This window comes from Podarcis gaigeae, assembly GCF_964106915.1.
Source record: "Podarcis gaigeae genome assembly, chromosome: 9".
In the NCBI taxonomy this organism is placed as follows: domain Eukaryota; kingdom Metazoa; phylum Chordata; class Lepidosauria; order Squamata; family Lacertidae; genus Podarcis; species Podarcis gaigeae.
Window position 1 is genome coordinate 12,573,309 of NC_139685.1, and position 72,089 is coordinate 12,645,397.

The 72,089-nt window shown below is 42.8% G+C and overlaps 1 protein-coding gene across 1 annotated transcript; it reads right to left on the bottom strand.

Annotated features, from left to right (window-relative positions):
- Positions 1–750: 750 nt before the first annotated feature.
- Positions 751–52,676, bottom strand: DHX15 (DEAH-box helicase 15). The gene is made up of 14 exons (XM_083754940.1): positions 52,471–52,676; positions 42,933–43,275; positions 35,297–35,490; positions 32,915–33,074; positions 32,267–32,485; positions 25,958–26,125; positions 24,145–24,231; positions 23,376–23,525; positions 21,328–21,436; positions 13,964–14,155; positions 10,434–10,556; positions 5,536–5,726; positions 3,827–3,996; positions 751–1,331 (listed from the first exon to the last, which is right to left on the bottom strand). Exons 1-14 carry the CDS (start codon positions 52,542–52,544, stop codon positions 1,214–1,216), a joined length of 2,298 nt encoding a protein of 765 aa, XP_083611066.1. The 5' UTR covers positions 52,545–52,676; the 3' UTR covers positions 751–1,213.
- Between the last annotated feature and the right edge of the window lie 19,413 nt (positions 52,677–72,089).

A 72,089-nucleotide genomic window follows, 5' to 3' on the forward strand; every position in this document is an offset into this window, starting at 1 on the left:
AAGATGCTCCCCCAAATAGCTTTTGCAGATACGCTCCTTAAGAATGCACTGAAACATTGCCTAAGAGTGACCAGTGAAGATGCCCGGGTGCTAAGATAGTGCCTGGCATCTCTACCATCTGGAGGTACATCCCAGGGGAATCCTTGAATCTCGACCATTTTCACACACTAGCAACACATCCTGTGGAATTCTATCCGTTATGTTTTATCTGCCGAATCAGAATGAATTTTAGGATCCAAAAAGTTGTACTGAAAAATACTACTTTAGAGCCATCTGGCCCCAAAAAGGCAGCTAGGCATTCTGTTTTTGCAATCCTGGTTTAAGGAACCATTTGGCTTGGCGCCTAGCTTATATATCTGACTTTCTAACACTGGTTGCAAGTTTATAGACCTTTTTTAAATAGTCAGGCAGTTGGCATGGGATAACATGTGATACACATTAGCAGGCATCCCCAACCTGCGGCCCTCCAGATGTTTTGGCCTACAACTCCCATGATCCCTAGCTAATAGGACCATTGGTCAGGGATGATGGGAATTGTAGTCCAAAACATCTGGAGGGCCAAAGGTTGGGGATGCCTGCACAACAGCAATATGCATGGGCTTACTAGCATTGCTCTATACATAAGAACAAATCTTACTTATCAGACGTATCTGAAAACTATGTTCAACAGATTGAAAAATTTCAACCTGAATGTGTCATCAACATTTCTTTACCAAGGGCACAGAAACAGTAAGTTACTTTGCCAAAACGTTAGTATAAATAGACTTTATTGAAGTCAGTACCTCTGTACTGAAGCTGAAGATTGTGTCTACATAAGCATGTTGTAACACTTCACAACTTCTAAAAGGAATGTCAACAATTACAACGATCATGCATGCCATGGTCGATAATCACATTTTAGAAGCATTTTCAACCATTTCTAAAGAAATGCTTATAACATTGTTATATATTTATATTTATATAGAGAACTACTTTCAATAAACTGCAAAACATTGATCAGCTTTTCCAGTATGAGCTACAGTGTGAACACAAAAGGGAGGCATACGTGTTTAATTTATGAAATCAGAATGGAATATTTACTGTAAAAGAAAAATTAAAAAGCTTTCAAATAAAGGCCATTATTGAACCAAAGCAAAGAGCACAACTTGGAACTTAAGAGTTCATTTATTGTTTAAAGCTGTCCTCTTGAGCAACTTCAATTCAAATAATAAATTCAGTACTGCGAGTATTCCTTGGACTGAAGTTTGGCAATGATGCGGTCCAACTGTCTCTTTGCTTCACACTGTGGGAAATTGCTCATGTCATAATATTGAGGGGCAATTTTCACCAACCTGCCAAAGAAAGAAAGGTTTGTCACTTGTGCACAGATCTGAATATCATGCAGGCGATAGCAGTGGCCCAATTAGTATCTACTTATGATAATTAGATTATCAATCTCCTTAATAATGCCTGGAAATATGGAAATCCAGTTTCTGTATAAAAAACCATGCTTCTGAAAAGAGCTTTTCAAAATAAAAGGCATCTCCAAGTAGTATATATACTTACTACTCTGAAACTTAACAAAATTCAAACAATCTAAACAAAAAGCTTGTAACACGCAGTGATTGTCAGGAGGGTTTTTAAAAATCTTGTGTATATGTAATATGAAGAAAGCCGTTTTTACCATTCATTAAAATGAAAAGTCAACTTTTATTGACTTGGAATAATACGCAAGTTGGAGACAAGATTTGGATACTTCAACCAAAAGTCAATTATGTAGTTGTAAACAGTGTAGACATGAGTTATCAACAGCTAGATTAAATAATAGATAAGAGTACAGCATCACAGAAGGAATCTCTGATTGTAAGCCAAGTTCCAGGCAATAATACAAATGCATGATGAAAATATATAGGAACAATGACTCTGCATTCAGACGTTTTAGAACCGACAGGAACAAACATTATGGCTTTACTGAAAAGCAAAGGGGCTTGTCGCAGGGCCTTTAATGGAACAAACACTTCTTTCTGTTCCTTCTTTTTTTCACATTTGGGGCTAAAATTACGAGCATCAACCTTAAAAGTGATTTATCAAAAAGCCTCACTATTGTCAAATTCTATGAGCTGGTTTAGATGCAATATTGCCAGCCCTTGAAAACACAGCTGGAGAATTGAGAATGGGCCTCAAGCATGCATGCTCCCTTCTGTCAAGCATTCAAATTTCCACCCTGACTTCCTGGTTTTATAATCTGCCATTACAAATGAACTGGGCATATGGATAACTGGGAAGCATGTACAAACCAGTTTCCACAGTTCTGGTTTGCAGGCTAACGACTATTTGTACAATTTAGATGTAAGCAGGATGGGTAACAGTAAGCCCAAGCTGATGGTGATAACCTCTCAGTGAATCTAAGAGCAAAGGTCATTTCTGCTATTTCTCGCCTAAGGAAAAAGACCATAGCTGATGGTGGAGCGCATGCTTTGCATGCAAAAGTTTCCAGGATAAGTCCCTGGAATCTCCAAACAGAGCTGGAAAACATTCCTGCAAGAAACCCAGGAAAGTTGTTGCCAGTGAATACAGTGGTACCTCTTGTTACGTATTTAATTCGTTCTGGAGGTCTGTTCTTAACCTGAAACTGTTCTTAACCTGAAGCACCACTTAAGCTAATGGGGCCTCCTGCTGCTGCCGCGCCACCGAAGCACGATTTCTGTTCTCATCCTGAAGCAAAGTTCTTAACCCGAGGTACTATTTCTGGGTTAGCGGAGTCTGTAACCTGAAGCATCTGTAACCTGAGATACCACTGTATAGGCAATACTGACGGACCAGTGGTCTGACCCAATCTAAGGCAACATCCTAGGTGCAGCTACGAAAGAAACGAGGATAATAAATGGGTGGGGGGAATGAAGGTGGCATTATTTAAAGAAGCAGATGCAGAAGTCAAAAGTGACTCCTATTTCTAAGCTTTCATTCCCTTCTGGATCTTTCTGCAACATGATCTCTTCCACAGGGACCAGACTATCTATCAAAGCAGAACACACGTCTTGTTACCATTGCTTTTTTCCAATTGAGATTTGGCCGCTATTCAATTGTCAGTCGAAATTCCGTATGTATTCAAGTATTACTTATCAAGCCTAATCAAAATTGCATGCGCAAAAGGTAGCATACATGTGGCTACTGACAGAACATTAAACAAATAGGAAAATAGCAACTTGGAAACATTTGTAAATGTAAAAAAAAAAGGGGGGCACTTGCAGGTGTAATGTGAGCTTGTCCCTTAACTAGGATTAAAGGAGTGGACTGCACAATTGCACACTTGCTCTCTTCTGTTAAGACCACCATCACTTTCAGTATGATTTCTTTAGCGTTTCAACACCCTTAACCACTGTGAGAAAAGCTGGCAGTGTTTTAAATCAAGCTCAGAAATTCAGAAACTCTACCCAGCTCCCAATATCTGTAGTAACAAGCACTCCTCAATACAAGTTTCTTTTTAAAAACCTGCTTGCTTGCTCACTTCTGCTGCTGCAAAACATAAAAGGAACCTAACTTCTGTTTACAGCAGAAAGGCCGGGCTTTCCAACTTCCAGGTAGGCGAATGTATATAACCAGCCATTTGAACAAGGAAAGAGACAACACGGTTTTTTGTAAGCATAATTGAAACTGAAGATCCAGAAAGGAGATGTTTCAAGCGAGGTTTTTAATTAGTGTTGTTAGTAGCCTAGGGCTCCAAAATCCTTTTTGTTTTTCCTTACAGCTCTCAGGAAACTTTCATAAAAACATACGTGAAAATGTACTTTTAAAATTAGTAATGTGTTGAGAGAAAAAAGACACAGTTTTGAAGAAGGTGGCTTACCATTCTGGCTTGATGTCTGTACAAGTGCGGATGTAGTTCTTCGTGGTAAGAACAAATTCGTTGTAAAGTACCCACTCAGGCTTGTGATCAAGAACTGTGGAAGGATGCAACTGCACTACCTGGTTGTCCTTCACTGTTAGATAGTGTCCTGTCCGTTCCAAATGTGCCACCTATATAGACAACATTCACACTCACATCAGAAATGTGATGCCTGCTATGCTTCGCCCATCATACTAAACCTCTTGGAAAATATGGAAAATCTAGGTGTTGTTTGGCTGTTATTGCACCGGCAACTCTCTATCAAAGCTTGGCCACCCCAAACCGCAACTGCGGAACAACCTTCAAACCATAGCTGTCAACGTTTCCCTTTTTTAAAGGGAAATTCCCTTATTCCGAATAGGATTCCTCGCAAGAAAAGGGAAAAGTTGATAGCTATGCTGCAAACCCATACATGGCAACAGGGCATTTTCCAGCCTCGGAACACAGGCTTGAATTCTGGACAAATTAAACATCTCCTAAAATAATTGGAAATATGAAATTATAATATGAAGATAATCTGAAATGTAATGCTATTTAGAGTCTAAAGCAGCACGTATTTATAACAACAATTAAAACGGGGGGGGGGGGGATGAAAATATGAGCAATAGAATTAAGCATTAGAAAACAGAGATGCAACCCTTGTATTCAGCCAAGAGTTAAATAATTTAGTGCAAGGCAGATCTGCCACAGTTGCTCCAATCCCAAATCTCAGGTAGATTCTTAAGGGTTGTATCTATAAACATTCATGCAATGGCTTTTGCTTGTACAACAGAGTTCCTCTCCTTACATGTCCCCACCCAATTCTGTAATTCTGTTCTGGGGGATTAAGGGTGACCCACTGGAACAGAAGAAGACCTTGTGCAAATGGGACAATTCCTTGCTTTTAAACTCCCTGTAACTGGGTTAGATAATCTGCATTCTATTAAAATGGTAGCTCATATTCTGGCTTAAACTCATTATAAACCACTTGTGGGTTTCCCAAGGGTTGGTCACTGTGAGAACAGGAATGTGGACTTCTGGGCCTTTGGTCTGATCCAGAAGGGCTGTTCTTGCATTATTGAGTGACCACTTTTAATATACAACTGGCTTTCATTCACTATGGCCCAACCTGCACTTAATAAAGTAGGGATCCAGCTGTTCCACAACAGTTCAGTTGTAGACTATAGGTCAAAACTTAAGCAAACATTAAACCAAAGCATCCAGCTATAATAATTTACCCATATATAACATATAATTAGAACTCCCCACCCCCGGTCACATTTCTAAAATTATGAAATTTAAAAGCCTGCCTGTTTTTTATAATCTCTTAAATCTTTCATTAAACAAAATATGTGTTTTTATTTTAGAAATGAGTATCTACTCTGCAAGGAGGCAACTACCAGAGGCAAAAACTAACCAGCATAGTGCCACCAATGTAAATAATTGCATGAGAAAACAGACAGGTCCCAATCTTAAGGAGCCTCACAGTCTCTATTTTAACGGATGGAGAGACAGAGAGAGGGGTACTTTTCAAAATGTGCCGTTTCAGAATTTCCCTATGCTATTTGCCTGTCTATCAGAGTTGCCCAATAATCAGGTTGTATAAATCATAGCTAAATACTAAACACATTTTTAATCATTTTGAAGGGGTGGAGAATTGCAGATTTCCGTGTATTTTATATGCAACATACCTGCATGAAGTAACCAGTAACCAAAGCCTTCCTAATATTGATGTAATAGTCCCTGCTTGTGAAGTCTGTGCTTCTACGCGGCAAATTAAATCTGTCCATGATTCGTGACAGCTGTTGGCGTACATTGTCTGCAGACATCAGGGACCTGTAGTTAATGAAGTTGTCATAACACCACTGAACCGATTCATGATCTGCAATGTTAAAAAAAAGTCATGAATCATCTAAAAATGAACATTTTACCAAATTAAAACAAGTACACAAAGAGAAACCAGCTGAATGGTCAACCCACTGAACCGATTAAAAACCCGAATGACACTGTTTTATTTAAACAGCAACTGCTACACCTTTCCAGCTGCTCTTAATTTGCGTCCGCAGTAGGTAAATAAGATTACAAAGACAAGTGGGCAAGAACTGCAGTGGCTAGAATTTGGGGGGGGGGGGGGGAGACCAGGGACCACAAAGAAAATAAAGACTACTAAATTGCTAAGTTTTTCAAAAATTAGCTCAAGGAGATACTAAGAAATCTGATGGAAGAAAAGGTAAAGGTAAACAGTAGAAAGGCATTATAGGGTAGTACAACCAATGGGTTATTTTTTAAAAAGTTCTATACGTGTCTCATTTCTAGATTTTGTCATAGCATATATGAACAAACTAGCTGTTTTCAGGCTAAGGAGTGGATGACAGCTGCTACTTTCTAGGAAAAAAAAATGTCTAAAGAACATTTATTCTGATCCATTAGCACACAGGTACAGCAGCTGGAATTATGCAATCCTAGTCCTTTCTGAAGGAAGTTTAGAAAAATGTGCATTCACAAATGCACACAAATACCCAGTTAGTACTATTTCAACTTTCTAAAGAGGGCTACATGCACACAACATTGCCTGTTGGATTGACCAGTGCAATTGCATGGGACAATATCCCTCTCCAGTTATTCTTTTAGAAACAAAGACACACCATTGCATTACAGTGAGAGCCGATGAGCCTGTTGGATCAGTCTGCCGCATTCCTGCAGGCTCCCTGCACAATTTAGAACCCTAATCTTTCATGTGGAGAATTTCACTTTCCAAAATGTGGAAGGCAATGAATGAAGCTGGTGATGGGCATATGCCAGAGAAGGTAGGCCAACTCTCCCCCTCTCACTCTGATCACACAAGCTTTGAATGCACAAAGAGGAAGATCCCACATAAGTAAACACAAGCGCTAAGTACCATGAAGCCCAAGGAATACTGCAATTTTACCAGCCATTCACATTCTTTCAATGTGGAAATGTGCTGGTATTATCAAATAGAACAGATCTGCCCTGCTGAAAAAATCTGAAGACCATCTATCTACACAGGGATATTCAAACTATAGATAAAGAATGTGCATAACAGCTGTGATACAAATGAATAAATAGTCAGCCTGTAACTATAAAACTTCAAACCATAAGGAACACATTTTCTACCACAGAATTCTCACAGTAAAATCCAACTGGTACCTGCCCTTACACTTCTGATCTTCCATTTTAACATTAAAAGCTCTTCGCTTTTGCTTATTTCAACTACTTGGGAGAAGAGCGAATCTATTTTGAGCTATTTCCCCATCTGCCAAGCCACTATTTTCAAATTTTAATTTACAGATTATGCAAGGAAGTGCAACCTCTGTGTCAGGTAAATTCTGTGTCAGGAAGCTGAGTAATTTACTATTTCATAGAGATAGGGATCAGTTTTGACATGAAAGCCATTGATAGAAAATAAGAATTGAAAGCTAGGGTGTCATTCACAGTAATTCTTTGGAAGAGAGAATTGGTTTATCTTCTCTTGTCACTGTGATCTTGGTCTTACTTCTTACATAGACTTGACTAAAGAGTGATGTTAGTGGAAGATTGAATGCATTAGTACAGACAACACTCAAGAAGCAAACAATATCCCTGTGACAAAGTTATCACAAATACTCTGTCTTCTGAATGAGCACCTATCTACCCATTACTCAGTGTCATTCAGAATAATTGTAGCATTCCAAAGCTCAGGCACTTCAGCTAGCTGCAACTGGCCTCATATTCAGGAGTACAATACGTTTTGAGTCTGCATTTTAATCTAGAATTCCAGTTCACTTTTCCCCCTCCCCACCTAGAGATTCTCAGAATGTCCCTAACAAAAATTCCAACTTTGAGCCATTAATGTCCTCCTCACCAATTTAACATCCAGGATCTCTAAATAACGGAGATTGATTGGTCTCTTATTAACAGAACACTCAGACTTAATTTCATTTCAGTCATGAGCAGAAAAATACATTAAATATTTCCTTTTAAATCTAGCCAGGGGTCCTCAAATTCTGGCAGTCCCAGGCAGCCAAATATTATTTTCTACTATCTAGATGTGATGTCCTCTCACACTATATTACAGCAATTTCATATGGATTTTCAAAACAAATATAAATTTATCCAGAGTGAAGTTAGGGTTAAACACGGGATTTATCTGTGTTAGGCAGCATGTGAATTTATTATTTATTTATTTTTTTACTTTTGATTTGGATGATGTGCACTAGGAGATAAGAGACCATAATGGTTTTCCTGATCCTCTCAGCAGTATTCATTACAACTATGATATCCTTCTGGGTAGACTTGAAGGAATGGGAATTGGGGGCACAGTATTAGACTGGTTGCTAATGCATGAGATCTAGGGTCACAATTATAGTGCCAGGGGATTGCTACACTTCTTAGTAATCTTTACAGCAATAACACCAGGCATAGGCAAACTTGGCCCTCCAGATGTTTTGGGACTACAACTCCCATCACCCCTAGCTAACAGGACCAGTGGTCAGGGACTATGGGAGTTGTAGTCCCAAAACATCTGGAGGGCCAAGTTTGCCTTTGCCTGGTGTTATTGCTGTAAAGATTACTAAGATAATGCTTGTGAAGTGTAGCAGTCCCGAATAACACAGTCCAGTAAATATAGTGAAATATACATGAAAACTTTAGAATAAGTGTGAAATAGATTATTTTTGAAGAAAGTGGAGCCACACACACAAAATACACTCAAAGTTGTAATGTCCAGCCCAGCGCATAATAATATTGGCCTTATTATAGAGAATAACCACCACTCCAGGCATCACAGTTCATCTTCAAAAGCCACATATGTTTAACAGAGGCCTCAGGGCCAGTGAAGGATTGCTGCCCGACTCAAACTCCTAGGAGCCAACTCCTAGGGGCCAAGGTCCCTTCGACTTTTACTTAGCAATTATTTAGGTCACCACACAAACTACATTTTAAAGGTAAAGGTAAAGGTACCCCTGCCCGTACGGGCCAGTCTTGACAGACTCTGGGGTTGTGCGCCCATCTCACTCAAGAGGCCAGGGGCCAGCGCTGTCCGGAGACACTTCCGGGTCACATGGCCAGCGTGACATCGCTGCTCTGGCGAGCCAGAGCCGCACACGGAAACGCCGTTTACCTTCCCGCTGGTAAGCGGTCCCTATTTATCTACTTGCACCCGGAGGTGCTTTCGAACTGCTAGGTTGGCAGGCGCTGGGACCGAGCAGCGGGAGCGCACCCCGCCGCAGGGATTCGAACCGCTGACCTTTCGATCGGCAAGTCCTAGGCGCTGAGGCTTTAACCCACAGCGCCACCTGCGTCCCAAACTACATTTTACAATTACTTTAAGGTTTTGCCTTATTTTTAAGTTTTGTTATTCCGTTGGTGCAGAGGGAAAGCGTATGCTGAAACCGTGGGACAGAGGGAAGTTTTTAATGTGCAATGTCTTACTGTATTTTAATTTGTTGGAAGCTGCCAAAGTAGCTGGGGCGACACAGTAAAATGGGTGGCATATAAATAACAACAACAACAACAATCTACTACTACTACATGGGACGTGGGTGGTGCTGTGGGTTAAACCAGAGAGCCTAGGGGTTGCCGGTCAGAAGGTCGGTGGTTCAAATCCCCGCGACGGGTTGAGCTCCCGTTGCTCGGTCCCTGCTCCTGCCAACCTAGCAGTTCGAAAGCACGGCAAAGTAGATAAATAGGTACCACCCCAGCGGGAAGGTAAATGGCATTTCTGTATGCTGCTCTGGTTCGCCAGAAGTGGCTTAGTCATGCTGGCCACATGATCCGGAAGTGTCTGCAGACAAACGCCGGCTCCCTCGGCCTATAGAGCAAGATGAGCGCCACAACCCCAGAGTCGTCTGCGACTGGACTTAACAGCCAGGGGTCCCTTTATCTTTACTACTACTACTACTATCATCACTAGGCACTTCCTGATTTGTACACAGTCTATTATCCGCTATGCCACACTGGCTAAAAGTATTTCATCCTACAGATAATCTCTCTTTTATAAGCAGTAGCGTGTAACAATGCAGTAGAGGAAGATCTACAGCAGGAGTGAATACAGACCTATCAGATTGTCAACACTATATATCAGCCGGGACCACATAACACCGGTCCTGAGAGATCTGCATTGGTTCCCAGTACGTTTCCGGGCACAATTCAAAGTGTTGGTGCTGACCTTTAAAGCCCTAAACGGCCTTGGTCTTGCATACCTGAAGGAGCGTCTCCACCCCCATCGTTCAGCCCGGACACTGAGGTCCAGCGCCGAGGGCCTTCTGTCGGTTCCCTCATTGCGAGAAGTGAGGTTACAGGGAACCAGACAGAGGGCCTTCTCAGTAGTGGCGCCCGCCCTGTGGAACACCCTCCCTTCAGATGTGAAGGAAATAAGCAGCTATCTTATTTTTAAAATATATCTGAAGGCAGCCCTGTTTAGAGAAGTTTTTAATATTTAATGCTGTATTGTTTTTAACACTTGATTGGGAGCCGCCCAGAGTGGCTGGGGAAACTCAGCCAGATGGGCGGGGTATAAATAAAAAATTATTATTATTATTATTAATTATTATAGCAAATAACTCAAGCAGCCCCGCCAGTTTCTACTTACTTTGTTTGAAAGCATGGTAGACATTCAGCAACGTCAAATGATCTCCATCTATGTGGGCGAACCTCATCTTGGCCTCATCCGCCGCTTTCTTGGCTTCCGTGGGGCGCACAAAACACTGTGGGACTAAACAAGGTTGGTATGGGCCCAACACAAACGCCCATATCGATGAGTCACGCATTCACAGATAGAGGAACAAGGCCTAGCTAGGTCAGTTCACAGAGCATAGGGCAGGGCAGGATGGCCTCCAACTGCATCTTGGACTGTCTACTACCTTGATTTGGTACATCAACACCTACCCACATCTGCAAGACAAGAGGGTTTCAAAGCTACAGAATGCCTGATTATTTTGACTAGAAGTAGGCACCAAAAAAAATATATCCTGAAGGCCATCAAAGCTCCAGTTACGTAATGGAAAGATCATGTGACCCCGGTACAAAACCAAGTGCTGATAGCTCTGCCTTGCGGTGGAGACAGTGAATTAGATCCAGCGTCCCTCCCTCAAATGAAAGAGATGCTTCCACTTGCGGAAGGGACTGATACCAGATGGAGGAAGGGGGATAGGGTTTTCACTGATTCCCCCTTCTCTCTGCAACCTCCTTCAGTTCCCACATATTCCAGGGACCCCCACCCTTTTTCTGGGGGCACAGAGGACTGCAGGGAGAAGGAAGAATATGAGAAAACTGCTTCCCACCCTTCTAGCAGGAATGTCCCCTGGGAACTCTGGATCCAACCCAATGAATGTTTAAATAAGTAGCCTATGGCCAATGACCAAGATACACAGCAACCCTTGTAAAACGTTATGCCGACACCTAATCTACTCATAAGAGAATATTAAGATGTATTATGCCTTTGTCACCAACAGCAGGCATTGCTATCAGCACTGGCAGACAGAAACATATGTGAATAAGCATATTTAGATATAAACGTATATACGCGTGTATAGCAGTCCAGGGCTCTGAAGTTTGCGGCAGTGGTGGAAGGTAGACTGCTCAGCAGCTTTTTCAGACCTTAACAAGCAAATCTGAATTTAGTGCACTGTGACTCTACTAGTGCTCTTTACACATTGAACTCTTTAAACAATGCATTTTTTCTGATTTAATTTAAAATGTCAAAATGAAGGGTAATTAATAACCACAAGTAGTGATTTTACTCTTTATAGTAGGTAAACACTCCATAAAGCAGCTCATTTGATGCTAGCACAAGCTTCTCTGACTTATAGAAATTATGTATATGTTTTTCATACATGTTTCAAAGTCTTTTCCCTAGAAATTTTGTGCAAATTTTCCATTTAAAAACTAAACACATGTGTTTAACTAAAACCAAACATAATGGATGATGAAAGAACAAGAATGAATGTCTACCTGCCATTTAAACTTCATGGTATTTTTGCTTCGGTCACAACCAAAGCTTGTAAAGGTTCCTATCACTATTTTTTAAAATAAGTAATACACACAACTTTTAAATTGATCTATCAGCCTCCTAACTGCGCAGACACACTGGGAAAAGATTGATAACAATACGGAAATTGAATATTCTGCACAACTTCAATATGCCAACCGAAGTACTGCAAGAGCCACACTGTTTACAGTGTGTAATTTGAAAAAAAACTATGAACCAAAGTCTATTCTACAAAATAGAGTACTCCAAAGACAGAAAAATATTTGAATTATTTGGCTCTAAGGCTAATAAAAAGCATTATGGCAAAAAGCCATTAATTCACTGATGTAATAACTAGTATTTACAAATAAAATTTAGTTGTATTCTTACTGCAAGTTGTAGAATGAAAAGCTGTACTTTTTATCATCTGCTTAAAGGCATCTTATTATGGCTTTAGTTTAAAGAATCAAAATTACTTCAGTTTGGGTAGCTTTGGTAAGCAGTACTATTTCGTATTTCATTTTAGCTAACACTTGTGTCCATTTAATTGTTTGCACACATCTATACCCACACACCTGGAACTCAGGGTGACTTACTTCTGAGTAGACTGGTATAGTCCTGTACTCTAAACCCAGGGTGTCATGTCTCCCTTCACATTTTGCTCACTGTAATTTTGTTTACTGATTCTGTTGGCGACACTTTAGAAAGCAACATGATTTTAGAATATTGCACCTTAACTGCATCCAAGAAAATAGCTATCCCTTAGAATAAGAATTTTTTTTTTAAGATTGGGTGCTAGTAATAAAATACTGTAACAAATAATGAGTGCACCCATTCTTAATTTTAAAAGCATGAAGGTATGAATATTTTGTTAAATATTTGCAGAGGGCAAGGTTAAAGTAAAATGTCTTCCTTCAAAATATTGACATATGCAGTTAAAGAAATTAATACTATGCAGTTGGAAGCAAGAGCTCGCATCAAGTCGTTGCTTGGTTTGATGGAAATTCATGGCATAAAAAGCCAGGCAGCCACCTTCCACCACCTCCGCAGATAAAAAAACAATTTACATGAAACAATTAGATTCTGCCCTGCCCAGCTGCTCTGAGTCTGAACTGTCAAAATTCTGCAATAAACATTGTAGCTTGCTTTTTGAAAAATATTGTTAATACGCTGCAATAATAAAGTGATGGGTTGTCTTACTCAAAACCTTTATCTTACTTGCCATCTTGTTGCCATCTTGTTGAATGTACAATACGATGAGAAGCTACTATGGGAAAGGTTTCAGCTCATACAAAATATGTATTTCTTGCCTTACCTGCACAGATTCTGAGCAGGTTATTTTTAAAGGTTTAGGCTGGTACCCAAAGAAAATACTAGTTCCACATGTCCAACAGGGCTCCGGGCTTGAGCTTCTCAAACAGCAGCATCCCTGTGCAAACCACTTTTGAAACTGAAGTCAACTTTCAAAAGCAGCATGCGATATGGCTGGGGATGCTTCTCAAAAGTTTTAAAAATCCCACTAAGCAGGCCCAAGTCCTCGGATCCATCCAGGCAGCTCTTTGGATTCCAGCCCTAATGAAAACTTGTCCACGGTAACAAAAGACTGCTGTTCAGACAAGTCCACACTACAATTTCTGCATCGGCCACCCTTTAATAAACTGTGACGCGTTAATGCTAAGAAAATGTTTTCTCCGCCTGGCATTCCCTTTTATCAATGAAAACCTGAGACGTTTATGCTAGGATTCTTCTACAGAAAAACTGGTACATACTAGCTATGTAAGTGGCGACCACAAGTTAAAGGGCTGAAAATAAAGTGGATTATTATGACTATCAATCACTTGGTAACAAAAAAAATGGGCATAAGTTAAAAATTTAAGAGACAGAAATGAACTCCTATGATCTGGAATCCTTAGTAGGTATATTTTTTTGCTGCCATGAGAGAAGTTAGACCATTTCACACACAATGACTTCTTTAGCTTCAGTGTTGATTTCATTTATAAACTTTACTCCATTATGTATCACGCTATACAATAACTTGGAAAGGCACAGTTCAAACTTTTTAGAAGTTATAAGTCCTGTTGCAGGAACAATAATACAAGCTTCCCCTAACTGGAGATCTGTGTTTTGATTGGCATCTCTGTCCCTGCTATTACCTGACAGCATGGCAGTAATAGATAGAATCTCATTAGAACAGTTGTAGTCGCAACTTGCTATAACCATTTTAGCCAGCTGTGGATCGAGAGGAAATTCTGCCATCATGGATCCCAGTTCAGTCAAGTCTCCATCGTCATTTAAAGCAGCTAGGTAATTCAAAAGCTCAAGTGCTCTCATCAAGGTCTCTGGAGCTGCAAAAAAACCAACATACTCTTATAAATTAATCTGCCTTTAGGAAGCAAAAATGTAAGTACACTTTTATAAGCAATCTCATTTTCCATTCTGTAGCTGACTGTCAGGGAACTGCCATCGGAGTTAGAGGTGCTGGACAGGCTCCAGCAGAGTAGGAGAGACTCTGCAGCAGAAGCAGGAACCAGCAGGGGGAGTGCAGGAGTTACAGCGGAGGGGAGGCTCTCAGACGCTTCTAGTGAGAATAGTGAAGAGGTAACTAGACCCCCTTTAGGAATTCCCTCCCTTCGCCGGAAACTGTCACGCAGAGAGTCACGAAAGCGCATGTCCGTCAAACAGCTTTTATGTTGGCGTAAGTTCCGTAGACGCCCACTGTCAGATTCTACCAGCGACTGACGGAGTCATGCTTTTGGGGGCTCCGTTAGTCCCTGGGTTTGGATGACCGGCCAAACCCCAGCGGGATCAAGCTTTTACGCACAAGCAGCTCATTATCCCATCACAGCAATCTGACAGTCTCCGAAAGCTGTTTGTGCAAGCAGAGGGCATCATGAGTGAACCAGCAGGAACCGGGGCAGCTGGAGCTGGAGCAGATCCAAGCCTGGAAGAAAGGTACAGGGCGTTGGAGGTCCAGCTCGCACTGCAAACGGCGAGGCTGGAGGAGAGGAGGGCTCAAGATGCAGATAAGGGGAAAACCACCCCACTTGCCAGAAGGGTGCCTGGATTGGTGCAGAAATTTGGGGGGAATCCCAGGAACTATCAAGCCTTTAGAACAGAGATGCAATATGCTCTCAATCTACTGTTTGATGACTTCCCCGATGAGAACTCTAGAGTGGCGTACGTGATTGGCCATCTAGAGGGAGGGGCGAGGGACTGGGTTCGCCCCCTGATGGCAGCCAATAATGAAATCTTAAAGGACACAATGAAGTTTTTTCGCGCCATGGACTTGATGTTTTCCAGCGAGATTGAGCAGGGGATGGTGCGCAGGGAGTTGATGGCTTGTAAACAGGGGAGCCGATCTGTACGTGAGTACTGGACTGAGTTCACCATGCTGATTCATAGACTGGGGTGGAACCTTGCTAGTGAACCTATTCAAATGCTATTTGAAGAAGGTCTCTCTCCGGCAGTGAAAGATGAACTTTCCCGGGCGCCTAGGGCGGAGTCTATGGACCAGCTGACTAAATCAGCGCTGTCCATAGGAGCACGCCAGGAGGCTAGAGCTTTGGAAAAGCGGGAAGGAAAGGGGGAACGTTGGAAGGACTTCCGCATTCCAGAGATTCCGGAGCAGCCTTTCCCGCCAGCAGAGCCGATGGAACTTGGAGCAGCGCGCGCGCGCACAGTTTCAAACACCAGTGAAGGGCGGAAGAAGGAGGGAAAGAGCGGCAAGAGATGCTATCTCTGCCAACAGCCAGGTCACTTTGCCAGAGTCTGTCCGCAAAGGAAGGAATGGCAAGGGATGGCAGGAACTGTTGGGGGGAAGGAGGAGGATGAACTGAAGGAGCAAGTAAAAGCCAACGCCTGGTTGCCAACATCGGGGCACAGCAGCCAGGCCAGGGAGTAGTGAACGTGCCCACGCCGGAACCCCCAAGACCAGCACTTGTGATAGAGGTGTTGCTGGAACTGGCAAACGGACACCCACTAAAGATAAGAGCGCTATTGGACTCAGGTAGCTCATGTAATTTCATGAGTAAGGAGTTTGCAGCTGAGCACCAGATACAGACTATCCCATTAAGTAAGCCTTTGCAGGTTACCACGATTGATGGGAGGGAGCTGTTGGGAGGAGAAGTGAGCCAACAGACTGTACCAATGATAATGAGGGTGGCACGGCACACAGAACTGATAGCGTTTAACGTAGCCACCCTGGGAGGAGCCCCTATTATCTTGGGAATGAGCTGGCTGGCACTACATGATCCGCTAGTAGGCTGGCATCAGCGCGTGGTTTCCTTTGGATCAGCACATTGCCTAGAACACTGCAAGGAGGGAGAGGCCCAGGCAGGCAGCAGGGCCACTCTAGCAGGGGTGGAAGTGATGGACAAGGGGAAGGTGCCACCACAATACGCTGACTTGATTGACGTATTCAGCGAAAAGGAAGCGGATAAATTGCCCCCGCACAGACCCTTTGACTGTCAAATTACCTTACTCCCAGGAGCACAATTGCCAGTGGGGAAGCTGTATGCAATGTCAGACAGTGAGATGCAGGAGTTAAGGGAGTTCATTGACAAGAATCTCAAGAGAGGTTTCATCAGAGAGTCACGAGCGGTGGGGGGCAGTCCAGTGTTCTTTGTGGACAAAAAAAACACGGGCAAGCCCAGACTTGTGTGTGATTTCAGGTCCCTGAATGCAGTGTCAGAACCAGTGACTTTCCCTATGCCTAGAATTGATGACATTCTGACACAGGTGAGAAAAGGGAAGATTTTTACCAAGCTGGACCTTAGGGGGGCATATAACTTGATACGTGTGAGGAAGGGGGATGAGTGGAAGACCACTATGTTCACCCCCTTGGGGGCGTTTGAGTACCTCGTTATGCCTTTCGGATTACAAGGAGGCTCCGCCTGCTTTCAATCATTCATGAATCACGTCCTGGGGCCATTGCTCTACAAGAACTGCGTAGCGTTCTTAGATGACGTCCTGGTGTACTCAGAGAATGAGGAGCAGCATGTGCGAGATGTAAGAGAGGTACTGAGCAAACTGCGAGAAAACCGGCTGTGGGTGAAACTGGAGAAGTGTCAGTTTCATACTAGGGAGGTGGAATTCCTGGGGTACCGGTTGTCTGACAAGGGATTGGCCATGGATCCCAGCAAGGTTCAAGCGGTACTGGAATGGAAAACACCAAAGACCAAGAAGGACGTGCAAAGGTTCCTGGGGTTCGGAAACTTCTATAGGAAGTTCATCAAAAACTTTGCCCATTTGACCGCGCCCATCACAGATTGTCTTAGTAGCAAAAAGAAATTTGTTTGGACGGAAGAAGCGCAGCGGGCGTTCGAACGCCTAAAGCAGGCGTTTGCGTCGGAAGAACAGCTTCTGCACGTGGATCTACAACAACCAATGAGAGTGGAGACTGACGCGTCAGACCGAGCAGTGGGGGCCGTGCTTCTCCAGCCGGGAAAGGATACGTCGGAATGGAGACCGTGTGCATTCTTTTCGCGGAAATTGAACAAATCCGAGAGGAACTACACAGTGTACGACAGAGAACTGCTCGCCATTCATGAAGCATTCCGGAAATGGCGGCACTTGCTGATTGGGGCGCAACACAAGGTTCAAGTCCGAACTGACCACAAAAATCTGGAATATTGGAGAACAGCCCGTGTCCTGAACCAGAGACAAGTGCGATGGGCCCAGGAGTTCTCCAAATTCCACTTTGAGATTCGTTACGTGCCAGGTTCAGAGAACGTGAGAGCGGATGCCCTTTCCAGGAAACCTGAGTACTTAGAGGGGGAGGGAGCGCCTGAGGCAAGGCATGTAATCTCCGAAGACCGCTGGGTGTGTGGGGCGGCATTGGTGGGGCAAAGGGAACTGATGGAAGGTACGGAGAACGATGAATACGCCCAAGAGAAACTCAGAGAACTCAGGAGGACAGAAGAGAACACAGGGGGATTTGAAGAAAAGAACGGGGCGTTGTATTACAAAGGGGCACTGTACATACCAGATGGGGAACTGAGGGGCAGAGTACTCAAGCAGTTGCATGACAGCCCCACAGCGGGACATTTTGGACAGCACAAAACCATGTGGTTGGTTACCAGGGAGTTTTGGTGGCCCAAGGTGAGGGAGGACGTGCGGGAATATGTTAGGGGTTGCGACAGGTGTCAGCGAGCAAAAGGAGAGAGGGTGGCGCCAGCGGGGCTATTACAACCCTTACCCACGCCAGAAAGGCCTTGGGAGGCAGTATCCATAGATTTTATGACGGACCTGCCAAAATCCAAAGGCAAAACAGCTGTTATGGTGGTGGTAGATCTATTAACCAAAATGTGTCATTTTATAGCCTGTTCACATGCGGTTACAGCGGAGGAGACCGCCAAGTTGTTTGTAGAGCATATTTTCAGGTTGCATGGCGCCCCCTTGAGGGTGGTCAGTGACAGAGGCAAACAATTTACTTCCAGGTTCTGGAGGAAACTTATGAGCTTACTGCAAGTAGAACTCAATTTCTCCACTGCCCGACACCCAGAAACTAATGGGCAAGCGGAAAGGGCAAACGGCATTTTGCAACAATACCTGAGGTGTTATGTAAAGGACAGAGAAAATGATTGGGTAGATAAGCTACCGCTGGCCGAATTTGCCTACAACAACGCGGAGAATGTGTCCACAGGGATGAGTCCTTTCCTGGCAAACTATGGGTGCCATCCCCGGGCATTCCCAGGAGAGGGGGGGGAGAGATGGAGCGTGCCGGCAGCGGAACATTTTTTTGAAGAGATGGAAGCGATCCACCGTCAGCTTCAACTTAACTTAGAGAGAGCCAAGGAAGAATATAAGAAGCAAGCAGACAGAAATAGGAGGGAAGGTGAAATCATAAGGGTGGGAGACCGAGTGTGGTTGTCCACCCAAGGACTACCGTTCAAGGGTGGGAGTAAGAAATTGAGACCCAAGAAATTGGGACCCTTTGAGGTCATACAGCAGGTCAACCCAGTAGCATTCAAACTCAGACTGCCCAGTCACATGAAATTACACCCAGTATTTCACAGGTCATTACTGTCGCCGTACCGAGAGGGACGTGAGTGGGGGGAGCGTGAGAGAGAGGCCACCCAAACGCTCGTGATAGAAGAGAGAGAGCGCGACATGAACGTGGCAGGAATCATTGATTCCAGGTGGAAGGGGAATCAGGTGGAATATCTGGTAGAATGGGAGGGGGAAGTAGAGTCGGAAAACACTTGGGTGCCAGCAGAGGTAGTGAATGACGAGATCTTAATAGAAACATTTCATCAGCGTTTCCCAAGAAAACCGCAACCCGTGGCACGATTTAGAAGGGAACACTTTGGGACCACTGATGAGGAGGGAGAGTTTGAAGGGTTCCCAGAGTCAGGGGTGGGTGAGGAAGCTGCCTCTGACGAAGAAGAAGAAGACGGGGAGAGAGACGGGACGCCGTGGCTAGAAGTGTTTGAATCCTCTGATGACGAGGATTGCTCTTTCAGGGGTTTTCCGCCCTCACCGCCAGTGGGAGAGGAGGCGGGAGGGGGTGAAGGGGGGCCTGGGGGGGAGGTGGATGTCAGGGAACTGCCATCGGAGTTAGAGGTGCTGGACAGGCTCCAGCAGAGTAGGAGAGACTCTGCAGCAGAAGCAGGAACCAGCAGGGGGAGTGCAGGAGTTACAGCGGAGGGGAGGCTCTCAGACGCTTCTAGTGAGAATAGTGAAGAGGTAACTAGACCCCCTTTAGGAATTCCCTCCCTTCGCCGGAAACTGTCACGCAGAGAGTCACGAAAGCGCATGTCCGTCAAACAGCTTTTATGTTGGCGTAAGTTCCGTAGACGCCCACTGTCAGATTCTACCAGCGACTGACGGAGTCATGCTTTTGGGGGCTCCGTTAGTCCCTGGGTTTGGATGACCGGCCAAACCCCAGCGGGATCAAGCTTTTACGCACAAGCAGCTCATTATCCCATCACACTGACAAAATCCAGAATACAATCTACCAGAAAATTAAGTTACCGAGATCTAGCCACCAAGGAATCAAATAAAACTCAAATTTGCTTTAGGGTTGTGTTCAACAAGAATCACATCTGTTTTCAGATTAGCCATTTTGGGACCGACTACAGGTATGCTAAGGGACGCGGGTGGCGCTGTGGGTTAAAGCCTCAGCGCCTAGGGCTTGCCGATCGAAAGGTCGGTGGTTCGAATCCCCGCGGCGGGGTGCGCTCCCGTTGCTCGGTCCCAGCGCCTGCCAACCTAGCAGTTCGAAAGCACCCCCAGGTGCAAGTAGATAAATAGGGACCGCTTACTGGCGGGAAGGTAAACGGCGTTTCCGTGTGCTGCGCTGGCTCACCAGATGCAGCTTTGTCACGCTGGCCACGTGACCCGGAAGTGTCTCCGGACAGAGCTGGCCCCTGGCCTCTTAAGTGAGATGGGCGCACAACCCCAGAGTCTGTCAAGACTGGCCCGTACGGGCAGGGGTACCTTTACCTTTACCTTACAGGTATGCTGTTCTGCAGACTCTCTTCTAGCAATTTCATACATCTGTAAGTAGGGATATTGATGAAACTGTATTTGGCATAAAATACTTGCCAAAACCTATGGCAAGTTCTTATCTTTTGACAATTTTTTTTTTTGCAAGCCTTCTTCAGTCATTACTCACATGGGGAGGGATACTTCAGATCATAAAACTACTCAACAGGAACACAGGAAGTTGCCTTTTACTGAGTTAGACCATTAATCCATCTAGCTCAAGAATGTATGCAATGACCGGCAGTGGAGTGGCTCTCCACGATTTCAGATTGGAGACATTTCCAGCCATACCTGGAGATACCCAGGGATTGAACCCAATGCCTTATGCAGGAAAGTAGATCTTCTACTACTGAGATGTGGCCCTTCCCTAAACACTTTAAAAGCCAAATTGTTACAATACCTTGTAACACAGGATCAACACTACATTCCAAAACAAGTTGTGGCCCAAACAAATTATGGTGACCGTTGCCTCATGCTAGATCATGGGTCGGCAAACTAAGGCCCGGGGGCCGAATCCAGCCCAATCACCTTCTAAATCCGGCTCGCGGACGGTCCAGGAATCAGCGTGTTTTTACATGAGTAGAATGTGTCCTTTTATTTAAAATGCATCTCTGGGTTATTTGTGGGGCATAGGAATTCATTTTTTTTCTTCTTCTTTCCAAAATATAGTCCGGCTCCCACCACATGATCTGAGAGACGGGGGACCGGCCCCCTGCTTAAAAAGTCTGCTGACCCCTGTGCTAGATAAGTCTGCTGTTCATCATCATAACACCTGTCTTGCATTTTATGTGCCATACATTCAAAAGTTCAGCAGGAAGCTAGCAAAGGCTTTCATTTTTTAAGCATGACATAATAATACTGATTAGTGACTACTGGACTCCTTTCTCATCTTTCTGTTTAGGCTGATAATGTGGTATATTCTCTTCAGGGAACAAATTTATTTCAGGCAACGGCAAAGTTCCTGACAAAACAATGATCTAGATATTGCTTATTATATTACTGCATGTTGAAGTTTTTACAAAAAACATACCTGGTGGGTCCATAAAATCAAAATGAACCAAATCATCTATGCCTAGTTTCTTCAGCTGTAATACCACAGAACCCAAGTTGGACCTTAGAATTTCAGGATAGGTGTTGTCCTGGAAAACAAATATTTTATTAATTTTGGTTTCACTTTAGTATCGTATCTGTAATTTTTCCCATTATCCAAAAGCATGAAGACTGCATCCACAGCTGGAACAGAAGACTACAGCCTCAGTGGGCCATACCTGGGGTTGTAAATGTGGTACTGTTATACCTGTCCCAATGGCCCAAGACACAATTAAACTATAGTTCTCTGTCCGTTAATATACTTATGTTCATTTATTCAACAGGACTTAGACTGGGGGGGGGGGGAAAGATCATTGTTGTTGTTTGTTACTAAAATATGCATTTTTGTGTTTTTAAATTGTAAACTACCCTGTAATTCTCAGATGAAGGGCAACATAAAACAGAACAAGTTAAACTTTACAATGAATGGATACAAGACCTAGGTCATTTTAAAAAAATTAATGTTTAGAAAAGTATCTGGAAGTAAAATGATGACAAAACTACATAGCACATCTCAAAAATTATGCAAAATTATGTGTACTTAAGTTATTCTATACTAGAAATGTAAAGAAAAGAAATGGGAACTTTATTTCAATTTATGCTGGCTTGTTCTTTTGCTAAGAAATACTGGTCTACTACAGGGCAATCAGGAATAAAGACCCTTTTATACTTTATTAATATTCCTATTTACAAAATCCATAAAGAGGCACTTCTACCTTCCTTGACAACAATGGCCACAATTGTTTATGTGAAGATCTGTGTATGTGTGTATGCAATTGTTAAGTATTCAATGGTAAAGTTCCATGGGCATAATTCTACCACCAGTGATGTTCCCATTAGCAGCAGCCAGCAATTTAACTCAAAATACCTCAAACCAGAATTGGGTATTCTAGGGGAAGGACAGGGACCAGTTCATCGGGGAGGCTCTAGGATCAAGCCCCTCATTCATACTGGCCTGGAGCTTTATCATACTGAAAACCAAGGGAGAGAATTGCCCACACAAAAAGTATCCCTATGGGAGAAGGAGGCGGGAGACAAGTCAGGGTCCCTCCCTGAACCTCCTGCCTCAACTGGCACAAACTAGCAGGACTTTGGCAGCGGCAGATGACTTGCTTCCTTGCACCCCACCTGAGACACACTCAGAATTGCACTGTACTTGAGATCAAGGCAAATGAAAATGTTGAACGTCTTCAATCCGTGAAGCAGAAGTAGTATCAGAAGAGTAATATCACACTCAACAACCTTCCACAACCAAAATAATCTAACAAGGCTGACAGTCAAGTCTTCCAGCATGATACACAGTTCGCAGCTCCAAAGGGAGACTATTATTATGTCTTTTGATGATTTTTTTTAAAAAAAATTATACATCCTGTATTAAACTCTAGTGTAATAATTGGCTTCTAAAATACCGTATTTTGCACTCCATAAGACACACTTTTTCCTCCTAAAAAGTATGGGGAAATGTCTGTGCGTCTTATGGAGCGAATGCGTGGGCCCTGGAGCCGAATTGCCCAGGGGCGAAAAGCAGATCATGCTCTTTTTTTTTTGAAAAAGGGAAGTGGGTGTTGAAACAAAGCCGCTGATAGTTTGCTGATCAGGGAGAGAGATAAGGGCTGCTAGAGATAAAGGAAGCTGTCTGGGAGGGGGGAGGTAAAAGCCCATTGATTTTTACATTGGGTTACCCCAAATTCACCATCAGATCACATAGCATGTCCATGGCTACAGCCTGCACCAAAAAAATCACCCACCCACTGTTGCGTGGGGCTGCAATGGCGCAAAAACGGATCCACATGGATTCTCAGGATTTTTGCATTGGGCTACCCCAAACTCACTGTCAAATCACATGTCTGTGGCCACAGCATGAACCACAAAAATCATACATCCACTGTTTCGTTAAGAATATTTTTTTCTTGTTTTCCTCTTCTAAAAACTAGATGTGTCTTATGGAGCGAAAAATATGGTAGATCTTTAAAAAAGGAATTTACGCACCTGCATCTCGGTTTTGTAAGCCTTCTCCGTATACAGTCGGAAGCACTTCCCTGGCCTAGTACGACCAGCACGACCAGCTCTTTGCTGAGCAGAAGCTTTACTTATTGCAGTCACCAAGAGAGACTCGACTCTTATACGAGGATTGTATACCTATTTGATGGAAGAGTTAAGTACAGAAAACTAGTATGAGCACTGCACACTTCAAAGTTCAAATGTGAAATGTGTAAGAAGAAATCCATTCCAATAGGTGGCTTGTTAAACAAGGAACAAAACTAAGCCATATCTACTACCTATATCTACTATTTTGTTCACTTTCAAAGTAGAATCTATTAAGCAGGTTGGTGTCACAACTGGTTTTTAAAGCAAGAGAGAATGGCTTTTCACATGCTGCACGAGTTTTTGTAACTAAGTGTAACTCAGTCCTCATTGACTCAGAGAATCTCAGAGCTGGAAGGGACCCTGTGAATCATCTAGTCTAACCCCCTGTAACACAAGAATATGCAACTATCTCATACAGGACTCAAACCTGCAATCCTGGTGTAATCAGCACCATGTGCTATCAAAAATAATAAACTGAGGACTGCTACAACATGAACTCTTATAGCACTGGCCTACTTGTACCAACTTTTTCTTCCACTTACGGGTCCACACAATTAACCCCATTAACCATAAAAAGTAGAAAAGAAGACCAGAGACAGGTCAGTTCTAAGTAATTCCATCTTAACTTCCGGGGAAATAATCTAGCACATATGAAAGAATCTGTGTTTACCTTTTGCTTGGCAAATCCAGGATCAATGACAAACACAACGCCATCTATTGTCAATGATGTCTCAGCAATATTAGTTGACACAACTACCTGTTGAACGATAGAATAGAAATCTCTTCTGTGAATGATACAAATAGGGCAAAAATGTTGTAGTGATGTCAGGCGCTGCCGCACTTTGAAGCCTTTTTGTCAGGATTTCAAACACGGGCTGCTTGAAAGCCTATTGTAATCAGCTCTGCAAAGGACTTTCCACCCACACTGTTCATTGTAACCTCCTTCAAACCTCAGAGGTTTAAACAAGCCCTGCAAAAAGGAGCTGGGAGTGTACCTTAGTAGAGCTCTAGGGTGGGGAGAGGTGATTCTCAGCTTCACCCTCACCTCTTCCCTGAATCTCCCTCCCTCTCCCTTCCTCTGCCACTGCTACATCTCTGATGTCACATATTACATCAGTTATAGTGTGTGTGTGTGTGTGTGTGTGTGTGTGTGTGTGTGTGTGTCTACCCCAGAATGGGCTGGGAGCCTGAATGGGAAGGCCAATGCAAATAGGTCATGTTACAAGGGTTTCTGCTTGCAAACGAGAATAGCTTTCACTGTTATTCTGTTGCCACCTGCAATATAAGCATTGCCACATTATGTAACCCAGCTGCATCATTCAACGTGGGTGAGGTCTCCAAACACAAGCCATCATACCTTATTTTAAGGGAGAGCTTCCCTTCAACCCACTGCTGAACAACAATTTGGGGCATGCTAACATGAGCGGAATTATTGTTGTGACCACTCTGTTAGTTGTTATCCCAAGCCCCACATTTTTTCTAACCGCTGAAGCTGGGAGGACAAAACAGAGCCTTGAAAGAATGCAGCTCAGAGATAAGAACATCTCATCTCTTTATTCTAGATAACAGGTCTTCCAAATGGTGCAGCTGAACCCACTAGTGGGTCACGCCCTGATCCAAGGTGGGTCACAACAGGAGCACTACCACCATGCAAATATATGGTCAACAATTAAGAAATGGGTCCCCCAACACATGTTCGGGTTAAAAGCAGGTCCCAGAATGGAAAAGGTTGAAGAAACCCGTACTAGATCACCATACCACATGATTACTCATTTTTTAAAAATGTTGGGTTTCTGGCTTCTGGCTACTTTGAACTTAAAACCTCATTATAACACTCACAACTATAAGTCTGCCAAATCAACCCCCAAGGCTGCTTTGGTCCCGCAGGGTACCTTGAAACATCAGTTTGAGAAATAACACACTGATCCAATTCTCAAACTGCATATTCCCATATCAATGGCAACCCACTAAGCTTCTCCTTTTCCCACCCCTCTATTGAAGCTATTTCTAAAATTCTGCTTCACTGAAATCTTTTAAATCATGCATTTAAAGTTAATGCATTAATGATTACAAATTAAGTTCATTGATTTCTTTATTTTTAAAATTAAACAACATGATTCATTCCTGTTTACAGGACAAAGCTAAACGCTCCGATTTCCATGTGGAAGAAAAGAACACTGCGGAATTCACAAGTGATGAACTTAAACATCACAGCACCCTAAAATCAGCTGGAAATACACAAAGGGTGAGAGATGAGAAAGGAAACTGGACCACATTTCCCAAATATTAGATGTTTTAGCATGTGAAGCTCAAAGCCAAGTTCTTTTGTGATGTACAGTAGCCAGATTACGACAATATATGCCAAGCTATAAAATGTTTACAGTGTAATTCTATACATGTCTACTCTGAAATAAGTTCCACTGATTTCAATGTGACTAACTCTCACCTAAACGGGTATAGGATAATAGTATTAATAACTTTACCTTTCGTCCTATTGCACCATTTGTTTTTTTGGGAGGGGGAGGCTCAAAAATCCTCTGTTGCTGCTGCGGCGGAAGTGTAGAATATAATGGAATGATTTTAATGTCACCAACTTCAGGGCCCAGATCATCAATTTCACGCTTTATCCTCTTACAGGCTTCATCTATTTCCTACACAAACAAGAGTCCATGAAAACTTTAAACTTTTTTCCAGCTTAATGGCTATGAAAGCTTTAAAAAAAAAAAAAAGACGACGACTTGCTACAAAACAAGTTATTTTTAAACTAATTTGGACATTTGTTGAATTTTCAATGGGACTTCCACAGCAGTCCAAGATGCCTCATAGTCTTTATTCCAATGAGCATAACAGCCTTATTTGCATTCAACACCCTTTTTCTTTTAGTCGTATTTCCTAATTAATTCTCTACAAATTGTACTAAAATTGAAATCTCTCACCCAGGAATATTAAACTGCACTCATGACCTTTTCAATTTTCAGAATCTAAAAGAAATTGATGTGCAAGATATTTTAAATAAGCCAATTAAGCTTTAATGTCACGTATCACTAATGCAATTATATGGAAGATTTGCTTCATTGTATCTAATGAGAACAAACACCTTTACAGTATAAACATAGATGCTCAAGAAACAGCCTCCTCTCAGTCCAAGTTAACATGGTTTATGAAAGACCTCAGAACTCTTACTAAAAATTGTTTTGTATCTTCCTATGTAGAAGGCTACACTGTTATTGAACTTCAAGGTATTTATCAACAACCTAAGATATTACTAAAGTTCTGAGCAAGTCTCACCCATTAACCTATCCCATGGTGGGAAATACAGAAAAACATGAATTGTCACATTATTACCACATTATTTAATACTAAAACAGCTAAAAAAGATGAATGAGTAGCAGTAGTTTGTCTTAAACAAGACTAAAAGGCAAGATATAGTGAAGCATGAACCATGCACTTTATACAGAGAGCTGCTACAGAAATTATGGTTCTACCACTTATTTTCCAATCAAGACTTCAATGAAGATGTAGTTGTCTTTTGTTTCGTGTTCTATTCAACAATCTAGAATCACACCACCTACTGATCACTTTATACTTCAATAGAACTTGCTACAAAAAACCACCTAAAATATTAAGAGGGGGACTGGAATGGCATGAATACCTTTTTGAAATCAGAAACCTTTTTTTAGTTTCTTAGTGCTTTCTTGCAAAAATGATTTCAATGCAAAAAGAAATACCTCTATCACTCTGGGTTAGGATGCCCCCTACTGGTCTATTAAACTAGAAACAAAAAATATAGTTACTGTGTAAAGCTATGAATTGGGTATTTTGAGCTGCTGAAATGTTTAAAAAGTTCAGACAACTTTCTAGTTACATCACAAAAATAGTTTCAAAACAGGTGAAGCCAAAACCCAATAAACTTATGATATATATCCAGTAACACGAAAGTTTGATAGCCTCATAGTAATTTGCTACAGATCAGAAACAATAAGCCATGCATTCAAATATCCCCTGCTTCACAATGGGTATATTATGTGTTCTAATCACAGTGAATGCATACTGTGACCACATTAGTTCAAATGCATCAGACAATGTGGTTAAGATTATTTGGTGGAACCCAAGACTCTATATAAAAGCGCTCACTCAACAGACATGTTCAATACATAAAATATTAAAACAGAAGAATTTGAACTTTCCATTTTAGAATGTGGAAATCACCGTAGTAGGTTTGTAAAACCTATAGATGTCAGATTAAAAGACCACAAAATATGAATTCAAAATGGGCAGGGATGCAGTTTCATGGTTAATGACCAGATGATCTTATAGTAAGTTCAGTTCTCCAAATATGTGCTAGAATCAGAGCAGGATTCTACTATTTGCTTTTTTGGACAGCCATAGAATCTGCTAGGAAACAAAAATAAGAGGTCCCAGCAAGCCCCCTCAATTACTGACAGGGTTGGGTCCTGCCATTGCTGCTACAGAAAAGAGCAAAGGCACTATTGGAATAGCAAGTGCTACTATGAACAAGACTCTTTCTTCCACAGCACAAGAGTGGAAAACAGGGCCACCAAAGCTACGACATAGGACTCTCTGCACTTCCAAGAAAGGTTGCTAAGCAACAGTGACAGACTCTTAAGATATTTGTTTCTTCTGGGCACACCAGTGAGCTGAAGTGTTGGCTCCCCAAGGAGAATGGAAGGAAAGTATTTTGCTCAGCAGCCTTTTCTTCCTGTGTGACACTTTGAGGAGCGTCTGTACTTCTACTCTGTTGACCAGCAACCACAACGTTTCCAATTCCAGGACACCTCAACTATGGAGAACAAGGCTGAGGAAGTCCCAGCCTTGAAGTAATTCACATTATACATCAACATGTGAACATGCTGGTTTGTATCTGACATTTAAATAAAATGCCCATTTACATATGCAGCACCGGTCTATAGTAGCTGAAAGCTTCCGACATCGGAAGTCGATATTATCAACTATATTGGATGGGAAGACAGGAAATGATAAGAACCCAAAGCAATAACAACAAACCACAGTAGGATATGAGACTTTTTACAAAAAGCTAAGGCGTTTCTCACAAGGAGATATTTGGAAGTCCTTCGAAATATCGTTAAAATTTTTGTCCAGATTCATTTTGCCCAAGGGATTTGGCTAATCAAGAATAGCTTCAAATGCAATGTTCTGTACTTGGGTATACACCTGAGTATAGGCATGGAAACATGTAAAAGGCACAAGCTGCAAATATACACATAATAGCCTTTCACAGCTGACACGCTGTGCATACATTTGAATATGTATAGCCAGGTGGAAAGTGTTTCTGCAGAAGCCCCCTAGCAGGTAACAGAATACAACAATTAGAGCAGTGTTTCCTAAACTGCAGCCCAAGTGACCACAAGAAGTCTAATGCTCTTGTCTTACCAACCACCTGAAAGAACATGCTGAAAAGCAGTTCTTTTTGTAAAGCCTTTGAAAAGGCACCATCAGAGCAACTGACACTGTGAGCAACTGTCTCGTGTAATGGCCGCCACAAAGGTCTTTCAAGCAACCTACCATGCGGCTGTTGCAGTTTAAGAATCAATGGACTAGTAATAATTTGACTGCTACACGATCTCTAACAATGCCTTCCCTCTCTTCATACTGTGAGCTCTGTCTTTTGGCTGAAGTACATAATACCAGCTATACCACAGTGCAGAAGCAGCCAAATTTTAATTCAGATTTTTTTCCCCTGCTGTCTTCCCACATGACAGTCATAACATAAAAGAATATCTATATAGGAAAATGGTTCAGAATATAATAAAAAGATTAAGACTATCTGGACTAAAGGTTACTTTTTATAACAGTAATTAGCCTCTCCTAACCTCTAAATCGATCATAAAATCAATGGAGAATTAATTATTATGTAGTGTATATGCAATTCCTTGGGTTTCAACTCCACCAAGGATGGAAATATAGTTAAGGTTTCTATAGATACTTCAATCTGCCATCAAATAAATGCCTTTTCTCTTCAGCTGCAGCAGAATACATTAGTTAACTGTCAGAACACATTAGTGTTAGTCCTAAACGTACTTAGGGCTACTGTGTTAGTACAGGTGCTTCCTTGGAAAGTTAAAAACGAGAAGATGCAAGTGAACATTTGGACAACTGAAATGGCTTGCTTACGTGTCTAGTTGTAATGAGTACACAAGGGTGCAGTATGGAAAGCAAGTCATTTGCTAGGCAATTTAAAGCAACGGAAGAAATCTTCGCAGTATATCCATCTCTCTTGCGGTTTACATCAAAGAGCAGGGCATAAGCTGAACGGTCAATTCACTTTCTACACATGTTTTTACAAAAAGATTTATTCCTCGGGTCCTACTTTGCCTTTACTATAGTTGTTTGTGCAGGATGTTTCTTGTCTTGCTGCTAGTCACATACAATTTAGGAAAATGTTACAAATTTTAAACTGTCTTTCTGAAACTCTCTTCTGACATATATGCTTACAATGTCTGACAAATGAGGCAACTGCACACCTAAAGTTTGAAGCAGCAAAGCCAACATGTCTCATGGGCATATGTTTTTATCAGCAGCACATTAGAGCAATCCTGTCTATTAATTCAAAAATCAGCAGAGTACACAAAATAAAGCTATTTTCTTGCACCTCCAGGTTGTGCCGTGAATTATTACTGGCAAAGCACAACCTGTTATATTGAAATTTATTTTTACTGTCACACAGCTGACTGTGCTAAGGTAACTCTGTTCCATTTCATCCAGGAGAAAGAAATGTGGTTCTCTAGCACGTTTACAGATATGCTCCAAATCAGGACCCTAGCCATGGGCTCTTCCAGTATCTGCAGGACATTAAAGGCTAGCACGGCTTTTTATACTGCGTATCTCTAGCACAGCTAAGTCAGAAATAGCTGCAACAGACTACAAGATCTAGGGATCTGTTCATTCCTTCTGACATTTTATATGAAGGTGAGCACAGCCCCCTAATCAAAAAGAAATGGCTACAACCGATCAAGAACTTCTTCAGCAACTACAACTGCAGAAGGTGGCATGTCAGGGAGGGAAATACTAATACTGTGCTGAATCCAAGTCCCAAAAACAACATCTTCTTTTACACCTTGTCCCCGTGCACCAGAGCCAGGGTTCGCTTTTGCAACGGGTTCTGCAATCACATTGCTGGAACGTTGGAGAAATGGGAGTTCCACACACCAGCTCTTTATCCCTTTAGCTTCTTTCACATGGAAAGAATATACAAAGAAGCATACAGCTCACCTCACACGGAGAGAGCAATTGAATTGCTGTTTCATGTGTCCAGCCAGTCAGGAGCACAGCTTCTTTAACTGGAGGAAACCATACTGCTGAATCAAATGACTAAGGACACTGGTGACTGCTCCCAACTCAGATGTGCCAGCATGCAGCAAGAGACTTAAGTTAATGAAAGCCGTAGGGGAGGGATACCTCAGCACATTCACTACTATCTACAATCACACAGTGAACCACAGAAGCTGCCACCGTAAAGCACTCCCCCTCCCCCCTCAATATTCCAAGACTGTGGATAGGGATTACAGCTATTTTGTCAAGCAGAAAACGTTCAGGTTTTCCCACTTCAATTGCATCCTACTATCTTGTTGCAGAGAAAGTAGCAACTTGGATTCCTCAAGTATTAAGTTGGAACTCGTTGGAACAGAAAGAAAAAGAAATTTCATTATGGGTCATTTTATGATACAGGATGGATTCCTCCTGATCCCATCTGCAACCTAGTGGGATGATCTGGGCCAAATACTGGACTGCGAGGATGTTGTGAAAGAGAAAATATGTGGGAATCTCTCTTGCAGAACAGTGAAGAAAACCATTTTGAACTGCTTACAAATTGTCTTTGACTTCCTCCAAATTAAGTACATGCAATAGCTTTATTTCACAGCTGTGCTGCTGATTTCGCGGTCAGATCAGGACTTTGGGGGAGTCACCATATTCAGAGCACAACATCTTTTGATTTGTCTATATGTTCTCTGTATCTGTTTTTAGAGTACAAAGAGGATATAACAACTGAAACCTCACATCAATAAGGGATTTGCTTACAGGACCTAGATGAGGTAGTTTAGAAGTGGAAAACACTGAGTTTATTGCAAGAAGACAGAATTCAACAGATATGCTACACGCAGTTTACACATTTAGAACCTTTGAAAAGTGGCTTGCACATCACCTTAAATAATAACACTACACACCTAGAACGGTTTAAAGAGGGCAATCAGCAAATTAGAAACTTTTACAGAAATAGAAATCTCTTTTCCAATCTTGCCTTTTAAAAGCAATCTTTTGTTTAGATTGGTTATAAACTTATTTGGGGAAAGCATGCACAAATTTCATTCCACTAGTGCAACAGCCACTCTGCAAGGGGGAACCTTCTGAATGTAACAATGAAATCTGAGGTGTTACATTTGTGAAGTAGCCTCTTATGACTTTGATTCCAGTAAATGCAATGTTTTGAAATGAAACCTTTTAAATAATTCTTAAAAACCCTCTTGATTATAAAGTCCTGAGCAGGTGCCAGCTATGAGGTTATGCAAAAATTAATAAAGAAGAAGGACATTCTCCTTGAGATGCAAGTACAATTTTTCTCAGTCTACATTTTAACTACTGTTTGTCCATTTAGTGTATTTCAACTGTAATCCACACAGAGCTTTGCTTATGAAACCTTTCTTATGAAACTGCTGAAAAATAAGTAGCTAGTAACTCCTAAGAGAAAATACTTTTTTAATATAGAGCAAAAACTTCACGTGCAACCTTTATGAGAAAAAAAATCTCAGAAATACCTCTTGTCCAGTAAGAAAAAGTAGAAGATCTCCTTCCTCCTCTTCACACATATGAATCTGGATTACTGTACGAATAGCTGCCTCAAGGTAATCCCTTTCCGGTTCTGGGGTATAAAAGATCTCCACAGGATGCGTACGGCCAGGAATAGTGAGGAGAGGACAGTTGTCAAAATAAATCTGAAATTTGCCAGCATCAAGAGTTGCACTCATAACTATAACCTGCAATATTAAAGGGGAAAGGTGTTATTTGGAAGCTGGCTCCCACATACCAATTCTTAGGTACACTAAAATGCAACGTGAATATCAAAACCAATATGATCACACCATCACATTCGCATTTGCTTAAGTTACTATCCTATGTACACTCACTTGGGAATTCATTGAGACATGCTTTTGGATAAATACACAAAGGAATGTACTGTGTGTTTAATAAAGCAAACATTGGGGAAGAAAGGGGTGAACAAAGTTGCTATAATATTACTTATAACCTAAGGTTTTCCATGAATTATAAAAGTTCCCACTATGAACAAATTTTAAGCACACATACAAAATGCAAACCTTATTTCACATGTGCAAAGCAATCCAGTAGTGAGAACATCTTCTACAAATGAGTTTTCCAACATTCTACATTTGATATATACTACTGACCTTTAAATCAGATCTTTGCCTTACAACCTCTTTTAGAACTCCCATCAAAATATCGGTAGCCAGTGTTCTTTCATGGGCTTCGTCAAGAATTATTACTCCATAACGTTCCAGCAAAGGGTCATTCATAGCTTCACGTAGTAACATACCATCAGTCATGTACCTGAACAGGAAACCAATATTTTAATCCCAGATACAGGATGTTTTTCTTCTTCCCTTACTTTGTACAGAAAAAGCTCTTAACTTTCTCCTATCTGCTTCTTCCTGAACTTGGAAGGATTAAACTGCACACAGTCCAATGTTTTTTGTCAGTGTTAGCACCACACTTACTGTTTCCTTGCAATCTTGGGTTGATATAGTCATGAGTTAATAATGTTAATAATGGCAGCAAGGTATGTCTAGCTGCTTAGGGGAAGTGCAATGTCATTGCCAGCTTTCCTGTTTGAGAGTGATGAAAGCAAGAAATACCACATAGATCCCTTTATGGTATATATACCAACCAACTAAAAATTACAGGGTAGACCTCTTTTATCTCTTGCACAGAATGTGTGCATTTTTCTTTAGCCTAGCCATTAAAAACATACTGCAGACACCCCAGGTCAATGGTCTTTGTATTTCTGACAGGCAATACTTGTCTACTTTTGGAGAATTTAAACTTATCTGTGCTGAGTAGAACCTATCCGCTTGTGCTGCAGCAAGTGTCTCTGTTCTGGGCCAGAACAATGAGTCATATAGAGATGCAGCAAGTAGTTCCCTTTGTGGATAGGTACATGGGTCTCAAAAGAAACCTCTAATTTGTTTTTTCCTCACTGCACTCCCACCGTTCTCTCATAGCACAGTGTTTGGGAACTGCTATTCTAGCCTCATTTCTTTATTTCTTTTTTTTGGTATAACCCTCATCTCTTTGCATTCACGCAAGGACACCCATAGTACATGCAGGTTTTGAACACAGCTTTCCCCCTTTAAAAGCCATGGAACCAGAAAACAGGTTCAGAAAACCTCCAGGAACAAAGGCAGTATGCTGTGGAGCACAAGTGGGGAAGAGCGCTGCTGCTGCGCTCACGTTCTGCTTGAGAGCTTCATAGGACTCTAGTTGGCTGCAGTAACAACAGGATGCTGGGCCTTTGGTCTGATGCAGCAGAGCTGCCCTCACCTGATCTCATGTATGATGTCATGTGTGAGGCAGGTAAGACCTGCCTCAATCACAAAAGGGTTTGCAGACACCTGAGAAGCACTCTGCAAGTGCCAACAACCAGCTGATTGTCAGGTCTTACAAAAGCCACACACAGAGTTTTCCAAGACCCCAATGATCAGCTGTGCTTTGCAGGCAGTGCCTTTGCCCACACAGTTTGAGTTCAAAAATGGGCTAATCAGGTGACTGACAGGCGGACAACATTGTTCAGCTATCAACCAGCCCACTGATCGGATTCAGTTTTTCACCCCTCATTTAGATACTCAGTGGGGGCTCAAATCTGCATAAATTGAATCAGTGAGGTGCCCCTAAAAACATAAACATATGTGAGGACAACTAAGTGTTTCATATTTGTAACACACGTTTAGAATATTCAACAACAGTAACACTCATTTGGTGAGTTGAAATGTTTTTTTTCAAATTCAAAATAATTATGCATTCAGCCCTGTATATACTCCACTGCTTGGCATACATTGTCCTATTAGCAATGCAGTACACTAGATATCCGTAACAGCTCTGCTCAAACCCTTACAAAATATAGTCACACCCATTCATGACATTTTTAAAGGCAACTATACTCTCTAATGATTCTTAAGCTGCAGAAGAAGCAATTTGTACTTTTAGATGCATTTGCAGTGATGCTATTAGTGACACTACCTGATTAATAGTCTCCTCTGAAAATATTGTTTGGATGAAGAAATTAAGCAAAGTTAACTTGGTACACTACACAGTTTCCTCTTCAGGGACTTGTCCATATTGCATTTCAGGAGGAAATCTCTATTGTAAACCACTTAGAGCATTTCCCAAAATAAAGTAGTATGTATTTTTTAACTAATAAACAAATAACCTATTACACATGTTGGCATTTACATGTTCCTCCACACTGACCCAGGGAGAAAGTAACAAAAGAATTGCATGTGTCCCCCATATCACCCAAATCAAACATTTCTATCTTTCCACAGACAGAGTGGGTGGTCTGAGAGACACCATGGTCAAATAAATGTGATATACTTTACTACAGCATAGTGAAGTTGTTACTTTCTACATGCACTGAATAGAACAGACATATGAATGCTCACAGCTCTTCCCAAGCTGAGATGTCTCCCTCGAATATAAGCTAGCGAGCAAGCAATTTCGAAAGCCTCTCCTCCCAAGATGGTCGATTTTAGGAAAAGGTGGCATTCAATACTTACTTCAGAATAGTTTTTGCACTACTGCAGTCTTCAAATCGAATAGAGTACCCAACTTCTTGTCCTAACATGACATCCATCTCATCAGCAACTCGCTGGGCCACACTCATTGCGGCAACTCTTCTGGGCTGGGTACAAGCAACACCTCGCTTTGGCCCCGGCAGTGACCGCATATAATCAACGCACCACTGAGGAATCTATCAGGAAAAATCTTCGGTATATTATTTATATTTCTAAAATGTATCAGAGTTGTGAAATGATAAATACAAATAGGCCCTTATTCAAGAAGCTTGTATTAAACTGACACAAGCAGGGAAGAAAGGGGCAACAGTCATAGGAACTTGTGTTCAATGCACATTAAAATGACCAAATATAATAGCCACCAGTGACTATGAAACTAAGTGCTGAAGTGTTTCACTTAGCCTCCATATTTACTGAAGATAAATATCAGTCTTTCAGACAGTTACTATTCAAAGAAAGTGTAAATCTATGACAAAGCGTTCCGCTTGCAACTCCAATAGCTAAAAAATTGGATCATATTACTGTGAAAAGTTGTACACTAATATGAAAAGAAGTGCTTCTGTAAAAGGGTAAAAGATAAGACATTTTAAAAGATACTAAGGTAACTGGTTTAGTACAGCCTAACAAGAGATAAACTAGAATACACAGTAGCAAAAGGGAAATAGAATTTTTTTTAACCCAATTAAATGAACTCAAAAGCAAAGTACTATTTTTTCCCCCAGTGTCTACTTTGTTTAACCTCCAACCACTGAATGCAACGCTATTTCATACGAGAGCATCAGCATGTAAAACACACAACTTCCCTCAAATACAAACAGAATATAATGGGTTCAAATCAATGTGGCTCAAAAATCTGCAGGTTTTGGGGTGTGAATGTTTAATGCCATTCTGAAAGCTGCTTTTAGAAACAGAGTATTATACATTCATCTTTGAGACAAGTGGCTGTTGAACGGAGAGAGGAGAGGCAGAGGACTGCATGCAGCGCTAAATTCCTATTTAAGACAGTCAGAGGAGGAGGAGCAATAAAAGAAGACATATTCCCCAATTTCATATAAACGACTACCTTGTATCTATCTTGACTATGCAAAAATGCAGGGATAGGAATTTGAAGCTTTACCTGAATTAAGTTGTTTAATAAAACAGCAGAACAATGGAGTTCATATTGACGTTCTGCAGGGACTAAGCAAAGTAGCCTTAAACTGCAGAGACCTAATGGTGATGCTACAGCCAACAACCAAAGATAAACCGGCATGATCTTTAAGTGACTGCTTCAAGAAGAGAAGATACACATTTTCATTTTATGACTCCTAATGCTTCAATACATGAGCAAGGAAGATGAAAGATGTGAACTAAAATAACTTAATGCAACTCGGGTACTCAATCAGCTGGCAATACTTGGAAAATGTCCTGATTAAACTGGAGACTATATCAAGTGAGGATTCCAATGAATGCTTAATCCTACCATTAAGAACATCCTGGCTACCACCCTTTGGTTAACAAGATCTTCCCTAGTGAGGGGGGGGGGATCTGCTATAGCCTCTTCCTAGCAAGCTAAGGAGAGCTTTTAGCTATGCAATTTTCTACACATTTCCTCTAGCATTCTTTCGAACACTTCTTCAGATACGCTAAATTTCGTGTGCATGCACATGAAAGCTCATACCAAGAACTAACTTAGTTGGTCTTTAAGGTGCTACTGGAAGGAATTTTTTTATTTTGTTTTGACTATGGCAGACCAACACGGCTACCTATCTGTAACTGGAAGGAGACTGAATTACTCTAGTCTTATTACTTATATGCTCCTGGATAAGGAGATTTGACACAAATGATTGGCAAGCACTATGGACAAAATGAAATCCTGACCTGTGGCAAAGAAGAATGAAGGCCTGTGGGGAAGATCTATCTGCCATATTTGTTGTTGTGTTTTTGCATTTGAAAATAACTTTAAATGTGGCTATTAGGAAAGCAGGTGTTATACCCTGTCAGTTCACTGAGGCAGTGTGTGTTCTTGAAACCAACAGGCTGGCTATGTAAGACATAGCTACAAACAGCAAGCCAGAACAAAAGCTATAATATCAATTAGGAATATGTTTTTGGCAATGGTTTAGTCTGGTGCAATTATGCAAGAGTTTTTGCGGAACTGCATTAAGATTACTTCAGGACAGATATCCTGTCAAACTAATATGTCAAAATAAAATCCAAATATTGCTGTAAGGATCCCAATTATTATTATTTACAGAATTTATATATTGACTTTTCAGGCAGACCTTGTTAAGCACTTCACATACGGTATCATACAACTTACCACACTACTTTCACATTAGGTATCCATAGTGTGGAATTCTCAAGCTTCATTCACTTTTTACTGTATATCCACACAACAGTGTCATTTAATCACTGTCATTCTGTATTACCCCGCAAGGTTCTTCTATCTTTTTTCATACTGGAAGAAAGCCTGCCCCTTTTTAGAAGAACGGAAGAGTAGTTCAATCTCCACTAGATGCCTTTAAGTGTTACTCTTCTGTCTTTTCCAAAGGGGGTGTTTAAGAGGTGGGAATTGACATTTCCAGAAATAAACCTATCACAGCTCAGAACATGCCATTTTATTTTTTAAAAAACCATTTTTAAATTTCCGCTACAACACTTTATGAAACAGAAGAACAGTGCTATAACCCTGCTGCTATAATGCTAATTTATGATGCAAGAGCATTTAATCAATTTAATTACTGATTAAAGGGGGGAGGATGGCACCTAGCATGCACGTTCTATTGTATGTGTGCAGAATGTCATGGTGTGGACAGAACATACAGTGTGATGTAAACACTGAAAAAGTGCATACTTCTGATAGCCACCCATCTGGAGGCAGCCTAGGCAGCTGGAACAATCCCTACACAATGAGTCTTGAAACAAAAATATGACAAGCATAAGAAATTACTCACTCACAAAACTTATCATCACTAGAAAACATCAGTCTAGTGAGAAGAGTATTGGGCTAGAATCAGGGGAACAGGCCCAAATCCTCACTCTGCCAAGAAGATCATTAAGAATTTTTGGTCCGACACTCTTAACAAAACCTGCACCACATGTTAAAAGGTAAAGGTAAAGGTACCCCTGCCCGTACGGGCCAGTCTTGACAGACTCTAGGGTTGTGCGCTCATCTCACTCTAAAGGCCGGGAGCCAGCACTGTCCGCAGACACTTCCGGGTCACGTGGCCAGCGTGACGAGCTGCATCTGGCAAGCCAGTGCAGCACACGGAACGCCGTTTACCTTCCCGCTGGTAAGCGGTCCCTATTTATCTACTTACACCCGGGGGTGCTTTCGAACTGCTAGGTTGGCAGGTGCTGGGACTGAACAACAGGAGCACACACCACCGTGGGGATTCGAACCGCCGACCATGCGATCGGCAAGTCCTAGGTGCTGAGGTTTTACCCACAGCGCCACCCGCATCCCTGCATCACATGTTACCACTCGGCAAACCATCGTCTGGACCCTGATTCTTTGCTGTATCTCCATTTCATGGGAGCTAGATGCCTCCACAAGAAAGAAAAGGCTAAATTGTTCTGAATTCATCAGAGAATGCAGAAGATGAATAGCTTTGATAGTCACTTCGATAGTCATAACATCCTAGCCTATAATAAAATATGTACTGTATTTTAGATACCCAAGATGTTAGACCCTGATAACTCTTTAACAAGAACACAAATATTCACTGCATCATACTTTTCCTCTTTGTTTTAGAGAAGAGTTCTTTTCTACAAAACTGATTCTTCACCTTTTTTTGGAAAAACAATTTGCAGTAATACCTGCAATGTATGGTTCAAAAAGTCCATGTATAAGTTATTGGTTTGTGAACAGGTTAAAATAAAAATAAAAAACAAAGGGGGAAGATAGAACAGGTAACATTCAATACCACGTAGCTAAAATGTCCATGAGGAACCCTTGTGGTTGTGCTTAGATTAAGTATGAGTAATAGTCATTTTTCCTATATGTTACCAATGAAACAGTATAAAGTGCTGGTATATTGACTCAAAGTTAAGATAGTAATTTATGCTTAAATTTAAGTTTAGATCAACCAGATTGAGCCAAATGCTGATGAGGGGGATTGTTCATTTTCTGAAATACTGGCATATATTATGAAATTTTAAACCACATAAGAGGAAAGCCATCTTTCTTGATCTGTCCACATGTCAACTGTATTTTATTTTTTAATCTCTCAATTGGGCTGTTTCCCAAACTGTTTTGTACCAATTGTCTATCCTTCTACCAGAAAGGTCTTTCCAGTATCTGGTTATGATGCATCTCACCACTTGTAATAAATGACTTATTAATTCTTCATTATGTAAATCCATATTGTTGTCTTCAAATTAATTTAATAAAGCTAATTCTGGTTCAACTTCTATTTTTTGTTATTTTATTAATTTGCTGAAGTATCAAATTCCAGAATGTTTGAACTTCTGTATATTCCTACAACACCTGGAGATATATACCGGGTGTGGGGCAGCCCCTTCACTTATAGCTGGATATATACTATGTATATGAGTTTTGGGGTTAATTCTCTATAGCTTGCCAGAAGAGACTGAAAGGCTTTTTTGTCCAAAGTCTATTTCACTGACCTGGGTCAAATTCATAACCGAAATCACATTCACATCAATGTTTAATTGGGTCAAGTGAACCCACCAATGCATTGAGGAGTTGTTGTTGTTGTTTAGTCGTTTAGTCATGACCCCGTGGACCAGAGCACACCAGGCACTCCTGCCTTCCCGCAGCTTGGTCAAACTCATGTTCATAGCTTCAAGAACACTGTCCAACCATCTCGTCCTCTGTCATCCCCTTCTGCCTGTGCCCTCAATCTTTCCCAACATCAGGGTCTTTTCCAGGGAGCCTTCTCTTCTCATGAGGTGGCAAGTATTGGAGCCTCAGCTTCAGGATCTGTCCTTCCAGTGAGCACTCAGGGCTGATTTCCTTCAGAATGGAGAGGTTTGATCTTGCAGTCCATGGGACTCTCAAGAGTCTCCTCCAGCACCATAATTCAAAAGCATCAATTCTTCGGCGATCAGCCTTCTTTATGGTCCAGCTCTCACTGTCAGCTGGATATATACTCATATACCTATATGAGTTTTAGGGTTAATTCTCTATAGCTTGCCAAGAGACTTAAAAGGCTTTTTTGTCCAAAGTCTATTTCACTGACCTGGGTTAAATTCATAACCAATATCACATTCATGTTGATGTTTAATTGGGTCAAGTGAACCTACCAATGCATTGAGTAGAATTCTATATAGATTGTGGGTGTTACACCTGGACCTTATCCTCAGAAGGAATTTACAAGTCTTTCAAATGAGGCTGTTGATCTTGTGGCTGCCTTACTGATAACTGGGTTAGCCAAAACAGTGCAGATTTAGTCCATATTTCTTGGTCTGATGTTGGTTGTTGTTGTTGGCATCTGTCTGTCTCAGGAAGCAGGACACAGGAATCTGCTTGGTGTGTTGTAGTGGTCTCCTTGGCTGTTACATATCAGGCTTTTGCGAGATCTTTTCATCCTGTTTGCATCCTCCCAACCTCCATTGGAAAGGTCAGAGTATTCTTCTTCCACTGCCTCTCCTAGCTGCCATGCCAGAGGCAGGTTGATTCCAAGACTGTTGAGGAGATCTGTTGCTTCAAGTCTATTTGTTGCTGTGAGCTGTGCTGATCCTCTCATGATGATAAGACAGAAGGAAAACCCAAGCATTATTTAATTCCAGCTTCTTATTGTTTAATCGTGCAAGCACAGAGAGTTTTTCCTTTTCTTGAGTGTTCCAAAATCCAGTTCCTTCATCACCGCAACTGGGCTGTTTTTATATGTTATGGGTATTGGGTTCCTCAGTTTATTCCACATTTCCTCCTTCTTGTAACGGGCAAAGCAGACAATTATACCATGGGGGAGCTCTGTGTAACCGTTCAAAATAATCAGCCGAGATTATGAGGTCTGGAAGCAGTGATTTAGGCCACGAAGCAATAAATTGTGCAGGATCATTCTCTTCCACTCCCTCTTCAGAAGAATGAAAATGTAAATTAATTCTCCTATTTTGATTTTCTGCATCTTCATATACCTGTATTTTCTTTTTGCAATTCTTTAAACTTTTTACCATAGATTTGCCTTAATCTTTTGTTGCTGCAGTTGTTTCCGTTAAGGAGTAAAGCCTCTTGTTACATTCTGCCAGTTTCGTTTCCATTGGAAGCATTGCATAGTTCTTTCTGAGTATTTTTAATAAGCTCCTTTATGACTTCTTGTTGGGCTGCAAATTCTTCTCTTAAGACATTGTTACCATTTTCTTTCTCCAGTGAGGAAGACACCTCTTTCAAGAGAGGTGCCATCTTGGCTTTGGCCTGCATTGGTGTCCTTGGGGAAGTGAGCTTTCTATCTATGTGCAGAAAGAATTGAGTGAGGCCTTTCATTTTCGGCTTTTCGGAATCCTTTTGCAATTCCTCTCTTCTTTCTTCAAGGTTTGGGGTTTCTGGACAGCAGGCTCTAGCTCCAAGCTGTTTTTCTGGGCCTTGGAGTAGAGCTTAAAGTTTAAGCGACCATATTCTTTCCTTCACGGCCATGCCCCCAAACTGATAGTTCTGAATGTACTGAATATTAAGTATTGAAGCATTCCTTTACCAGCACATGTGGATGTTTTCTTAAGATTCCTGCCTTGCAGAGAGTTGGACTAGATAACCCTCTTGGGTCCCTTCCAACTCTATAATTCTATGATTCTGAATATCTCCCTTTGATAGACTACAAATTCTTCACCACTGTCAGAAATCTTACTGACACCTATAGGACCAATGGTTGCAAAGCTGATGAAATAAGGAGATTTATATATATATATTGAAAATTAAGAGCAAATACACCAGAACATTTTGTTCTTGTAACAAGTCTGTTTCTGTGTACCATTTAAAATACTGTCCTTTATGTGAACTCCAGAGAACAATGAGCCCTGCACCTATGACTTTTGAGAGCAATATGTTTTCCACACCTGTATCAGCAACATAATTCTTTCTAGAGGATTAGATCTAACACTACTACAAACCAGACGGCAATCTACATAGGCAACAAACAGTCATTTTAGACTGTCAAAGGATATAAAACAAAGCAATTCAGTTGCTATCAGTGAAAAAGAATTGGAATACATTGGTTTTTTTCTATTAAGCCAGTAGCCAGCTTCAGAAAAATACGGTTTGAGTAAGTGCCTTCCCATACTTTCTTACCATTATTATAAGTCCAACACTTATAGTAACCAGAATAGCAGTTATTTGTAGATTAACACAGGCTTGTATTGAGCAATTCAAACATCACTGAACCTTTTATGAAAAGGTAACAGACCCTGAAGAGACAGACAGAGTACCAGAGGTGGGGGGAGGAGAGTGAAATCTCATTACATCATTTTCTAGTCATTAAGCAACTGAAAGGTTCATTAAACAGATCTTGCTCAAAAGGGTAAGACCTGTGATGTGTCACTGCACAGCGAATTTCGTTAAGGACACTGAAATATTGCCAGTACAACACTTAATACTTTCACAGAATCCTTCCAAACATTTAACACTTGCTGCACACCACAAAATCTTTACAAATGAATAAAGGTTGGGAAAATAACTTACCTGTGTTGTTTTGCCAGAACCTGTCTCACCAACAAGTACGAAAGACTGGTGTCTGATCAGAATATCAGTAAATCTTTCCTTATATTCCCAGACAGGGAGCTGAAGTCGTTTCTTTAAGATTTCATAGTAACGAGGTGTATGTGGTAGATTTGTAAATGGATTAATACCCTGTGGAAGAACAGCTGGCTTTAAAGGTGGCAACCCAACACCAGGAAGGAGTGCAGAATTGGTTGATGGGCGTAAATCCTTTTCCTTATCTCTTTCCCTGTCACGGTCTCTATCTCGATCCCTGTCACGGTCTTTGGACCGGTCATCACGATCCCGTTCACGATCTCGATCCTTCCTAAATGATTTCCAGGACAAAGAAAGATAAGTTACATTGAAATAACCATAGTAAAGGCTCTCTATTACAAAATTTCCTTATTGGAAATAAACAAGCCCATGTTTCTATTGGTTCTAGGTTACCTTTACCTCTATATAAGATATTCTAGAATGATTTGCCATGATGATGATAATCAAGGATAGACAAGTCATTCTGGGTTTTCAGAACAGCTTCGTCATGAACTAAGCCTATAAAAATTAGGGTATTCAATTTCTGTTCTGCCTTGCTTTGCAAGTCTGAAAATACCAATGCAGGGCATGAAAGCTTTTTATTTGAAACAGATAAGCACTAAGGAATTAAATGCCAGGGTTTCAAACTCCCCAACCCCAGGAAATTCCTTCCACACTGACATGTGCCAAGGAACCTCCATATATCTACAACTGGATCCTTAGGTAAGGCATATGATTCCTACAGGTGTTCTAGGGTGCACAATCAGGGCACTGGCCATGTTCCTTGGGCTTCACCGTTGCTCCACATGAATTGAGAGCACATTTATAAGACACCCAAAATTGGCTGTTTCAAGAGGCAATCTGCAGTGGTCTTGTGTTTAAGGGAAGCTATCTGCAATCACTGGAGAAACTACTGAAAAGCATCCAAACTGGTCATATGTATATTATTGATATAAATCAAGTTTGATTTTTTTTCAATTCATAGATCTCTTGAATAATCCTGCATACTAAATTTGTTATGATAAAACACCCACATCCAACGACATACAGCCTATATTCTACCTAGCACCACAATCCAAGAATTCTCATAATGAAGACCATCTGCCTTTTGCACTCCAATTTGCTTAAAGACACGGGAACAACTGTAAAATTAAGGATTTGTGTTTGGCTCTCTTTCTGCACTTCCAAGCCAAAGATGTCAGTGGAAGACACAATATGACAATGACACAGAAAAAGGAATCTTACCAGCCAGGAAAGGAGAAAAGGTCAACAAAGTAGATGAAACAAAGAATCAGTGGTGATGATGCTGTTAACTAACTATGATGGAGGCACAACCTAGTTCAACCCACCTCCTTCAAACCACTGACGCATATTATATGTGGCATTAACTTCCAGGAAAATGCCTTTAAATTTAGATGGGAACATTTAATTTACCATAAGTATTTTGACCAATCAAAAAGTTGAGCTGATTAATTAGGCAGCAGATGTTTTAACTTCTCTCTTGGCAAGTCTCATCTTAAAAGAGGCTTTTGCTATTCTCCCAGACAAAAGAGGGAATTATCTAAGATTATGCTACTACAACACTCACATATACGTGATCTAAAGGCAAGATGATGCTTATATTGCTATGCAAATTCAACCGACTAAGATGACCATCCTGCTTTAAATACAAGTGTTACGCACTGGTGATAGTATAGTATTGATAAACTGATACTATAACTTCCTTTGATTTATTCTATAACATACATACATACATACATAAAAATATTGTTAGTGCTACTCCTTACTTTTTAGGTGGTGCGCAGTTACAAATGTGAAGTACGAAGTCCACTCTAGCTGTTTGCTGAAGCCATTTAAAGCAGTATTTCCAACCTGTGTGTCACAACCTGCTAGTTGGTTGCAAATGGGTTGCAGTCTTTACAAGTATAACCCAGATAATTATGGCTTTTAATCCTTAACTCGCATGATGAATACCTCTTACAGTTTCTTGGCATATTATTTTTAAAAAGGTAAAGGCATATTATAACACTGTGTTGACACTTGTAACTGTACAGCAGAAAGGCTTCAGTCTTATATTTTAATGCTTGGCGACTGGCAGCAGATCGAGTAACAGTTCATCACAAGACACTCACACCATAAGAGGCAAGCTGTTATAGTGACTCAAAACAACTCCATCTATAAGCACCTTGTGGCAAACTGTCACTGGATCTACTGCCAGGATTAGCCAATAGTTAAGTCAAGGGTAATTTGAAGTTTGCTTAGTTGAAATAAGAAATAATATCTTTATCTTATACATTAATAATGATCTGAGACTATGTCTCACAATCATCAAACCCCACACTGACCTACTTGTTGGCAAAATGAAAGCACAGCCATACCACTTACACTTGCCAAAACGGACTTTATAGTGAATAAAACTATTAAAAATATTCTAAGTTTGCTGTATCTAGCACTGCCTGTGCAGCTGTATGTTTTAAGAATATTTTTATAGCTTACGAAGCAATATCTACCTATCAGATGCTTGGTGTTCTTAAAGGTAAAGGTAAAGGTAAAGGTACCCCTGCCCGTACGGGCCAGTCTTGACAGACTCTGGGGTTGTGCGCCCATCTCACTTAAGAGGCCAGGGGCCAGCGCTGTCCGGAGACACTTCCGGGTCACATGGCCAGCGTGACATCGCTGCTCTGGCGAGCCAGAGCCGCACACGGAAACGCCGTTTACCTTCCCGCTGGTAAGCGGTCCCTATTTATCTACTTGCACCCGGAGGTGCTTTCAAACTGCTAGGTTGGCAGGCGCTGGGACCAAGCAGCGGGAGCGCACCCCGCCGCAGGGATTCGAACCGCCGACCTTTCGATCGGCAAGTCCTAGGCGCTGAGGCTTTAACCCACAGCGCCACCTGCGTCCTGGTGTTCTTACACTGCTATAAAAAAACTGATTAATTTTGTAAGCACTATAAATATTTCAAAAAACTCCACATTAATAGGGGTGTTTAGTATTTTTCTTGGATGCCTCAAGTAATGGTTAGAAAATGGGCAACCTTGTAGTTAAAATGCACACAATCAATGGCTGCTGAAGACCGATTGTCAAAAATTCATGTGACAATAAAACAATGGGTCACTATGCCAAGTACATTTGGACTTGTGGGTCACCATACCAAAAAGGGACCCCACTGGTAGGAAACAAAATTACTTTGTGAGATCCACCTGCCAAGTGGTATATAAATATTTTAAATAAGCAAACTATATAGGACCAATTGCAGAAACTGCTTCACTACACCAGTTTATGTATGTATGGTTGTGTGCAACCAAAATGAGTAGACTCAGGGTGTTCTATTACAGGGGTCAGCAAGGCTTAACGGGCATGGGCCGGATCACTCCCATGGAGATCCTCCGTGGGCTGGGCTGGCGTAGCACGACGCCGGAAATCGCATCTGCGCATGTCCGCAGCGCCGAAAATCACTTCTGCGCATGCAAAGACGCTGAAAATCGTGCCTGCGCAGAAGCAATTTCTGGCGGCATGGAAGAGAGTCCCCGTGCCACGCCAGTTTAGCGCAGCACATGGGGACTCGCCAAGTGGGAGGCTCCGTTCAGGGGCGGCTCATGGGCCGATTAAACAGCCTCTGTGGGCCGCTTCCAGCCCATGGGCCACAAGTTGGGGATCCCTGTTCTATTAGTACAGCAGCACATCAACATTACCACATGAGTATGAACTACTGCAAACTATGGAATTGCCACATGCAATGCAGGTGGGTAAAGAGTCAATTACCCACCTCTAAATATACCTTTTACATACCCACTGGTTCTGTTGAAACAGAATAGGAAATCATTGTTTCTCAATAACATAAAGAACAACTGTAAGACTTAGGGAAACATGATTCTTTTAAACTATGGTTGGAGACCAAATGACACCACACTTTGATTTTGGCCTCTTTTCACTAGCCACTAAACTAGAGAGAGGAAACACTTTTCTGTCGAGGTCTGCATTCTCTCAAAGTATATGTGGGTGCAAGACCAGAGTAAAAAGTGGATGGGGTCATCTTTTCTTCCTTTCTCTGCCACCGGCTTTCCTTCTTTCTCTTCCCTTCCCCTCTTTGCCCAGCAGTTGCCAAAGGACAGCTTGCTCTTACCAAAGGTCTGAACTAATCATTTTCAGAGGATTTCCTATCCTCCTCCCACTGCACCATCCATTTCTGGTGTACCCCCCCCCCCCATATTTCCTCACCTTCCACTCTGGGCATCCCCAGAGGGAGAATTAGGCTGAGGACCACATGCAGCTCTTGGGACACAGCTTGCCCACGCCTGGGCAGATCACATTTCCCCCAAGTTCAATTATCACAGGGAAAGGTGGTTAGTTTAATATAGAATAGAAACTTTCAGTGTCCTCCTCACAGCTGCATAACAGAAGCCGCTTCCTTTTGCAGTGGGAAGACATGCTCCCAGTGACTTGCTTTCATGGTGGGAACCATTACTTTTCCATTACATGTGGACTGCGTGAATACCAGCAAACAAATACAGTTGTGGGTCTGAAAGTAGCATCCTCAAAATAGCCCATTTGCTCAGGGTGAATAACTAACAGCTAACTACTAAGAAGCATCAGTTTTGTAAATCAGGATTGGGATAGTGGTTAAAAAAAATAAAAATTTAAACCTATTTTTGTTCTGCTTTTCAGTCAAAAAAGGCTTCCATGATAAGGCAGTCCCTGTCCTAAGGCTTACTGTCTAAAAGACACAAAACAAATGGAAAAGGGAGGGAGGGAGGGAGATAAAAGCTTGTACTGACCAGCTGAAATAGAATGATTTGGTAAGAACCTAAAGCTGCTGGTCTATCAGCAGAGTGGGTAGAGGCCCTGCGGTTCCATCTCCCTCCCGTATAGCATGGTGGAATGGCTGGAACTGATCAGTTGTCAATATTCAACCAACTATCTATTATATGGCCACATGTATGTACTATCAAATATTCCCTGAAGTTAAGAATGTCCTTGCTAAGTGGCCAGTAACATTTTTGTGGTATCAGCTGGTAGCTACAGTACAATGGAAAGCCCCTTGTTCCCAAGCCCTGCACCATTCAAGACTTTGTAAGTTTCTCATTAATGTGCACATGTTCCCTGACCTACAACTTTCCTGTGAGAAATGCTCATACCCTGACCTGTGTGGGGGAAATGAAGGATTAATATATAGCAAAAAAAAACAAACACTACATGCATTTCTGAACAGGAATAACAATACAAAATTCAGAGAAGCATAAAACATATACAGCCCGCCATCAAAATGGTGCAAGTCTAGGAAAGTCAGCTACCCAGCCTGCACTAGCCAGTCAAAATTTTAATCTCTTGGACAGTTGCCTGAAGGGGAAGATGAAATGCCTAAAAATGCGCCAGCCAAACCACTTTTGATGTCACAGCACACACAAATTTGTACAAAAGCAAGGGTTCCCGATCATTTTGAGGATGCAAGTCACTAGGAATTTTAAGAGGGTATCATGGGCACCACCCTCTGGCAGCTTCCCCACCCCACCCCACTCACTCTTCCTGTCCCCCAGCCAAAAATATTATTTCAGAATATTTGAATGGTCCATTAACCAAGTTTTTTTCTGACCAAACACCAATCCTAGTTATAATAGGGAGGTGGCTGTCAGGCAACCTAGTTCACTCACACAACTCAACATTTAAGCTACATCACTGAAACTGTGGATACCTATACGACCAGTGTGGAAGATGGAAGTTTAAATTCCACCTGCCTCTCAATATTCGTAAGCATATTATCAACCATATTTCAGTGGAGGAGGGAATTTGGTCCAGCAGTCTGTTGGGCATGTATTTCAAGTAATTCCAGGGAAGGTTTCTTTTAGATACTTGGACCCATTTAAGGCTTAGTACACAAGTGCCATCCTGCCAACCTAGCAGTTCGAAAGCACGTCAAAGTACAAGTAGATAAATAGGTACCACTCCAGCGGGAAGGTAAACGGCATTTCCGTGCACTGCTCTGGTTCACCAGAAGCGGCTTAGTCATGCTGGCCACATGACCCGGAAGCTGCACACCAGCTCCCTCAGCCAGTAAAGCGAGATGAGCACCGCAACCCAGTCGCCCGCGACTGGACCTAACAGTCAGGAGTCCCTTTACCTTTACGTCAGAGACACGATGAGTAGTGGTTCTCAGGTCAGAATGAGGCATTTTGGCTATTCTAGATGGGACTGCATTCCCTCTGATGGAACACACACACAGTGATCTCCATGGCAAAGAGTGCCTATTGCCAGCTTCCTCCAGTATATAAACTGTGTCATTTTACTGGACAGGAATACCCCATGTTTAGACTACTATGAAAGCCTTATGGGGCTTTCCTTATGGATGGTCCAGATGCTGCAGCTGGTCCATAATGCAGAGTCTGAGAGGTGGTCCTTATGAAAACATATCATGTTTATCCTCAGGGATCTGAACTGCCTATTAGCCATTAAGTTGATTTCAAGATCAGATTATATACTTACAAAGTCCGAAACAATTCTGAACCAGGTTACCTGAATGACTTAATCCTTCCCCTTACCCAATAGCTTGTTAAGGGCATTAAGTTTAAGATCAAATGGTTCCCAATTAGTCTTGCCACAACCTAATGATTTTTGGCTTGCGGTGATGCAGAGGTGAGCCTTTTTGTATTGGGGGCACTAGTGTTATGGAATATTCACACTGTTGAAATACAAAGACCCCCATCTGTATTGGCATTGCACTAGATTTTCTCCATTTATGAAAAGACCTTTGCAGAATTATTATTATTAAAGGTTACCCCAATGCTTCCAGGACAGAAGTGTTAGTGGCCTCCCTCAAAAGAACTCATGGAGTCCTGATGACTGGTTCCAACTATCAGTGTCAGGTATAACCAAGGGCCTGTGCAGAATCTGTGCAACATATGCTTTGCAACATATGAAAATGTTTCCATTCATGAATCAAGTGGCATGCAAAAGGAAAATGCCCAGTACAGTGGTGCCTCGCAAGATGAAAAGAATCTGTTCCGCGAGTCTCTTCGTCTAGCGGTTTTTTCATCTTGCGAAACAAGCCCATTGACTGCTTAGCGGATTAGCGCTATTAGCGGCTTTTAGCGACTTATCGGCTTAGAAAAAGGGGGGAGGGGAAAAAACCCGCAGGAACTCGCAAGACCTTTTCGTCTTGCAAAGCAAGCCCATAGGAAATTCGTTTTGCGAAGCGCCTCCAAAAGGGAAAACCCTTTCGTCTAGCGGGTTTTCCGTTTTGCGAGGCATTCGTCTTGCGGGGCACCACTGTATATGCCATACGAACCTACACAGAACAACATAATATCCATGTCCTGGCTGTGTTGTGGATGTTATCCAATGGACATTAAATACAGGCAACGATCCTGAACGCCCGGGGGGACACATGTAAGGCCATAAAATAGTCATAGCCTGTACTTCAACAAAGTCCCTCACCAAAGGTTCCTGAGTGAACTTAGCAGTAATAGGATAAAGCAGCCTTTCTGAAACTTGGGTCTCCAGCAGTTGTTGGACTTCAACTCCCATCATCCCTAGCTATCAGGACCAATAGTCAGGGTTTAGACCACAGAGCCACTCACATCACTATTTTAAACATTCTGCCTAACTCTGTACAACACGCCTTCCCCCGACCCCACTCCCTTTTATCTCTGTACAGTGGTACCTCTGGTTATGTACTTAATTCGTTCCGGAGGTCCGTTCTTAAACTGAAACTGTTCTTAACCTGAAGCACCATTTTAACTAATGGAGTCTCCTGCTGCCGTCGTCGTGCGATTTCTGTTCTTATCCTGAAGCAAAGTTCTTAACCCGAGGTACTATTTCTAGGTTACTGGAGTCTGTAACCTGAAGCGTATGTAACCCAAGGTACCATTGTACTTGAGAATATATGTGTGCACACACTTACCAAGGTGAGGAACCTGTGTTGCTCCTAATACTTATTGGGACTGCAGCTCCCATCAGACCTAGTCAGTATGGCCCAATGGTCAGGGACAATGATGGCTGCACTCCCAACAAAGTAATATAAAATACTGGGTGAAATGGGCTCCCATCTACGAAACATGCTTGTCTCCAAAGCACAAAAAGAAAAACAAAGCCAAACAAAGGTACCCTTTGTTAGAACAATAATCTAATCCCCCACCCACCCCTATCAGTGTTGTGTCCACACTGAAGTGGAAGTGGCTCTCCGGATTTCTAAACATTTTCCAGCTGCACAAGGAAGAGAGGCTGAACTCTGGTTTTCTCACTACAGTCATACCTCGGGTTACAGACACTTCAGGTTAAGCGTTTCGGTTACGGACATGCCAAAAACTGGAAGTACCGGAATGGGTTACTTCCGGGTTTCGGCGCTCGCACATGCGCAGAAACACTAAATCACGCTTTGTGCATGTCTGAAGCGCCGAACCTGCGCGTGTGCAATGCGGCGCTGTGGGTTGCGGACGTGCCTCCTGCACGGATCATGTTCACAACCCAAGCATCCACTGTACAGCCTTCCTCCATAAAAATGGCACGATGCGTAAGTAACACCCCCTACAATTCAGTGCTTCTCAAACTTGCCCCCCCCCAGCTATTGTGGGGACTACAACTTCCACCACCCCTGACCACTGGCCTTGCTTAGCTAGGGATGATGGGAATTGTAGTCCCACAACAGAAAAACACAAAACCACGTGCTTTCTGAAGCCCTGCTGGTCTTTTAGTTGGCTGAAGCAGATATGGCAGGTGGGGGGGGGGGTTATGTGGGGAACACAAAACTTTCGATTATGCATTTTATATTCTCATCATAAGAGCCAACTCCTAAGGGCCGAGGTCCCTTTCTTTCCCCACCCCCACCAAAAAAATAAAATATTTGAGGAGGCTGGAAGTGGATCGGCATGGTCATTCAGACGTGTGCCGAGTCTTGAGATAGATTATGTCTGCCCCCCCCCCCAATATTTTAGTCGATTCTCATTTGCATTTTCCCGTCGTGAGGAAGATAATAATAATAATAATAATAATAATAATAGCAGCAGCCGCGACGAAGAATTTGCATTTTCCCGTCGTGAGGGAGATAATAAATAATAATAATAATAATAATAATAACAACAACAACAACAGCAGCAGCAGCAGCCGCGACGAAGAATTTGCATTTTCCTGTCGTGAGGGTGATAATAATAATAAATAATAATAATGAAAGCAACCGCGACGAAGAACTGGCGGTTTTAAGAGCTAGCAGGCAGGGAGCCGGGGGCGCGCACGGAGCCCGCGCGGAAAGCGAGCCTTGGCAGCGCCGAGGCCGAGGGACACAAAGGGGCCGCCGGCCCGGCCTGGCTGCGGGCCAGCCTCCTCCAGGGAGGCCGCAGCGCGTCGGGCGGGGAGCAGGGGCCGCCGGCTCCCCGCCCGCTTCCTCCGCCCAGCGCGGCCTCCTCGCCGAACAACGGCGCTGAGGGAGCCGGAGAGCAGGAATGTGCTCGTCGAGCGGAGAGGCGCCCCCGCTTCTCCTCCTCCTCCTCCTCCTCCTTACCCATCGGGGGCGGCGAGCCGCTTCTTGTTGGAGCCGTAGTCCTCCCCGAGGTCGAGGCGGTGGCGCTTGGACATGGCCGGGGGCGGCAGGGCAGGCGGCCGCGAGGAGGCCGCGGAGAGAGAGAGAGAGAGGGAGATGGGGAGAGAGATAGAGAGAGGCAAGGGGAAGCTCAAGCTAAAATGGCGGCCGGAAGGAAGCGGCCTCGGCAGCCGCGAGGAGAGGAGGAGGAGGTACGGCTGGGGCTAAAGCTCCGGTCGGAAACCTCACCCCCCAGCACTGGCGTTCCGGCATGCGCATGGTTCCCTTCTGCTTTTTAAATAAATAAATAACATAAAAAGACGGCCCGCCGGGCGCTATAGATGAAGGGAAGGGTCCTCAATACAGGCATCATTATTTTATTTCTCCAACCCTCTATGACCTTCCGTTTATTCGCGAGGCAGATACTTGTGCCTTCACATCCAAGCCTAGGGGTGCGCAATAGGCGACCCTGGAGGCGCCTCAAATTTGTTATTTGCTGCGTATCAGGAGTTTCAGGAAGAGTGGGTTAAATTTAATAATTCCTTAGTTAAATATGTTAAGTCAAATTAACCGAAAACAGCTTGCAGATACTTAATTGGCTTAGGATTTTATTTATGTGAAGTGAGGAATTAATATGTTTAATTTCAATATGTGAAGATATAAGGATGTTAATGTTTAAGTTAAATTTTAGAAGAACTGTGATTTGGAAAACCGTTAAAAGGATATGCAATGAAATTCAACCAAGGGGAAGCGAGGAAGTCACTTAACAATGTTAATAATTTTCAATAAGGCTATGATTTATGTTTGTTATGTGTTTGTTTATAATGTTGTGAAAACAAATAAAAAAAATTGGAGAAAAAACAACAAAATTGTTATTTTCTGCGGCTTGTGCCATATAAGGTTATTTGTTAGATCCTTCTCAAGTTCAGGATTTGGCTTTTAAAACTCGCAAGGCCTCCGTTGAGGCATCATCATCATCATATATTTTTTATCCGCCGCCCATCTGAATGGGTTTCCCCAGCCACTCCAGGCGGCTCCCAACAGAATATCAAAAGCGTGATAAAACATCAGAGATGAAAAACTTCCCTAAACAGGGCTGCCTTCAGATTCTCTGTCTCTCAGGGTTGTGGGTTTGAGAGCCACGTTGGGCAAAAGATTCCTGCATTGCAGGGGGCTTGGACTAGATCACGATCGATCGTGGTCCCTAATTCTACAGTTCTATGATTTTATGAATTAAGTGTTTCTTTCCCTCTGTTTTCCACACATAACATAAACAGATAAGGAGGGGGAAAGAAAGTGCTTCTCTTGAGTAATAACGATGGGTGAAACCTCGGGCAGCAGACAAATGGAAAGGCTGTGGGCAAACCTTTTACCGCTCTGTATTTTAAATTGCTGCTTCTAAGTAATAGTCTTATCTAATGGGCAATGTCTGTGGCACTGATAAGCCTCCAGAACTAGTGCATTTATCTAACCTACAAATAGAAAGTATCCATTATTATTATTATTATTATTATTATTATTATTATATGTTTATTTATAACCCACCTTTTACCTCGACAGGGACTTAAGGTGGCCTACAGATAAAAAAATTGGAAGCAGGGGAAATTCATTAAAAAGCAATTAAACATGGACGGAACAGAATTAAAACTATATACAGTGGTACCTTGGGTTAAGTACTTAATTTGTTCTGGAGGTCCGTTCTTAACCTGAAACTGTTCTTAACCTGAAGCACCACTTTAGCTAATGGGGCCTCCCGCTGCTGCTGTGCCGCCGGAGCACAATTTCTGTTCTCATCCTGAAGCAAAGTTCTTAACCCGAGGTACTATTTCTGAGTTAGCGGAGTCTGTAACCTGAAGCATATGTAACCTGAAGCGTCTGTAACCCGAGGTACCACTGTATATGTTTCAGCATAGCTCAGTTGGTTAGAGCATGGTGCTGATAACACCAAGGTTCGACAGCTGCATTTTACTGCATTGCAAGGGTTTGGACTAAATGATCCTCAGGGTCTCTTCCAACGCTACAATTCTATGATTCTATTAATACATAATCTATTCAAATCATACGTATATTTACAATAAAAACTAAAATGGTACCAGAACGCTCACTAAGAGTAGCCTGTTCCCAAAAAGCCTGTTGGGACAAGGAAGTCTTCAACTGCTGATGGACGGACAGCAAGGAGGAAGAAAGTCTAGCTTCTCTAAGGAGGGAGTCCCAATCTCCGGGAACAGCCCAGAAAGGCAAAAGCATCTTGTAGCACCTTAAAAGACTAACCTATTTTTTATATAATTGCCTTCCAACTTCATAATATTTATTTAAAATATTGATACCTCTCCTAATCGCAAGCATTCATAAGGTGGATGAGAAAAATAAATTAGTAAAGCTGCAACAGATAAAACAATCAACAAACAATTCAGAAACAATAAATTCAAGCAAAAGAGAAGAATGGCATCTTCAAATTCTCTCTGGAAGTTAGCAGTGGAAGCCTGGTAAATGAACAGCTGAAGAGTGTTCTAAAGAAGAGGTTCAGGTAGGTAGTCGTGTTGGTCTGCCGCAGTCGAAATAAATAAAAAAATTGTCCAGGAGCAGCTTAGAGACCAACTAAGTTTGTTCTGGGTATAAGCTTTCGTGTGCATGCACACACCCAGAACAAACTTGGTTGGTCTCTAAGGTGCTCCTGGACAATTTTTATTCAACTAAAGAAGTGGTGTTATTACCAAAATTGTCCATTTCCTACTGGCCAAAGAGCAGGGCAACAGCTGGAAATGAGTAGCAGTGCTTGGAATGAACTAGTTTAGTTCAATGAAGTTCACTGAATTAGTTCAAAAATATCTGAACTTCACCTAAAAGTGCTTTCCATAATTACTAACTGAACGGAAAGTGAATTAAGTTTATTTTGAGGTAAAATTTTGAATGCTTACTTCAGCTTCATTCTCTTGCATGCATTTTTTACTCCTTAGACTCTTTTGGCCTTGAAGCTTAACTATCATAATTGTTAGGGAAAATAAACAATTCACATTCACTGCATGTGTGGCTTGATATTTTCTTCGTCTTCTTAAGTATAAGTATGTTTTATACTTCCATAAAGGAGCTTGTAAGATTCTGAATGTTGAAAACGAAATTGACGAGGAGCCTTTGGATGAACTTGAACTGAATTATGAAAGGAACATGAACCAGACTAGTTCATCTACTATTCTGTTTTGTGAAGGGAGAAACATGAACTTCTTGGACATCTTGAACTTGAATAGAACTAGTTCCTGTTAAAAAATGAACTTTCCTAGCTCTATAGAGCAGTGAGATAGGCCCCAAGCCACTCCAGATCAGTCACTTGAGTTACCATTGCAAACAAGAAGTATGGTAGGATCAGTGCTTTTTTCTGGTGAAACTCAAGTGTATGCAGTACCAGCACCCTTTTTTCTACAATAAAAGCACTGGTTAAAAATGCGGCACTTACTATAACAACTTCATGATGAGTACTGTCACCTTTTTTTATAGAAGAAAATCACTGGATGGGATACCATGGTCAAAAGTAATGAGATACAGTGGTACCTCGGGTTAAGTACTTAATTCGTTCCGGAGGTCCGTTCTTAACCTGAAACTGTTCTTAACCTGAAGCACCACTTTAGCTAATGGGGCCTCCTGCTGCCGCTGCACCGCCGGAGCACAATTTCTGTTCTTATCCTGAAGCAAAGTTCTTAACCTGGAGCACTATTTCTGGGTTAGCGGAGTCTGTAACCTGAAGCGTATGTAACCTGAAGCGTATGTAACCTGAAATGTATGTAACCTGAGGTACCACTGTACAAGAAATCCATGGGAACAAGCAAGGACACAATAACTAGTCCAGCATGTCCATGGCCAAAGTGTGTTTCAGGGGCCTAATCCAGCCCCTGTGGCAGTTTACTTTCTGGGGTGAAATCCTAAAAATCCTCAACAACTTCAATCCTTAAAAGAAGCTCAACAACTCCAACCCTAAAAAAGCTCAACTTTGGGGTAAAATAATAAAAAAGGTCAACAACTTCAAAGGTCAACAACTTTGGTTGGCCCCCACGGCCCTTCACTTCATCAAATCTGGCCCTCTTTGAAAAAAGTTTGGACACCGCTGACCTATTCCGTTTCCTGACGAAAGTAATCTATGGGGGCAAAGGGCAAAGTAGGCTCTTTTGGTTTCCATTCCAGGCTGAAAACTGGATTGAAGAGGTTTAGACAATCAGAGAATGCCTGGAGCACATCTGAGAAGATAATATTGACCATCTGATAGACTAATGATTCCTCCTCCAGGAGTAGCTTCAAAATTGCCTTCTTTGGAACGCCCCCATTCTCTTAGGCAGGGATTAACTATCTCCATGACCAGACAGCCAATCTTCCCAGCAAAATGCAATTAGTCATGATGGCCAAGGGCTGAGAAAAGAGACTATAAACAGAATTATTCCAAGCACACAATACATGACTCCTCAGGCGGTTATTTGACTATGTCTTTAGCAGTACAATTAGTATAGCTTGGTAAACGGATGTGAGTGGCACTGTGGTCTAAACTACTGAGCCTCTTGGGCTTGCCAATCAGAAGGTCGGCAGTTCAAATCTGTGTGATAGGGTGAGCTCTGGTTGGTCTGTCCCAGCTTCTGCCAACCTAGCAGTTCAAAAGCACACCAGTGCACGTAGATAAATAGGTACTGCTGCAGTGGGAAGGTAAATTGTGTTTCTGTGTGATCTGGCACCCATCATGGTGTTCCATTGCACCAGAAGCAGTTTAGTCCTGCTGGTCACATGACCCGGAAAGCTGTCTGTGGACAAACACCGGCTCCCTTGGCCTGAAAAGCGAGATGAGCACCGCAACCCCTTTCACTGGACTTAACCATCCAGGGGACATTTACCTTCACCTATTTTTTTTTTTTACCTAGTATAGCATCTATTCCACTGCTGAAATCTGCAAAGGTAGCTATTTGGGGGTATTAAGTTGTGAGTGAACATATCAGACGACACAGCGATTCTTCAAACAGCTCTTGTTTATTCACAGGCCAGGACAGAACTGAACTGAAGGGTTCAGTCAGCCTGCTTATGTAGAGCTCCAGTACAATGTAACTGTAACAATTTTCTAAAACTATCCAATCACTGAACGTCACTTTCGATCCCTTATTTGCATAACTATCTACAATTTCCCCCTGCTAGCCCAGGGCAAGAACTTCAGTACATAACAGGGGGCATGTGCCGTAGGCCAAGTCCAAACTATGAGGCAGTTCTACAGCAATGCACTCAACAGTGTACATGCAGACTCTCATGCCTTGATAGATTTTTGCTGTGACAGCGTAGCAGAGGCATGCAGGAGTGTCTATGCCGCAAGGACTTCATACAGGTATGCTGCAATCCCCTGCTACAGATTGGTCACCTGTGGTTTAAGGTGATTAACCTGGTTTTTGTTCAAATGCAAGAAGGAGTACTTTGACACCAATATGTTAAGCCCGCTGGCAGGCTGAAAATTAAGTTTCGTTTGAACTGTCCTTTGGTTTCTTGCTTGGCTAGTAACAACTGTGTGTGTGTTGTGACACTAAGACAGTGCCAAATAGGTGACCTAATTAGAAACACCTGGTAGATTAATGAAGCCAAATGTGCTGGAGGCTGGTCTGTGTCTTTCTGATGCAGGAAGAGTGAATAATTAGCTGATACTGACCATCACAGGAAATAATCCCTAAGCGAGTGCTAGAATCAGTTTATCCCTCACAGAGCAACAGCAACAAACTAGTTCTCAGGGTTCTTTTGGGGCAAGCCATGTGCTTGAAATATATGACATGCCTATGACCTCAGTTATAGACCTTATTTCCTGGGCCATGCTGTCACAGATGAATCCCTCAACAAACTCAGTACTCCAGCATCTGCCTATTGCAGAGGCATTCCAGTACTAGTAGGCAAGCTGTCTTTCAGAGAATACTTTCCTTTACATTTCTGATCTAACAGAGGAACCCAAAGCTTCATTAAAACACAGCTTGAACACAACAGGCTCAGAGAAAAAGCTGTGTCTTTACTCTGTATAGAGGGTGGCGCTGTGGTCTAAACCACTGAACCTAAGGCTTGCCGATCACAAGGTCGGCAGTTCAAATCCCAGCGACGGAGTGAGCTTCCGTTGCTCGGTCCTTGCTCCTGCCAACCTAGCAGTTTGAAAGCACATCAAAGTGCAAGTAGATAAATAGGTACCACTCCGGCGGGAAGGTAAACGGTATTTCCGTGCGCTGCTCTGGTTTTGCCAGAAGCGGCTTAGTCATGCTGGACACATGACCCGGAAAAACTGTCTGCGGACAAACGCCGGGTCCCTCAGCCAATAAAGCGAGATGAGCGCCGCAACCCCAGAGTCGTTTGTGACTGAACTTAACTGTCAAGGGTCCTTTACTTTTTTTATTAAAGTCTTCTGTGACTTTATAATACCAGTTTGACCTGAAAGTCATGATGCTTATCTCTGTCCTGGGAAACAGGTTACATTCTGCAGAAGCATCATCAGTGCAGGGAGGGGAAGGGCTGCTCCAGAAAAATTGATAACAGTGCTGATACCTGAACTGAACCGGAAAAAGCTATGGCATGTGATTAGTCCCCAAACCTGACACACATGTTTTTGAAGAGAGGTAGCTCAGTTAGATTTGGACAGCTCAGCTGGTTACAGCATGGTGCTGATAATGCCAAGGATGCAAGTTTGATCGCCATATTGGACAACTCAGCTGCATATTCATTCCTGCATTGCAGGGGGGTTGGACTAGATGATCCTCAGGGTCCCACCCTACAAGCCTATGATTCCATGAAGTACAGTGGTACCTCGGGTTAAGTACTTAATTCGTTCCAGAGGTCCGTTCTTAACCTGAAACTGTTCTTAACCTGAAGCACCACTTTAGCTAATGGGGCCTGCTGCTGCTGCCGGGCCGCCGGAGCACGATTTCTGTTCTCATCCTGAAGCAAAGTTCTTAACCTGAAGCACTATTTCTGGGTTAGCGGAGTCTGTAACCTGAAGCGTATGTAACCTGAAGTGTATGTAAGCCAAGGTAAAGGTAAAGGGACCCCTGACCATTAGGTCCAGTCATGACCGACTCTGGGGTTGCGCGCTCATCTCGCTTTATTGGCCGAGGGAGCCGGCGTACAACTTCCGGGTCATGTGGCCAGCATGACTAAGCCACTTCTGGCAAACCAGAGCAGCTCACGGAAACGCCGTTTACCTTCCCGCCGGAGCGGTACCTATTTATCTACTTGCACTTTGACGTGTTTTTGAACTGCTAGGTTGGCAGGAGCAGGGACCGAGCAACGGGAGCTCACCCCATCGCGGGGATTCGAACCGCTGACCTTCTGATTGGCAAGTCTTAGGCTCTGTGGTTTAACCCACAGCGCCACCCGTGTCCCTAAACCCAAGGTACCACTGTATAATTTCCCTGCCACAAGCCTCCCAGGGACCTTGCTCCCGTGTACACTGCGCACAACTCCTCTCTGAGATGGATTTTTCTGCCAAGTCCCAGATCTCTTACCCCTTTCCCTCCAAACCCACTTTGCTTACACAGCAAGGCATAATGCTGGCAAACCACACACCATCTTAAACTGCCCATAGACAACTATACAGATAAATGCGCATTTGTGTCGTGGTCCTGTGCCTTGGGTCCTTCACTAGCCACACCCCTGTTTCATGCCCTGGCTTCTTCAAATCAAACTGCTAATTAAAAGCACAGGGAGAGGCCAGTGGGGTCCCCCCCCCTCCTAATTACTTGGCAAGCCTTCTGAAAACCTAATCTAACACCACACGTACATTTGTTGTGTGTATATTTCCTATTTGCTAGCAGAACAGCTGGGAGAGGTGAGAGGGGATGGCTTTTGGGGGGTAAAGGTAAAGGGACCCCTGATCATTAGGTCCAGTCATGACCGACTCTGGGGTTGGGAGCTCATCTCGCTTTATTGGCCAAGGGAGCCGGCGTACAGCTTCCGGGTCATGTGGCCAGCATGACTAAGCTGCTTCTGGCGAACCAAAGCAGCACATGGAAACGCCGTTTACCTTCCCACCAGCAAGTATTTATCTACTTGCACTTTGATGTGCTTTCGAACTGCTAGGTGGGCAGGAGCAGGGACCGAGCAACGGGAGCTCACCCCGTCACGGGGATTCAAACCTGATCGGCAAGTCCTAGGCTCTGTAGTTTAACCCACAGTGCCACCCGCATCCCTGTTTTGGGGGGTACATCCCGTTAAAAAAAATGTAGTGGGTGAGAATTTGAACCCAGGTCTCTCCAGTGCAAGTCCAGCCCTTGATTCGCTCTACACAACTGGTCCTCAATCACTCCTGCTCTCAGTTTTCCCTACGGTTTGGATCGTGCAATTAGCCTGGGGATATTTTCCTTGCTATTAATTTGTGGGAATAGATTCAAGTAGAAAGTGGCTCATGAAGAATGCTGTTCTGTATTTCAAGCATCAAGGCAGACGATGCTATTCCATTGGCCTAGTTTTCACAGGTGCTGAGTAACCATACCTTTGCCATTAAAGTCAATGGGAGCTGTAAGTGTTTCAGCTTCAGCGTTTTCAAAAGCCCAGGCTGTTCATGTCAGCACAAAACAGTTAACAATCATTCTCTAGTCTCCTATAGCACAGCTCCCAACAGAGAATCGTCTGTGTAAATAAAGCGGCTTTTTCCGTTGCTTGTAATTACAGATCATAAAGCTCATGTATCACAGATACCCCCAACTGTGTAGGATTAGCGTTTTTTCTGGCCTCTCCCTCTTTTGAGTGCTTCATCTGCAAGTTTGACAACGTTTGTTTGCTGTGGCATCATTCTATAAATTCAACACTATACTAACATGGTATGAAATATTCCCTCTGTGCTATGCGTAATGTACTGATCTTCAAAGTTAATTTGTTAGCTTGGCTTCTAGGGACAAGGGTGCTATTTCGTGGACAGTCAAGCTGGAATGCAGATCACCTCTAATTGTCCACATAGCCTCGGGCTTGCCGATCGGAAGGTCGGCGGTTCGAATCCCCACAAGGGGGTGAGCTCCCATTGCTTGGTCCCTGCTCCTGCCAACCTAGCAGTTCGAAAGCACATCAAAGTGCAAGTAGATAAATAGGTACAGCTCCGGTGGGAAGGTAAATGGCGTTTCCGTGTGCTGCTCTGGTTCGCTAGAAGCGGCTTAGTCATCCTGGCCACATGACCCGGAAGCTGTACGCCAGCTCCCTCGGCCAATAAAGCGAGATGAGCGCCGCAACCCCAGAGTCGGTCACGACTGGACCTACTGGTCAGGGGTCCCTTTACCTTTACAACTACTTTTAAATGTCACAGAAACCATTGGGAGATCTTGCAACTCCCATGGCACATCTGTTTTGGCTTCAAGAACCTGGCACAGTCTGGCTTATTCCCTGAACCGCAGTGTTAACATTCTCTGACCCAAGAAACTGGAATCAGCCCCATCTCACCAAAGCCCATTCTCGCCTTCTTCTGTGAGGTGCCACGTCTGAGTTCCCAGAATCTACTCCCTGTATCTCAGGGTTTGATCCTCAACAGATCTGGCAAACCTACAAATCTTTAGGCTTTTGTGTGTGTTCTACTAAATCAGTAAAAAATTAAAATTAAAATAAAATGGGGGGAAGGAGGCTCCCAGCCTTAGCCTAGGTATCTGCTTGCTCCAGCTCTCCAGATCACACTTTGAAAACTGAAAATGCAGCAGCAATTGAAAAGCCTTCTGCGGAACGCACAATTATCTGGATCACAGCCATAGACTTGACCTCATTTTTCTGCCACATAAGTAGTCCCATTATCTTGAGTAGGGCTGTTTGCTGAAGTAAATCTACACCTATGCACAGTTACCTAGGGGCAAATCCCACCAAATTTACTCTGGAGAGGCACCCATAAGTTAAGGCTGCACTTCTGAGTCTGAATCCTAGGTGACAGATAACAGAATATTTCTATATCTCAACAATTTCAGTGGGATGACACCAGAGTAAGTGGCCAATGATTTACTTCACGGAGATGAATTCTCATTTCTGGAGTTCATGTGAATTGAGATCTTTCATCCTAACACAATACTTCCTTCACACAATGTACTTTCAGCTGACTGTTGGTTTTACACTAATGGTTCCTAATTTTGGGCAGGGTCAACACCTATCAATAATGCCAGGCATTTATATGAAGTCATTTATCATGCAAATACACTTTTCTGGACACTTAAAAAAAAATAGGCTTATTTTCCCACAGGCTTTCAGTGGAAATTGCCCTAGCTCATAGCAACCATCCTTCATTTAAATTCCCTTCCTCTCTTCCTCTCTGGTTTATTTTTGAAGGTCTCGAAAAACTGCAAAGAGAGAAGATTAGCATACACTCATCAGTGCTAATAAGTGGCCAAGGCTGAATTAAATGCTACAAGTAACATGGGACTGCTATTGAAAACAGCTCACCGTTCTGACATCTAGTAGTTAGGCCAGTTCTGCATATACAGCAGGATCAGAAGGAATGTAGAGATAGTATAATGGACTTAAAGACTACAGGTGAGAGATTTAATTTCTGAATGTTCCCCTAGCAAAACACATCACCCTGCAAACAGAAAACTAGCATTGTCAGGAGGAAAGGTTCTAGTGTACCTCCTTGCCTCCTGTGTTGATTTTCTGCTTGTGTGGAATTTAGAACATAGTGGATTACTCAGAAACATCATCCCCATCTGAAATGATGCAGCCCATTTTAGTACTTCAATACCGCCTCATATTGTGGTATGCATAGACCAAGCCCAAGTTATCTCATGTTCTGACATCATTACACTTTGCACTACCTTACCACCAGCAGCTAATTATCTACTTGCACTTTGACGTGCTATCGAACTGCTAGGTTGGCAGGAGCTGGGACCGAGCAACGGGATCTCACCCCGTTGCGGGGATTCAAACCGCTGACCTTCTGAGCAGCAAGTGCTAGGCTCTGTGGTTTAACCCACAGTGCCACCCGTGTCCCTTTAACCCAAGGTACCACTGTATTATTATTATTATTATTATTATTATTATTATTATTATTGCTTTACAGCAGGAAAGCCTACCTGCAAGTCCCTTAATTAACCCTGGCACATACCCGCAAGTGGTTAAATTGCCTATGCTGGCAAACCTGGGCACAATTAATTTATTTTCAGTACAAACTGTGACTGCAGCGTGGATTACAGAGGCACATAGCATAAGGAGGTATCATATAGGGAGGTAGTCAGCAACGAAATGGCAACTGACACCAACCGGAACAGAAGGCCAATTTTTTAAAAAAGATGTGTTGTTTTGCGGTCTATCCTTGGGAAGGCCAGCATTAGAGAAACAAGCACATCTCCCTTGCCATCAACTACTTATCCGACGCAAGAGATGCTCTGGATTCCCTATGGCTTCTCTCAAGTTGCCTCCGGCTTAATTAATGACTGGGACTTGCTGCAACAGAGCCCCATCTTGTTGTTGTTAATAAGCAGTGATTTCAGGAAGGAAAAAGCGGAAAACATAGGGTGATCATAAGAAGCCTGGAGCAGGCTCCCATATAACAAGAAATATCTGTGTTTTGTTAGATTTCAGCTAAAGGGAAGTATTAGCAGCTTTAAGCTATATTTTATATTACATTATAATTGTTGTATGTTTATTTTCACATTCTTGCCCTGCCTTCTTAACTGATTGAGACATTGGTTGTTCTGGGAAAGAATTTAGTTCTGCTTCTGGAACTGCCAGGAACTTAAAATACAAATTAAACATAGTTGTATGTCAGAGCCAAACTAAATGTGATGTTAATTGCAATTAACATTTATGGGTTGTTGTTTTTTAATAGCAGGTGAAAGGGGGGAACTAAGACAGAGCCTAACATCATGTTTGTTGGCTGGTTTAAATATGTTTATAATCCACATGTTCATTAAGGTATATCAAGGTGGTATACTACGAAATACCCAAAAAATCAGTAAAAGTATTAAAAAAAACATTATTAAAAACACCAAGGAAACATGACTAGATACTAGTTGGTTAAAAAAATATATCATATTACTGCAGGGGCTTTCTGCCTGAAAAGTTCAAATGCTGTCAGTCAGCTGATAAGCAGTGGCTCTCTAGGATTTTGGACAGAAGTCTTTTTAAGCAAAGCTGTCAACGTTTCTTTTTTAAAGGAAATTCCCTTATTCCGAATAGGATTCCTTGCAAGAAAAGAGAAAGGTTGACAGCTATGCTTTTTAAGAGCAACCCTGGGAGATGTCAGGGTTGAACCTAGAACCATTTGCATGAAATACATGTATTCGCCAACTAAGATCTGACCCCATACACAGTTTTTATTTTATTTTTTATTTTTTAAATAATTTTTATTAAAGGTTTTCTTGGTTTACAAAAGTATGTGCATTGTGTCATTTTTCAGATTATGAAGTCTTTTCTACAAATCAGTTACATTTGATATGAGACATTAGTGTTGTATAAAACATAGGGTTGGGGAAGAAATGAGGAGGGGTAGCAGGGTGGCGACGCAGGTGGGGCGCAGGTGGCGCTGTGGGTTAAAGCCTCAGCGCCTAGGACTTGCCGATCGAAAGGTCAGCAGTTCGAATCCCTGCGGCGGGGTGCGCTCCCGCTGCTCGGTCCCAGCGCCTGCCAACCTAGCAGTTCGAAAGCACCTCCGGCTGCAAGTAGATAAATAGGGACCGCTTACCAGCGGGAAGGTAAACGGCGTTTCCGTGTGCGGCTCTGGCTCGCCAGAGCAGCGATGTCACGCTGGTCACGTGACCCGGAAGTGTCTCCGGACAGCGCTGGCCCCTGGCCTCTTAAGTGAGATGGGCGCACAACCCCAGAGTCTGTCAAGACTGGCCCGTACGGGCAGGGGTACCTTTACCTTTACCTTTAGCAGGGTGGCGAAACTTACCGCATGTTATTTTATATAGCATGCATGTGGGGGGGGGGGGTTGGTCAGCACCAATTGGGTAGGTTCTCTTTCTATTTGTTTGTTAGATTTCTTTGGTAGTGTTTGTGTTGCCCGACATTTTGTCCCCCAGCATGGAACCCGCACCCCCCTTCATACGCCCCTGTGTGTGGGACGCTGGCACCCCTTTTGATTGGCGATGTGAGTCCCTGTGTCCCACAACCGTTCTAAAGGTTCTAAAGGTAAACAACTACCGTATTTTTCGCTCCATAGGGCGCATCGGACCATAGGGCGCACCTAGTTTTTAGGGGGGTAATTAAAGGGGGGGGAATTATCCCCCCCCTCCAGGTCCAGGAGCGGTGGCAAGATTGCGCACAACCTTGCCGCCGCTCCCGGAGCTTGCGGGGCTGGGGGCGAGGAAGCCTGAGCTTCCCCCGACCCCAGCCCCCAGAACAGGCAGCTATCTGCAAGCCTTCCGAGTGCAGCGGGAACTCCCGCCGCACTCAGAAGGCTTGCAGATGGCTGCCTGAAGCCTGGCGAGCGCAGCGGGAGTTGGCACTGCGCTCGCCGGGCTTCAGGCTGCAGCCTGCTATCTGCAAGCCTTTGGAGCCCTCCGAAGGCTTGCAGATAGCTGCCTGAAGCCTGGAGAGCGAGAGGGGTCGGTGCGCACCGAAAGCCTGCATTCGCTCCATAGTATGCACACACATTTCCCCTTCCTTTTTGGAGGGGGAAAAAGTGTGTCCTATAGAGCAAAAAATACAGTATTTCCTACAAAAAAGCCAACAATTTTGGGCAAGCTAGGGGCGCCGGGTGGATCTACAGCCCGGCGCCACATATGCTTAAGACGGCCCTTTGAATGAGCTCAGTAGAAGGCAGTTCTCTCCTCCTGTTCTGCTTAGAGTGTCTCCTTCTTTCCACTTTACAGACTGTAGTTCCAAGAATGGGACTGGGGCAATGACAAGAAGATCGTCACCTCCCCTTGGGTTGACTGTGTGCTATAAGATGGTCTCCTCATACTTCAGGGTCTTCCATTTTACAGAGTGTACATTCAAGAAGGGGAGGGGAGGGAAAGTGCCCTGCTGCAGGAATTCCTTTCCTCTTCTTAGATGGCATTTTTGAGGGACGGGCAAAGACAGTGCCATCCTGTTTCAGCACCCGATACGAAATGGGAAGGTGCCACCCCAACTCACCACCGCCCAAGCCTTCCTTCTTACATATATAATAATTTTTATTTGATTTCACAAATATAGAATTATAACAATCCAAATTGCATATCCCTTTTTAGAGATTTTTCCAAATCTCTGGACTTCCCACCTTCCCCTCCATGGATCCGATTTTCCACCTTCTCAACTGCATATTATTTCATAGTCCATATTTTATATCTTTCCATATTATCCATAATATTCGCTACATTACAAGTGTTATTAAAATCCTACTAAGGTTTTCATCTGCTTACAGTGGTCTCCTAAATTATAATTTTTTCCCATTCTTCGTTGAACTTTTGGTCTTCTTGGTTCCTGAGCCTTCCAGTCAGTTTTGTCATTTCGGCATAGTCCAACAGCTTTATTTGCCATTCTTCTCAGGTAGGGACTTTGTCTTCTTTCCATCTCTGGGCTAGAAGCATCTGCATTGCTGTTGTCACATACATGAAAAGTCTTTTCTGTTCCTGTGGAATGTCGGTACCTTCAATTCCTAATAAAAGGCTTCTGGGTTTGTTTGTTTTTACAAAAGTTATTTTAAACATTTTTTTCCCAATTCATTATACCCTATTTATAAGCAGTGCCTGGGGAAATGATTCCTTAAGCCATATGGGTTTGTTTTACTAAACCTGTTCATGTTTCTAATGTCACTTCTGGTCTGGTGTTGCTTGTTTGAAAACAGACACTGTATAATTTTTCATTTATTTATTTTTTATAATGGGGGTATCCTTAGTCTGTCAATAGTCCTGGGTAAAATTCCTTCACTCACTCACCCTCACTGTGAATTAATAATAGGGTTCTACCCTTGGTTTAGGGACACGGTGGCGCTGTGGGTTAAACCACAGAGCCTAGGGCTTGCCGATCAGAAAGGTAAGATATAAATATTTTTTATAAAGAACTATACCACTCATTTCAAACTGCAAGTGGAGACTCACATTAAATGCTGCTTCTTACCAAAGTATTAACTGCACATAGAAAACTAACCTGTCAGGAAAAAGGTAAGACCAGAACGCCTCCCCAAGGTTAGTAGTTTTCTATATGTAGGATTTTGGTTTGCTTTGGTGTTGAATGGAGGAGCACTGAAACATTCAAACAGAGACACTCGCAATCTGAGTAGCTCCCTCCAGACATACATTTACTGTTTAGGAGAACCAGGCCACAGTCTCCTGTACGCACAGATTAAAACAAAAGTAAATGCAACGAGTCTGAATTGATGAGGAAAAACTCTGCAAAATCTCTACCTTATAAGCCCAGTCTTCTGCAAGTTAATTTTCACTGCATACATTTTCCTAGAGCACCTCAAAAGGAGAGGAAAATCAGGTAGCTAACTTTCCCCAGGGAAACGGAACAAGTGGCGCTTTCCCAGTCCTGTGGCCTGTTGCTATTTTTAAAACTTGGCAGCAGGATTCGTTCTCCGGTGCCTAATCTGTAGCAGCAGGTCAAGCTGCCAGCCGAGGAGAGAGCCTGCCCTCTTTTGGAGAACCGACAGCAGTGCCTGTTTTCTCAAAGCAGGTAACCCAGGAAGGAGTTCTGCTTACTATGTGCTGAATGGATCTAGCCCTCTGAGGTCAGGATTGCTGGAGCGAATTAAAAGCACCTCTTTACATGCTGTTGCTTAAGAAGAGCAATGGGACAAAAAGCAGATCAGGACGATGGCTCGAAAGAAAATACAGTGGTACCTCGGGTTAAGTACTTAATTCGTTCCGGAGGTCCGTTCTTAACCTGAAACTGTTCTTAACCTGAAGCACCACTTTAGCTAATGGGGCCTCCTGCTGCCGCTGCAGCACGATTTCTGTTCTCATCCTGAAGCAAAGTTCTTAACCTGAGGTACTATTTCTGGGTTAGCGGAGTCTGTAACCTGAAGCATATGTAACCCAAGGTACCACTGTACTCTAGTGGGGAATAAAATTTAATTGAAAGCTGATCTAGCCTTGGTTCTTAGGCAGAGCAAATAACACGGGAAGGGGGAGGAATCCTGCCCCATGCAATTTGCCCATCCACAACAGGAACTATTTTTGTAGAGTGAGATGGATGTCCGTTGTCTTTTTTCTAAATTGAAATCACCTAAGGGTGAGGCATGATCGAGATTTTGCAAAATTGTGAATGCTGTGGAAATGGAGATAATTTTCCTTCCCCCCTCCTAATTCAAAAACTACTAATGCTAAAACTAGAATCACATCAGTAGGCAGCAGTTTCACATTGAAGAAATAAAAAACAACAACACTCCTCACTTCTCAGTAACAAACTTATCGAATTCACACTCCCCAAGATGCGGCGATTCAGAGAGGATTGAATTGTTGACAGCCATGCTGCCTGAATGAATGCAAAGACAGTTTTGCGATGCCGACTCCTATGAGGTCAGAGGATGCAGTGCAAGTGAGGTCAGTTGGTGACAGCTAGAGTGAGGAGGGCAGGTGAGGAGAAGGTGCTGAAGAAATACTTGAGGGGGGGAAAAAGGGCAGAAGACACTCAGAAGGAGGAGGAGCAACAGGAACTATTGAAACTCAGTTTTTTTTAACAACAGTTTACTACCTTACCACATACTCAGCTGTGGTTTGGGTTGAGTCATTTCTTTTTTCTTGTCCTTTATTCATTGTTATACTTGGGAATTGGCTAATCGCTCCATTAGTTTATTAAGAGAAAATAAATATTGTTGATATACATGTTTGCTAGACTTCAGATTCATGGCTAATTTGCCTCTCTACGTCCATAGTTGAGAACTGTGTGCAATGTTGCATATCCTTGCAAGCAATTGACTAGGTCTGTTGTCTTCCCATCCTGCTCAGGGTCTTTCCAGAAGCTTCCGGCTGGTCAGCTGGTGAAAAAGGATATCAGACTAGACAGCATCCTAGAATGGTGCCATTCTCTGGCGTGCCCACCCCTTATGATTCTGTGTGAATCACTGTTCTGAGGTAAAATGTAAAGGTAAAAGATAAAGGACCCTTGGACAGTTAAGTCCAGTCAAAGGCGACTATGGTGTGCGGTGCTCATCTCGCTTTCAGGCCGAGGGAGACGGTGTTTGTCCACAGACAGCTTTCCAGGTCATGTGGCCAGCATGACTAAACCACTTCTGGCGCAGCAGAACCCTGTGAAACCAGAGCGCACGGAAATGCCGTTTACCTTCCCGCCACAGTGGTACCTATGTATCTACTTGCACTGGCGTGTTTTTGAACTGCTAGGTTGGCAGGAGCTGGGACAGAGCAACGGGAGCTCACTCCGTCGTGGGGATTTGAACCGCCTACCTTCTTGGGCAAGCCCAAGCAACTCAGCGGTTTAGACCACAGTGCCACATGCGTAAGCAAACCACTGGTAGCGACTAATGCAAAATGGCCTACTCTTCTGAGGGCAGGTTATTCTTCCATGTATCAAAATTGGAAGGACTGAGTTAGTCCATCACATCCAATGCAGAATTTCCTACCTCCAGTGTCAGCCGACTGGAAGAATACAAAATCCTAACACAATTTACAGTGTCATCACCTCCTGGCAAATAGAAGGGGAAGAAATGGAGGCAGTGAGAGATTTTACTTGGGCTCCATGATCACTGCAGATGGTGACAGCAGTCACAAAATTAAAAGATGCCTGCTTCTTGGGAGGAAAGCACTGACAAACCTAGACAGCATCTTAAAAAGCAGAAACATCACCTTGCCAACAAAGGTCCGTCTAGTTAAAGCTATGGTTTTCCCAGTAGTGATGTATGGAAGTGAGAGCTGGACCATAAAGAAGGCTGATCGCCGAAGAATTGATGCTTTTGAATTATGGTGCTGGAGGAGACTCTTGAGAGTCCCATGGACTGCAAGAAGATCAAACCTCTCCATTCTGAAGGAAATCAGCCCTGAGTGCTCACTGGAAGGACAGATCCTGAAGCTGAGGCTCCAATACTTTGGCCACCTCATGAGAAGAGAAGACTCCCTGGAAAAGACCCTGATGTTGGGAAAGATGGAGAGCACAAGGAGAAGGGGATGACAGAGGACGAGATGGTTGGAAAGTGTTCTGGAAGCTACCAGCATGAGTTTGACCAAACTGTGGGAGGCAGTGGAAGACAGGAGTCCCTGGCGGGCTCTGGTCCATGGGGTCACGAAAAGTCGGACACGATTAAACGACTAAACAACAACAACAGTCTCCTCTATATTGCTAGCAATTTTCTTGGGCCTCCCGTAACTCTGGCTCAGTTTTGTAAGGTGCTGAGAACTTTAGTTTTGTGAGGGGATGGGGGAAATTCCCAGGATTCTTGGGGGGGGGGTAGTTTTCTGCTTTAAACACGTGTTGGATGTGTTTCCGATATATGGCGTGGATCTGCTTAATGTACTGTGATTACTATTTTTATTGGGTGTTAATAGCTGCCTTTAGTGGCATATTTTTTAGTGGAAGGGCATGACACAAACAATCTCAAATTAATAAATAAATCCTTACCGAAGGGTCTCATGCGTCATGCTCAAGTCATGCTCTCAAACACTTCACATGCATTTCATTAAAGAAGGTGCAATGCAACATCTTTGTGCATTGGTCCTGAAGTTAATTAGTAGCGGTGAGGGTGCCATTTGGATTTTCTCCCTCAGATGCCAAAGATTACCAGTCGTCATGACAACTCCTTGCAGAGCAGCACAGCTGATCATTGCAGTACTGAGGGTTGCCTCCCACCTGTGACATTTTAATTTTACCATTAGTGCCATATGTGTGAATGCAAGTTAAAAGTTACTTTTTGAGCTCGTCTGCCCATGTTTGCAGAGGTGGGGGCATCAGTGGTGAAGAGAAGAACCTTTAGATCAGGGGTGCCCTAACTTTTTTCAAAGAGGGCCAGATTTCATGAAGTGAACATGCTTTTTTAAAGGATTTATCCCCAAAGTTGTTGAGCCTTTTTAGCATTAAAATTGCTGATTTTACCCCAGGACATATACTGCCACAGGGGCCAGATTAAATTGACAGGCGGGCCAGATTAGGCCCCCAAGACGGACTTTGGACATGCCTGCTTTAGAGCAACTGCTCTGAGATTTTGGAATAACCCTTCTTCCCAGGTGAGATCCAAAATTACTTTTTGGGGGGAAGGGAGGTGTTAAGCCTACTCGTTCGTACTTGGGTTTGTAGAGTCCTTGGTCCCATTGTGGGAGCCTGGGTTCAGGAAAAGTATGAAAGATTAAATATAAGCTCTTGTGGCCATTTCATTTCCTACTTAATCTCTTCTCTTGTCCTTTTCTTGTTCTTTCTTTTCTCTTGTCCTTTTACATCTTTGATATCCCCCCCCCCCTTGCCTTTGTAGATAGAATATTTCTGTGGAGGATATTTGTTGTTAGCATTCATCTGTCTCGAGAGACAATGGAGTGTGCCTCTGCGGGTTAAGTCAAGCCTCTGGGGAATCACAGCACCTGCTGTGGCTGTGAAGGCTGGTGACTTGTAACGGCTGCCTCCCGCATTGTTTTTGCTGCCTTAGCAGCAGCGAAGTGACATCTCTGAGGCGCAAGCCTGGGCAGTGTGGATGGAGGCCTTGGGCTGCCCAGGCTACAAGACCCCCTCTTGGCCTTGTTGATGTGGTTCAAAGGAAGGCGGAGCAATACATTTGGCACCAGCTTGGT

Bases quoted from the DNA above. Each gene is read 5' to 3' on its own strand.
- DHX15 (XM_083754940.1), bottom strand. From the start codon at position 52,544: ATGTCCAAGCGCCACCGCCTCGACCTCGGGGAGGACTACGGCTCCAAC. The intron at 33,075-35,296 runs GTAAGTATTGAA...TTTCCTGTTCAG, and splicing joins AGTGCAAAAACTATTCTGAA to GTACATGACTGATGGTATGT. The intron at 32,486-32,914 runs GTCAGTAGTATA...TTAATATTGCAG, and splicing joins GGCAAAGATCTGATTTAAAG to GTTATAGTTATGAGTGCAAC.